This window comes from Primulina eburnea, chromosome 15, assembly GCF_022965805.1.
Source record: "Primulina eburnea isolate SZY01 chromosome 15, ASM2296580v1, whole genome shotgun sequence".
NCBI classification, from domain to species: Eukaryota; Viridiplantae; Streptophyta; class Magnoliopsida; order Lamiales; family Gesneriaceae; genus Primulina; species Primulina eburnea.
In genome coordinates, this window is record NC_133115.1 from 26,272,404 (window position 1) to 26,344,492 (window position 72,089).

The 72,089-nt window shown below is 37.6% G+C and overlaps 2 protein-coding genes across 2 annotated transcripts; both read left to right on the top strand.

Moving 5' to 3' along the window:
* The first annotated feature begins 7,690 nt into the window (after nucleotides 1–7,690).
* Nucleotides 7,691–53,838, top strand: LOC140814958 (transportin-1-like). The gene is made up of 29 exons (XM_073174054.1): nucleotides 7,691–7,959; nucleotides 8,560–8,847; nucleotides 9,211–9,300; nucleotides 9,417–9,494; nucleotides 9,581–9,661; nucleotides 15,511–15,561; nucleotides 15,743–15,828; nucleotides 16,711–16,777; nucleotides 16,856–16,912; nucleotides 17,001–17,030; nucleotides 17,116–17,175; nucleotides 17,455–17,568; nucleotides 18,320–18,433; nucleotides 20,491–20,589; nucleotides 21,495–21,620; nucleotides 21,748–21,822; nucleotides 21,970–22,041; nucleotides 22,186–22,296; nucleotides 22,861–22,944; nucleotides 29,858–29,965; nucleotides 38,432–38,533; nucleotides 39,066–39,128; nucleotides 39,205–39,279; nucleotides 40,088–40,159; nucleotides 40,523–40,647; nucleotides 52,111–52,162; nucleotides 52,252–52,320; nucleotides 52,407–52,466; nucleotides 53,024–53,838. Exons 1-29 carry the CDS (start codon nucleotides 7,765–7,767, stop codon nucleotides 53,105–53,107), a joined length of 2,688 nt encoding a protein of 895 aa, XP_073030155.1. The 5' UTR covers nucleotides 7,691–7,764; the 3' UTR covers nucleotides 53,108–53,838.
* A 3,388-nt stretch (nucleotides 53,839–57,226) lies between these two features.
* Nucleotides 57,227–57,799, top strand: LOC140815589 (secreted RxLR effector protein 161-like). Its single transcript, XM_073174666.1, has one exon. The coding sequence runs from the start codon at nucleotides 57,227–57,229 to the stop codon at nucleotides 57,797–57,799; it is 573 nt and encodes a 190-aa protein (XP_073030767.1).
* Nucleotides 57,800–72,089: the final 14,290 nt, after the last annotated feature.

Below are 72,089 nucleotides of genomic sequence, written 5' to 3' on the forward strand. Positions count from 1 at the left end.
ATCTCTTGTTTGATCTTCAGTATGTTGTATTTATAAGCCCCAACAAAGATATATATACGTTAGACACAAGAATATGACCGTTTGGAAAGTTTTTTTACTGTTTCTGAAATTGCAATGGTCAAATTCAGCTTGCTGGGCATTTTCCCGACCGGTCAACTATGGTCAACTAGTCAACTATGTTCAACTCTACTGGTCGTTCAGTTCAACTGGTCAGCAGCTGGTTCAGTTCAGTTGGTCAACTGCTGGTTTAGTTCAGTTCAGCTGGTCAGCAGCTAGTTCAGTTTATCTGGTCAGAAGCTGGTTCAGTTCAGTTCAGTTCTGTTGGTCAGCAGCTGGTTCAGTTCAGTTCAGCTGTTCAGCAACTAGTTCAGTTTAACTGGTCAGCAGGTGATTCAGTTCAGCTGGTGTGCTGAAATCAGCCTAGTTGATTTTCATTTTGTGCAAAACCAGTAGCTTGATTATCATTTATCAGCTTCGTAAGCTTCGATTCAGACTCGGACTACTGAAGATGATTTGTAGATCTTTGTTTTATCTTTCTAACACATACTGAATCGCTTCATTTTGATATCCGAGCTGAGAGATATGACCAAAATACCGCAGCTGCTTAAACCCAACTGATTGCTGTTTTCGTGTGATCAGTTTGGTAATTGAGCGATCAGTTAGACCATGATAACATCCGATTTTGCCCAACTAATGTGAAATACGACTTGTTCCAAATTGAGTTTTCTGATCGAACCGATGGGCGAAATGTCATTTGAATCATCCAGTTAAGAGATATCATCAAAACACCGAAGCTTGCCAGAAATTCAGTTTGTGTAGAATTCGGTTTCAGTTTACTTCTTGTGAAAACAACTTCACACTTGAGTAAATATGTTAGAAACACAATAATAATTTTTGTTAACATCAAAATCAAGATTGCAACACATGAAATGTTCCAACAAACTTTTTCTCATTTTCGAATTTAAACCCAAAAAATTTACAAAATTTCGAAAATGTCACCAATAAATCCTCTAAATTTCAGAAGTATCGAAAGTAGTCCCAAAAATCTAGATTTTTAGCAATTAAGTTCTCAAATTACCAGTTAATACAATTGGGTCCCTAAGAGTTCTTAAATCAAACCATTAAATTCTCCATCCTAACTAGGTAGAACATGCATCATATTCCTTCTATGTTATCAATCCCGAAAATAAATCCTTATGCAAGCATTAAATCCATGCAATCAAGGCGATAAACTTATAAAAATTTAAGCATAAAGGTTGTCGGTGATCAAAGTAGAATCTGGCTCCGCTTCAGCCTCCTCGGCATGCATCACATATGCCCTGTCGGTAGTGGGACCCTTGTTCCGAGGGCAATCTACAGACTTGTGCCCCTCTTGTTTGCATACGAAGCATCGGTAGGTGCCTCACATGCACTTGCCATAGTAATATTTGTTGCACTGCTTGCATGGAGGTCTTCCCTCCTGTCTAGGAACCCCTAGTGCCTGAGGTGGTATCTGCTGTCCAGGCCCTCTATGCTGTCCCTGGGGCTTCTGCTGCCCCTGCTGTCTCGGTGGCCCAGTAAACTGCCTCTTCTACGGCTGGGAACTGGATTGAGCCTGCTGTCTCTTCCTATCCATCTCATGATCTATGTCTCGCAGGGCCTGCTCTGCCTGAAAAGCGTAGGCAGTGGCCTCATCATAACCTCTCGGCCTCATCAGCACGACGTCCCGGTGAAGAGCGGGTCTCATCCCATCAAGGAAATGCCTCAGTTTCTGGGCGGCAACTTCTGCTATCATGGGCACAAAATGGCAGCCCTTGTCAAACTTGCGGATGAACTCCGCCACAGATAAGTCCCCGTGCCGGAGGCTCATGAACTCTCTCGCCAGGCGGCCCCTGACGTCAGCTGGGAAATATTTCCAGAAGAATATCTCTCTGAATCTGGCTCACATGAGAGTAGTCACATCCACTGTATGTGTAGCTCCCTCCCACCATGGGGACGCATCATCCCTCAGCATATAAAGGGAGAAACTGGCCCGATCGCCATCCCTCATCTGCAGATAATCAAAATGTAACTCCAGAGACCTAATCCATACCTCTGCAATGAACGGATCGGTGGTACCCCAGAACTCCTTCAGGTTGAGCCTACTGAACTGCTCAAAACATCAGTATGAGGCCTAGGAGCCTGCTGTACCTGCTCCAGTAGCCTAGTCATACTCTCCAGAACTCGGGTGGCTGGTTCCCCTGACGGTGGTGGTGGTGGGCCTCTGCCACCTCCTGGAATATCATCTTGTCTGGCAACACTGGGGTCGTGTCTGGGAGGTATGATCTCAATACGTTCCAATTTATAAACGTAACTCATCATGCAATTAATCTAGTTTTTAAAACCGTAAATTCTTAAATCGAAAAGCAGTTAAACATGAACAGTAAATCATCGTAAAACATAAATCATGTAACATGCAGGTGATAACAGTAAATCATAAAAGTTTACAGACTTCAGGTGTGAAGACTGAGTGGCAGAAGCTGGCGGTGACACAACCCTATACAGGACCCTTGCTCTGATACCAACTGTAACATCTTCCGTTTTAAAAGTGCGGAAATATATATATTTTTTTATAAAAGCTCGCAATTACAAAATAAAATTTAAAATAATCGTATTTATTTTCCAATAAAAGTAGCGCAGTTTAAAAATAACTAACATCATCCAAAATCAACGTAAACGTGTTAAAATCAAAATATCACCAATGTATAAAAATGTGTAACTCCTCTCAAAACATATGATCAATATACGGAAAAAATAATAGTACTCGGGCTGTGTCACCGCACATCCCGCCTACCTATTAAGTCTTCGGCACCTCCAATCCCCTGATCAAAATGCTCACCTGCACCACAAACTCCTAGTGAGTCTAAGAACTCAAAACACCTGTACCAGGAATAATGAGTACATATATGTAGCACACAATAGTGAAAAATAGCATAATCAACATACATTTCATGTCTGTAGTAAAATCGTATACGTAAAGGTGTCTTGTCATAATATGGTGATAAGCATAGCATGTATCATCGTATCAGCATATACATGTTAATTTTCTTCATTTGAATTCCGTTCATTTGCTGTGACTTTCGAATCATCATGTCAGTCGATGGATCCATCTACGTGTAACCGCGGTACGCAACGGCGAGGACAACAGTGACATCATTACCCGCCCACTGAGTCCCGGCCTTACATTTCATCGTGTTAGTCACAACTAAATCACTTCCTTCAAAACTTGTCATCATAATCACCACTTAAATAAAGGCATGCATATACATAATTTTTTCTTTAAATAAAGCATGCACCGTAATTATCATAATTTCATAAAAATCATAAACGTAATGCGTAATCATTAAGAAATGATAAAATGTGCTCAGAGCACTGACATGACCAAAATCTCACCCCGGGTGCAAAATAACAATTTTGCCCAACGAAACCCAAAAATTACAATTTTACCTCTGGACTTTTAAAATTGACGTGAAGCTTACCAAACTCTTTAAAATGTCCCAAAACATATTTAAAAGCATTCCTAGATGTAAACTCTAGCCCCATTCATAACTTAATCGACTCATTTTAAAACTTGGACCGGGGTCCCGGTTTTAACCTGAATCGACTCGAATCTCAACCAAATTTTTCCCAACTTTTTACTACACCTTAGAAACACTTAAAAGGCCCTAAAATTCCAAAATCAGATCCTTAAACCCAACGATTATCCCTCACCAGCTACTGGACATCAGCCCCTTCCCTTTTCACCTACCCTAGTCCACTACTTCCCTATTTTTGTGTCTTAGCCAAACACCGATGGAACCAGGTATGGCCCAGCCTTTCCTTGACCACCCTAGGGCTCCCATGAACCTACTGCACCCACGCCGTGAGCCCCATGCATCAAGCACAGATCACCCGATCGCTACACTCCGCAAAACACAAAACGAACCCACTCGATCCACAGTGCTTGGGGATGGTTCCAGCACGATCCAAGACCTTCCAAGCCTTGTCTTAGACCCACAGGGTCTGGTCTAAGGCTCAGCTAGGTCCCTGCTTCGTTGGTTGCGCCCTACACGCTAAAAAAAAATCGAGAGCCGAGCCCCCACTACGCTACACTCCCTCGATCTCTCACCTTACAGCATCGGCGATTTGTTTCCATCCTCAAACCACACCTTGACACTAACATCAGTCCCTTACCCACCCTAAAATCGCAGCCCCTTGCACATGAAATCAAAGAAATGTGAGTTATACAAGAATCATGCACAAAACCGAGAGAAACAATGCAACCACACACTATCATGCAAGATCTACAAAAGCTTCATACATGGCACACAAAACCACACATATATGACGAGTATGATGCGAAAAGAGAGTACACAGCCTACCTGATGATGTTAGAAGAGCAAGAACGAGGAGAGGGAGACACTAGAAGGATTTTTCTTGCAAGAAGTTGCTTTGGCCGAAGCCCTCTAGCTGTGGGAGGTTGGAAACCGAGGAGATAATCTGAATGGAGGGGGTGTCGATTGTGGGGGAGAAATGTTTAGGTTAAATGGTGAATTAGGTGGTAATTAGTAAACAAATAGTTAATAGGCCCTAATTTGTTTAATCAAAAGTTTAAAAGAGTTTTAGGCCCAAAAATCTTACAAGTAGGCCCATTAAATCCAAACACACTTCCGAAAAATATTTCGTGTTGAAAATTTTTTGAAAATATTAGCCGAACCCTAAAAAAGTCACTCGATTCAATAAAATTTGCGTATAGGATAAAAAATAAAATCTTGGGGGTAAATATACCTAGTAAAATCCTATTTTTGAAAAATGCACTTAAAAACGCCTTAAATTAATTAATAAAAATATAATGTGTAATAAAATAATTTTCCTGAAAATTCTCCAGTCTTCATTCCTCGTTCGAGCGCGAAATGCATCTAGAAACCATCATGCATGAACTTATAAAATTTCATGAAATAAATTCTACCATGCATTAATTATGCATAAACATAATTAAACACATAATTTTAAATAAAAATCTTAGATTGCATACATTCAGGTTACGTGAATTAAATTTCTTGACCTTACATCTTGCTTTGACCCAACAAATAAATTCAAATAAGTGCTCAGAAAGGTTGTCAAGCTGGTTATCCAAAGAATGAAGAGATTCAGATTGATCACTAAGCTTAGCATCTGGAGCTTCGACTTTGGAATCAAGTGAATGGAAAGAATTAGTGTGACCAATAGCGGAAGATGAAAGATCAGTATGACCAAGTAGAACATATGCTTAAAGTAGAACATGTGCTTGATTTTTGACAAAGTTTGATTTGAGTATAGAAAGCTGAAAAACCATCTTAGTCATATCTTCACTGATAGACGACATTTATTTGGACATATGATATTTGAATAGTTTAAAAACAGATTTAGCAGCAGCTTGCTCAAAAGTAATGCCTTCGACAACTTCAATGGTTTTATTTCAGCTGCGCTTAACATCCTCCGCGTCAAATGCTAGTGTGGTCAGATCATTAGCATATGGAGCTTCTACCTCCATACGTTCTTTAATCTCGGCAAAGCAATCAACACACATTTATTGTTCAAAATACTGGTCTACTGGATGTCCAAAATTCAGAAACATGGCAGAAGTTGGATCAATATTGAGTTCTGGTTCATTAAGCATTTGAACAACATCTGGATTCAAAGGCATACTATATTCAGTATCACCAGACATAATTTCTCTCATTTCTTGTTGATGTTTGACAGAGAACAATAAGCACATATTTTTGGACTTGGAGAGTTTCAGCGACATCAACATTTGGTTCTTCATTTTCAGGGTTGATGGAAACAGTAGGCGGTACAACAAAGGCTATCAAATACAATAGTAACTTATGAATCTGCTTCCTGAATAATGAATTTATTACTTCTTCTACTGCTGAAAACTTGTGAACATACAAGAGTGACGAAAAAGTTGGTTGAACAGGTGAAGCAGCAACAACAAAAACAGAAACTTATACATTTTAATGTGTAGGAGTATCATAGACCTCATACCTTGGAGAGCTTTTGGTCCGTTCCTCAACTGGCTTAACCTTAAATGGTCCTGAAATCCCAAACACAACATATTCACTCAAATTCTTCCCAATAAGCATTACTCTCTAAAGTTCTGAAATTGGAAGATAGTTGAATGATCACTTGTTGGAACATTTCATGTTCGTATATCTTGATTTTGATGTTAACAAAACTTGATATTTTGAGTCTAATTATTTTATCTAAGCTCGCAGAAAGTTGAAACTGATCAGGCTGCGAACTGATCAGTTATCGAGTCAAAACCGAAGCTATCAAGATGAAAACTGAAAATGTCAACTGATTGCCCAAACTAAACTAGCCGAACTGAAATATCAAAGATCAGTTAAGTTGATAGGTGATTCAGGAAAAGAAATTCAGAAGCCCGGCCAGCTGATGAGTTCAACTGATGAAGAGCCCAACTGACCAGTTCAATTGAATTAGTGAAATCAGTTTAACTGACGAGCCAACTGATTTCACCACATCAGTTCAAAACCAGTTCAGAGCATCAGTGGAACCGACCAGTTTGCATAACAAGACAAGCTTATCTAAGTGGAATCCAGCTGTGCGCATTAAGAAAATCAATTGTCCAGTCAAATGATAATAATGAATGTTACAGCAAAGCTTAAAGTTGAGACGTTCCAGAATGGATGTCAGAAAAGACAAGAGACACATTTCGAGGAACAAATTCAAAATGCAACGAACACATTTGATAGGTCTTGATGTACGGTCACATTGCCTCTATAAATACAAGATCAAGACCATCACAAACAAGTGTGTGATGTATATTCTAACAAGAATTTGAGTCCAACAATTGGTAATACATAAGAGTTAATAAAGCACGGACCATAAGTTGGCTTGTTGAATGTATATTCTAACAAGAATTTGAGTCCAACAATAGGTAATACTTGTCTTGAAACATACATGTTATCACAAAGATTCTTTTATATTTTTAAATATAACATAATTATTTTATTCAATCGAAATCTTGGAATTTTAACAAAAATTATCAAATGATAACGACACAATTCAAATTTTTTAAAAATTAAATTAACTCAAGAACATGTTCTTCCTACTCCAAATAGCTCATGTGCAAATTCTATACTATCTCAGCATGATTTTTCCTGAGATATACTTTCTAATAACTGCACAAACTTGCAAATTATATTAATCTAACATTGACTGTGGGTATGAAATCTATCACTTACACTTTTAAAAAATCATATATGATATACATTAATTATAGAACTCAAATATTTTCAAAACCAATTGAAGCGTAAGTGTACAAAAAAGAATTTGCCCATTAAATCTAAGAAATGTAGTTTGTACGATTTAATATTTACAATAAGTATTCATATATATATATATTATAATATATTTTAAAAAAATTGATGATATATAAATGAAAAATAAGACAAGTCCTTGTACGTCTTTCTGTGCCCATTACCCACGGCCATTCGACATATTCCGAAAAAATTAAAAAATTCTCATTGGTGGTTCACAATATTGTATCCTGCACCTGCTCGCACCAAATCCTGCCTCCCCTGACGCAAAGCCCAAATCTCTGCTCTCCAGGCTGCGTCTCCTCGAAACATCGTATTCAAATCGTGCGCCGGTCCTCGTTTTTCTGTCTGAATTAGTGTACGAAAATTCGTTGTAAGCCTTTCTTCTATCTCTGATTCTTTTTTCTACCAAATTTGGACTTGAATTTGATCAGGGAAGCTGACAATGGCGTCAAGCGGCGGCGGCGAAGCATCGACGTGGCGGCCGCAGGAAGAGGGACTGCGGGAGATCTGTGTACTTCTGGAGAAACAGATGGCTCCGTCCTCCGATGACAAGTCGCAGATTTATCAGAAGCTCCAGCAGTACTCTCAGTTTCCTGATTTCAATAATTACCTGGCATTCATTTTTGCGCGCGTGGAGGTCTCTTTTTTATTGTTACCTAGATAATGAACTCGTGTTGGTGATCTTTTGCTTATGGTTTTTGAATATTTATGTTTAGTATCCTATACCACGATGAAATTCGGCAACTATAATTGTGATGAATGTAATTGTTTCACGCCTCAGTCCCTTTGGAGTTGGCAGCGGCGTAGCAGTAGATTCTGCTTTATTACAACGAGGGGACTATATGGGAGGTGGGACTGTAAGCTATCGTTATTGAAAATGCTGTGCAAGTAACGCCTATTGTATTAAAGTCGACATAAATGTGCATATCTCGCGATGAATGAAAACTGGAGACTGTTTTGTGATTTAGCTTATGAGTTTCTGTTGGTAATTTGGATGCTTAGTATTATTAACTAGGTGTCTTAGGACAGGTGTACTTCTTTGTTCACCGAAGCATTCAAGAAACTATGACATGGGGGATGGTGGACTAATTATATGAGCTTTACAGATCGTTCAAGGATTCTTAATCTGTGGGCGAACAGATACTCTAAGAAAATGATTAATTTTATATATCTACACCCATGGGCCTGCAGAATGGAATTTTATGTTGTCTTAACTTTCGGGTGAATGATGTTGCAGGCGAAATCAATTGAAATTAGGCAAGCAGCAGGGTTACTTCTAAAAAATAACCTTAGAAGTGCATTAAAGACTATGCTGCCTACAAACCAGCAATACCTGAAGTCAGAGTTGTTACCTTGTATCGGAGCAGCTGATAGGCAAATCAGGTCGACAGCTGGGACTATCATTAGTACTTTTGTTCAGATTGGGGGAGTAGCAGCATGGCCTGAACTGCTGCATGCACTTATGAAGTGCTTAGATGGTAAGGATGTCAATCACATAGAAGGTGCTATGGATGCTTTGTCTAAGGTATGGATTATCATTATATTTAAGTTACTCCTGAGTCACTTTTTCTCAGATTTTGGCTTTTGTTTTATAGACCAACCATGTGAAAGTGCTTCATGCACCATTCGGGGTCGTCTCAACGAGCTAAATTTTATCATTACATGATTCTATAGCTTTGTCAGATGCATACGGTTGATGTCTGATACTGTGAAGGAATTTCTCCGTTGTGATTATCTTGATCAAATAGACATTTTAGCATGAAACTGTTGTACCTTTTCTATAGGCCTTTACTCTTTCTGTCACAGTTCTTCTTACTTAATGAGAGAATAATATGGGAGACAGGATTCATATAAAGGTCTAACACTTTACTGACGTGTTTTGACACAGATATGTGAGGATGCTCCCCAAGTGCTTGATTCTGATATTCCTGGATTATCTGAACGACCCATTGATGTTTTTCTTCCAAGATTCCTCCAGGTTTTTCACCAGTTATTTCTTACATTGCTTCTCTCTCGCTGTTTGTCTCATTGAGTAAATGGAACATATTTTACCCATGGACTCATTTATTAATTTGTATTATTTTGTGCAAACAGCTTTTCCAATCGCCAAACGTTACATTGAGGAAGCTTTCCTTGGGTTCTGTAAATCAGTACATCTTGCTAATGCCTACAGTGAGTTGAACTGGATTAGTTACTTTTCCAGTTTATCTTTTTTATCTTTTTTCTGCATGTGACAACTTTTCTTATGAAATTTACAGGTCTTATATTCGTCTATGGACAAATATTTGCAAGGTTTATTTGTTCTCTCTAATGACCCTGCTCCAGAAGTTAGGAAGTTGGTAAGCAATTCTTTCAGTTATCAATTGTTAATCAGATAAAAATCAAATGATTATCTACTTTTCCTTTGTGATTAAGTCTGAAATTACCGTTCTCCTCAAATATTCATGCTGGCTTCCTCACGCTTTTTTCTTCTTGGACGATGGTTTAATTTATACATTGAATATTTGGTCTTACTGAAATAATTTGTCAGTAAGCCTTCTGTGATTCACCGTGTTAGTTTAACTTTTTAATAATCCTTGTAAGCTTAAGCGCATCAGTGAACTAATATGCTAGTTAACCGTTATCTATACATGGCTAAGTTAGGTGGTCCAATCATGAAAAGTTGTGGGAATTCATCATCACCATGTGTTCAATCTAAGATAAAAAGGACAAGTGTGAACTTTTTTTTACGTCACGATGAAGATATAAAGTCTTTTCCTGTACGAAAATACAGCTCCACCAAAAGTAAATGGGATCAGACTTGTTTAATATGTCATACATTCGTGTCTATCCATTCTATAATCGAGCGTTCGTGATTGAATGAGTTCTTCTGGAACTTCTTCAACTTTGCCTTTTCATATTCATGTTGCCTGTGATTCTGATTTTGGGTGGACTGTGCGAGCTTAGTTTGTGAAAATTTTTTTTTTTTGATAGAAAACTATTTGAATATATAGAAAATTTTAGATAAGTTACAATAAACAGACAGAGGATAAGTAATCCGCTGTGAACTCAAATCCTTCTTAACGTAGCCTACTACGTCAAGAAAATTCTAAAGACTATTGTTGATGCATTACAAACTTCAAATCTCTAACCACATCGTTTATGCTCAAATGACTAAATTCTTTCAATCTCGTCGTCCAAGTTGCAATCCTGAATTTCGATTTGTCCCAAACTTGATCAACTGAGTCTTGTTCATCTTGAAAAATTCTTTTATTCCTTTCCAACCACAAGGACCAAAAGATGCAATGTATAATCATGTGCCAAAATTCTTTGAGAGCTGATGGCAGTGGACAAACCGAATCTTCATACAGCAACTCTTTAGCCTGGTTTGGAAATGCCCATTGAACTCCCAACTCTCTTTGAACTTTTATCCAAATGCAACGCGCAAAGGAACAATGCAGCAGGATGTGGTCCTGTTTTTCTTCGTCTCGGCGACATAAGCAGCACCACTGAGGCCTAAGAACGCAGCTTCTCCACCTATTTTGCATCACGTCACATGTAGGCAACTTCCCCAAAGCGACGATCCACGAGAAAATCTTAATCTTTTGTGGGACATTAACTTTCCAGATTGTTTTGTAGCAATTGAAGTTTGGAAATGAGGTAGTGTCGAAAAACGAATTATAGAACGATTTGACAGAGAACAAACCCGACGACTCCCCCAACCAAACTCTATGGTCGTCCACACCCAGTCTTAATCTAACTCCATCTAGGACTCCTAACATGATTGTGAACTCCACTTAACTCCTCATCAGACAAGTCTCTCCTAAACCTCACGTCCCAAGAGTATGAAGAGAAATCTCCGGTGTTGCTGACGTGAATAAAATGATTGATAGGTTTGTTAACAGAGATACAAATACGAAACAAAGACGGAAATGTGACATTAAATGACTCCCCTCCCTGCCATACATCCTCCCAAAATCTAATTACGTTACCCTTATTTGGCACCGCCCTCACTTGTTGATGAAAAGCCTTGTAAGACCTTGAAATAAATTTCCAAGGACTTTTAAACGTTGTTCTCTCCGCCAATCCCAAGTCCCACCCGTTGTTCTGTAACCCATACTTACTTTTGATAACCTTTTTCCACAACGTCTCCCTCTCAGTCGAACATCTCCACCACCACTTACCCAGAAGAGCCTTATTTCTAAGGCCAATGTTCCCCAAACCCAAACCTCCCTTTTCCTTCGGTTTACACACCTGGTACCAACCTATGACATGACAATGTTTATCTCCCTCGTCTCCATCCCACAAGAAATTCCTCATTATCTTTTCCATTTTTACCGCGACATTTTTTGGAACCTTGAAGAGTGACATGTAATAAGCTGGCATGGCGCAAAGGACTGAATGAATCAGAATAAGACGCCCACCCCTAGATAAAAAGGCTTTTTTCCAGCTGACCAGTTTCTTGGCCATCTTTGAAGTTACGGCTTCCCAAAACTCAGATTTGGTAGGATTTCCTCCCAGCGGGAGACCTAAATACCTGATGGGCCATGACCCTTTTAGCCCCCCAAATGCTACTGCCATTTCTTCAACTTCCTCATCCAGAAAATTCAAGCCGAGCACTACACTCTTGCTCATATTTATTTTCAGACCTGATTTGTGTGAAAAGCAATTGAGAATATTCATTATTGCCATAACATCTTTCTTTGAGTCCACGAAAAAGAGAACATCATCCGCAAACTGTAAGTGTGTAATTTTCAATTTGTCTTTTCCAATTACGAACCCCATAACATCTTTGGCCTCCTTTGCCTTGTCTACCATTCTCCCCAACACATCGGCAACAATATTAAAAAGAAAAGGTGATAATGGATCGCCTTGTCGTAGCCCTCTTTCCCCTCTGATTTTCCCACACGTCCTCCCATTCACGAAAATCGAGAAAGAAACGTTTGAAACACATCCCTTGATCCACCTCCTCCACCTCTCACCAAAACCTTTATGTAATAGAGCATAGTCCAAAAATTGCCAATCTACTTTATCATATGCTTTTTCTAGATCAATCTTAAGCACCCATCCCTTCTTTTTCTTCTTACGATATTCTTCCACCATCTCATTCGCGATAAGACAACAGTCTAATATCTGTCTGCCTTTGATAAATGCACATTGGTTTTCCGCGATGGTTTTGTGGAAAACCTTTTTCAGCCTGTTAACCAATACCTTAGACAAAATTTTATACAAGCTTGTAACCAAACTAATTGGTCGGAAATCTCTAATATTCTGCGCATCATTTTTCTTAGGTATTAGGCAAATATAAGTTTCATTAGTTATACCATTCACAACCCCTGCATGGAAAAATTCTGAGAAAACCTTTAACAAATCCACTCGCAATGTCTCCCAATTTTTCTGAAAAAATTCCAATGTGAATCCATCCGGCCCTGGCGCTTTCGAGCCATCGCAATCAAATACAGCCTTTTTAATTTCTTCCTCGTCGAAATGTTTTTCCAACTCGACTGCATCTTCTATCATTATCGGTGACCAATCCAGTCCATCAATATTCATCCCGAAATCTTCCTGTCTTCCCCCTTCCCCTACTGTCTTTGTGAACAAATTCTGATAAAACTTAACAACTTCAGTCTCAATCTGCTTTGCCTCGTTAATAATTCTGCCATCTTCCACCTGAAGTTTCTCAATCAATGCTCTATTCCTCCTGTTATTCAGAATATTGTGAAAGAATTTTGTGTTTTTGTCCCCTTGTTGCAACCATTGAAGTTTCGCTTTTTGGTTTTGAATCTGAAAATGTGCAAAGGTTGATTTTTCCAGTTCACATTTTATCTCCATCCTCTCGTTTTTCAACGCCTCTGACCACAGTTCAGCTGCCTCGAGACCATCCAATTGCTTAATTTTGTTAGATAATTCTTGAATTTTTAAACGGACATCCCCAAAAACTTCCTTGTTCCAATCTGTAACATATTTTTTCATAATTTTCAGTTTCTGCATAAACTTATATCCTTCCCACCCTTGTACACCATCTGTATTCCACCATGACCTTACTAAATCATTGAATTTTCGATGAGACAGCCATGCGTTTTCAAACCGAAACGGTGCCGGGCCCCATCGTAGCTTGGATGTGTCTAACAATATCGGGCAGTGATCCGATGTGATTCTTGGAAGAACAGTTTGTCTAGAGTTTTGAAAGACCTGCCTCCATCCTGCAGAGAATAGAAATCTGTCCAATCTACTGCAAATTGGGACCGATCTGAAGTTGGACCACGTGAATTTGCCATTTAAAAGTGGTGGATCAAAAAGTTCCAGCTCTTCTATCAATGCATCAAAACAGTTCATGCTTGTAGTTGAAGAAATACTATTAATTTTTTCTCCCACGTTTCGCACCACGTTGAAATCGCCACCGAGGCACCAACGATCACCACAAATTACTTTCAGCCCCGCTAATTCATCCCAAAACAATTCTCTCAACCTCGGTTTAACAGGCCCATAAATTGCTGAAAACCACCAACTTCTCGAGTCCGACATTGAGATCTCAATGGATACCGAGAAATCCCCAATTAAGTTGTTAATAACATTGACTATTCTGGGATCCCACATTACAAGAATTCCCCCCGACCTTCCAATCGAAGGCAAACAAACCCAGTCAACAAATCTCATTTTCCAAACACTTGCCACAAACTTAGTATCTATCTTTTCACGTTTTGTCTCCAAAAGAACCACAACATCCGGCCTTTCCTTTTTAATAATTGATCGAACTAGTTGTCTTCTCCTCACTGCCCCTCCACCTCTAATGTTCCAAGCACAAATTTTCATCTATAAAATTTTGGGACCCTCGAAGTGGAACCTCGTTCATAACTGATACCACATTGAAGTCGGTACATTTCCTTCTTCAAACGACATTTCGGCAGCTTCTCCTTGGCTCCTACGGTAACCTTTAACCCAACCCCTTCTGCTTCTTGCTCAAAACGGTCTTTAAACTCCCCTATTTCTGAAGCTGTTAATTCTCTGGTATTACAAGGCTCTTCATCAACGTTTCCTACCCCACTCCCTAGAAGACCACTAGACTTACCCACGACTGAGATAGGTGAAGATAAAATCGCATTTAGTGAAACGTAATGAAATGTAAAAGATGATTGTTTACCGTTAAGAACCTGACCCACATTAGATTTAATATTTTCTCGGGGATCGCCTTTTGAGTTGTTATTTGTTGACGTAGGAATTGAGCACGACACCTTCAAATCATCAGCATTTTCTTCTCTCGGTTCAACGACTGAATTGGTCTTTGTATGCTTTGGAGTTGAGAACAGATCTTCCAATTCTGCAGCAGCATCTTCAAAGGGTTCATGATGTTCCGAGCTAATGTACCCCGAACTGTCTGATTCGAAAGAATCAAACTCTCCTTGTAGCAAGTCATCTTGCGATTCTTCAAACTCAATGTCCTCGAAATTGTCCTTCTCCACCCCCTCTTCTTTGCTGCCTAAATCCCTTTGATGGATTCTTTGAGTCAGGCTTTCCGGTACAACCTGTGATTCAATGCCCACAAACTCTTCCGATTTTCTTATACGTCGATATGTTTTCCAGAATTGATTAGGTGTCTCATCATTAAAGCTGATTCCCGGTCCTTTTTCGAGATCCACAGAGTGTTTACTATTCGTGGATCCTATTGAATGTAGACATCTTTTTCCTTTTCAGCTTTTCTTTCTGATATTCTATTATTGACATTATTTTCTCATTTTTTTTGGATGGCTAAGATGTAAGGTTGGGTATTTTGTAGAGACGGGTTCTTTTTCACTTTTATTTCTTGGATAAAATATTCAATAAAACTGGCTAATTCTGTAAACAGTTATACACTATTTTGTTTTCATACTCATTTGTAGTCATTTGGAAATTTACTTTGCCTTGTTGCCCACTATACCATGATTGGAAAAGAAAAAAGTATTCTGTGATTGCTTGTTAAAAGTTGAGATACTTTGAAGTTTATCTATCCAGGTTTATTCTTATTATGCTTAAAATTTCCATGGAATCTGGAGATGAATTTTAAACTTGTGCCATTTTTTTTGTTTTATCAATCGATCATGATTTCATTGACATTAGACACATCTTTTGTGACTTACATATGATTTGCTAAGTTTTAACTTTTAAGGCTTTCATTTCTGAGTCACTAAACTATTTGGTGGCATTTTGTTTTTTTTACCCTTCCGTGGAACAGGTGTGTTCTGCATTTGTTCAGCTAGTTGAAGTTCGTTCAGCTGTCCTGGAGGTGTGCAATTCTTTTTTTCATGCTCAGTTTTCTACAATGTTCAGTTTAAAAGTCACTTCAATCTTTTCTGATACTTAAATACATAACTAAATTTGATCTGATAATTTTTATGGGTGCCTAAGATTCAGTTCCAAAAGCTTTTCTTCTGCTGTCCTTGTATTAATTAGATAACCTTATGCAGCCTCACTTAAGGAATGTAATCGAGTATATATTGATAGTCAACAAGGACCCCGATGATGAAGTGGCTCTAGAAGCTTGTGAATTTTGGTAAAATAGTTGTTCTCTTCTTTATGTGCCTGGCGCTATCGTGTTTTTTTTATGGATTAGTTTTGCTTCTAAATAGAAGTAAATTTCCATGTTTCATTTGCATTTGCATCAAGTTTTAATGTTTAGTAGGAGATGCCATCTTGTGAGTTGATGATCCAATATTCTTTGACTCGCCTTAGTGATTCACCTTGCATGTTTTGGAAATTTACTTTTTTGAAGCTCACAGCAACTAAGTTGGATTATTCACGTTCGGTTTCTTTCTTTTTATGTTCTGCATTATTTTGACCATATATTTTGATGTTTTGGTTTCTAAATAATTTATTTTTTACTTTTTTTTTTTCATTTTATCTATCTCTGAATGCACACGTTTAGCCGTTAGAGCTATTGATGTGTAGGTTAGGTTGTAGAGCTCCAAATCTTATTCCATTAATGAAAAGTTGCCCTTGAGTATTCTGCTATGTTCTTCAATAGGTTGTTGTGCCCAGGTGTCAAACGCTGCATCCTTTTTGCTAATATGTTGTTGCTCATTTGTTTATTAATGGATTAATAGGTATATACTTGCGATCTCATTTACTAACCCCACCATACTGGTAACAAGATATGAATGTTAGAGATGGCCTAGTTAACTTTGTTATTGAACAGCTAATCTAATTTTTGTCAATTACTCCAAAAATGTTCATGGTCCGAGCAGATCTTAAGATATTTAGCCCTCCTTATTTCTGAAGGACACCCAAGTTTTAACTTGAATGTCCTTTTGCCTTATTTTGTTACTTTTATTCCTTTGTCAGTTCATTTTCTTTAATGTCTATTATTGTATTCATAATGCCTTTTCAACTCTGTAGTTATGAGTTCCGTTTTTAAGTTGCTGGCTTTGGTCTACAGGTCAACTTACTGCGAAGCTGAATTGCCCCCTGAAAACTTGAGAGAATTTTTACCACGCCTTATTCCAGTATATTCCCCATCAGGCTCTTATTATATCTGATGCTACTTGTTTATATCTTTCAATGAATTTAAACAACTTGTGTAGGTTTTGCTTTCAAACATGGCTTACGCTGATGATGACGAATCAGTTTTGGAAGCTGAGGTTTGTAGTCTGCTTCATTACCGGACTTCAACTTGATTCAAACATTAATTGAAATTAATGCTGTTTTTTTTTTAACCTTTCATTGCAGGAGGATGGATCTCTTCCGGATCGAGATCAGGTTTAGTTGTCATTTTTCTGCACTGTTACTTAATAAATACTCTGCTCATTAAAATCACAATTTTCGTAACTATTATTTAACCCAGGATCTGAAACCTCGTTTCCATTCGTCACGTTTTCATGGATCAGAGGATGCAGAAGAGGAGGTGTGTATTAATTGATCATCCTGTCATATTGTCCAGGGAGAAACTTGGGTTTTTTTCTTTACTTTAATTTTTTGTGTACTTTGGGGTGGAATATTTACATTATGTCGAATATTGCGTGTGTGTTATTTTCAAGTGGTGAGTATTTATCTGGTTTGGTTTTGTGGGAGTGGATGACCTTGAAATTTGTCCTGACCTCACAATTAATTAGATGTCAATTCTATTTTTAAATGATGTCTATAGCACATATTTTCATTAGCTGATAGGATTTTTTAATTACAGGATGATGACATTGTGAATGTTTGGAATTTGAGAAAGTGCAGTGCAGCTGCTCTGGATTTTCTCTCCAATGTTTTTGGGGATGATATTTTACCCACATTGATGCCCGTTATACAGGTGGTTAGGTTGCTTTGCGATTTTGTGTAGCTTCTGTTCTTTGTTTTTCCCTTGCTAGTTTCTCTACTTTATTCTCATTATTCTCAACCTGACTAAAATTTCCTAGGACGAAAATACTCTCGTTACATGCGTGCATGTAATCTAATGCATTACTGAGCTTATTTTAGGTCTTATGTATTGTGCTGCAATGCCCCAATTTTTCCTTTTTTTAATCCCTGTGAACAAATTGCTTCATATGGTTTTTGGATAAAAATTACCCTCAAAGAAAGAGTATGACACATTTAAGCAAATCTTAAGAGGGCTGTGTATGTCTTTAGATGCACACAAACACGCACACACTTCAATCTTTCTTTCAATTGCATCATTCATAGTGAATGTGGACAATTTATATAGCGATTTGGTGATCTACTTTGAAATAGTTTTTAGACAATATTTACGAGAATACAAATTTCTGCAGTTAATGAAAATATATGAAAATGTATTGCATTACTTGATCATATTCGTTAAACAATTCAATTAGGTAGAATGTATTTAGGTATGCTTTTTAATGTATCATTTTCAATTATTAATTTGGAAGAAGGCCATAAAGTGAAGAGTGAAATCCTCACAATTATTGAGGGTAGCTGCTGAAATAATTTGAGAGGATAATATTTGTGCTTTTTGTCTTTTTCAATTAAATTAATCATCCAGTTTTATTATGTTTTGATTACTTCTCAAGCTTCTATAATTTTCGCATTTTCTTTTTATGCAGGCAAAGTTGTCCACTGGCGGTGATGAAGCTTGGAAAGACCGGGAAGCTGCAGTTTTAGCTCTTGGTGCTATAGGTGAGGGTTGCATTAATGGACTGTATCCCCATTTGTCAGAGGTAAATGTTTATATAAATTAGTCCGAAATGACTTCTTAGGTTTGCATTTTGATTCAAATCTCTTTCCCTCCCTTATCTCATTTTTTCCCTTCTCAAGTATTTTAAGTAACCTGACACTATTAACTCCACAATACTTATACTATTGTTGTGAAATTACTTTGTGTTGATCTGATTCTACATTTCTTTGCTCCTTAAAGTATAAAAACATGTTTTTTTTAAGTGCATGATTATCCATCAACCATATCCTTTAGTATGTCAAACAACTATGCTTTAAGGGCATACCAACGTAACTCAGATGTTATGTTATCTATGATTTCCTTGCAGTTATGTTATTTATATATTAATCTTGGCTATTCAATGTACTTCAACATAAAACATTAGGAAACATCATGTTAGAAATTTGGTGGGGTCCATAATTGTTAATAGCGAGTGTAGCACTCGCTATAGCGCATAGCGACGCAAAGCCCCATGGCTACAGGGCGCTACACGCACAACACTTCCACATAGCGCTGAGGCGATAGCGACACTATAGGAAAGAAAAGCGTATGACTTTAAAAAAATAATAATTTTTGGCCTATGAAATCAACCCTGCATTGTATCGTCTTCTAGTTCAATCTTCTCCATTACTCCAAGCCTTACTTAAACCCTACAATTCTCAACCGCTTCTCTCGCCGGACATCGCGCTCTCGGCCGTCGGACATCGGGCCGTCGGATTTATATGCTTGTGGCATTTTACTTTCAAATAGCTCTCGCTCCGTGATTCGCTATGCGCTATAGCCACGGGCAACTTTTGCTCCACGGGGTGCTACGCGCGTTTGACAACTATGGTGGGGTCGATAACTGCCAGGGTGATGAAAGCATGAACTCAATTGCGCTTTAGCTGCAGATTTGTGGAGTAGCAGGGGCCATAGCTTCAGATATCAAGGTTTTTAGACCTGCATGAAACTTTAGTCAAATATCTGACCTTACCTAAGGGTGAACATCACTTGGTAATCAAGAAGTAACCTTGGTGATCAACGACAGACTGTGTTGATGCTTTGCTAAGATTTTCACATCATGGAAGTGAGGCAGGGAAGAAGTAAACATAATGAAAAACTGCGAAGGATAGTCCTTGCTGCCATGGAATATATAAAAATAAGCATATCATTCATCACCAGATTTTTTACAAGAATATACTCTAGGTTTTCTACTTTGGTTAGTTAGCCTTTCACTTCCCCTATTATTGACCGATTTTATATTGGTTTGTAAGATATCGGACTCTCTTGTTAATACTGCTCAAGTATATTCCCCTAATGTGTACCTGTTCAGCCTTTTGTTTATTATCTAAAAAAGATCCTGTTTTATGGCAATAAATTTGCTTTCAATTCTTTTGTCCTCATTCGCTCTTTTACTATCTCTGCCCCATATTCAGCCAATTTCTTATCTGAAATAGGAAATTACCCTTAAAAGCTCTCTTGTAGGACCCATTTTGCCCAATTCAGATTACAATTCAACAAATTGGTAAATTATGATAATATCTCTTGTTATGTGTCTGAAATAGCTATGTAATTCAACCGTAAGTTACCAGGTGCAGTTATCTACCATGGATTTCTCTTTCTAGACCAAATGCCTTGTTTGCTATTGTGTTATCTATATTTTTTGTTTGGCTTTCAAAACGAACACTATTTTCCCTCAAGTTTCTCCTAGCCACGATCATTTTGTTTTCATTTTCACGTCATGAGATATGTTATCAGAATTATGTTTGTTGTGGTGAAAGTTTTTCTTACAATTTCTGTGGCCTGAACACAGGTCTGCTAAAAGTGAAGCTCAGACATACCAGTCATAACACTATTTTTGGATCTTTTTGTCCTTAATTTTTCTTTTCTATGTTTTTGATGGCTTGATATTATACCAGTTTGTTTAAGCTTGGCCATTTCTCGGAAGTGTTTTTCTACTCATTCTGATACTTATTTATGCTTCTTGTAACATCAAAATTTAAATTATGAAGACTGGTTCAGCGTTCTCTTTTTTCCTTATCCTAATTTGTCTAGATAAATTAATATTCTTTTGATTTGCAGATTATTTCATTTCTGATTCCACTGCTAGATGACAAGTTTCCCCTTATACGGAGTATCTCTTGTTGGACAATTTCCCGTTTCAGCAAATATATTGTACAGGTAATATAAATAGTCTAGTTAGTTTTTGTTTGAGATAGAGAAGGACCTTCGACTCTTCTCTTATGATGCTCTGAAGAACTCCACTACACTGCCCTCTTTGGATTTTTTGAAGTAATAATTATTTCTAGATACTGAACCATGTCTGCTAATAATGTTTTAAAAGTGAACTGGTAAAATTTGGTTCAAGAGTAAATGGCACTTGTTGTATTAGTTATTTGAAATCATCGATTGCTTGATACACGAAGGAAAGGGTCCCCTATACTACTTTTTTTTTTTGCTTAAATCTATGGTGAATTTCTTTTTATATTCGGAGTTCTGAGCAGTAGAAACTTTTATTTCATCAAGACGCCAAGTTATTGCAAAGCTAGTTCTTGTTTCGACTCAAGCCTTGGTGAATATATAATTGATTTTAGTGTTCGTTGAAGTGTAATAACATGCCACCAGTTCCCGTATACCTGTGACACAAATGGCAATAAGAAATATGTGATTAGTTAGGTACACGCCCCTCACATCGTGTTGGAGGGGCTAGGTTTCTTTGTTGCGGTAATTCACCTCCCTAGTTTCTTTTTTACAGTTAACTAGTGTTTTTCAAACCGGAGCTTGTATTGCCTCAAAAGTAATGAAATGGTACTCGACGCAAGTGAACATGTTTGTTTAGAAGGTATATTTTGCCAGGGGGCAGGCAGAACAGTTTTTCCTTTGCACTATTGACTGAGCTATTCCAGTATTAGTCTTCGACGGTCCCATCTTTTAGTGGAGTTGCTATTTCTTGGTTGACTGATAAATAAATATTTATATATGGCTTGAGTTATGTTCTTGTGCTTAATTTTTTGTTTCACGTACTTTTTTTGTTTCCACTCTGATAATTGGTTTTCTAGATTCAGAACAATTTGTTTGTGTTCTAGGGTACTGCCCATCAAGAAGGTCATGACCAGTTCGACAAAATTCTTATTGGGCTGTTACGGAGATTATTGGATGATAACAAGCGTGTGCAAGAGGCTGCGTGTTCTGCTTTTGCGACACTTGAAGAGGTTTTTTTAGTATAGATTTATTTTGCTGTCCATCTTTGTAATTTACCTCTCTACCTGTTAAACACAGCTACCGGAAATGATGGCAAATTCAGTTCCTGGCGTCCCTAACGTTTTCTTTAATATGCAGGAGGCTGCAGGAGGATTAGTATCACGATTAGACGTCATTCTTAGGCACTTAATATGTGCCTTTGGGAAATATCAGGTTGACTTCTGATTGTGCTGTGTTCTGTTTTAATGCTATCAAATAGGAGATCAGAACCTTTTACTTATGCTAATGCATTAGAATTTTTAGAGTCTACTCTATTCTTAATTTCTTGTTCTTTTGTGAAATTTGGCTCAAATTTTACAGAGACGAAACCTTAGAATTGTATACGATGCTATTGGAACTTTAGCAGATGCTGTCGGAGGGGAACTAAATCAGGTAAAACTAATGTAAAAGCTATAACATCTCTTACCTCAGTTGCATTTATGCTCATTTTCTTTGTCATGCCCATGGAGGAACGAACTCTCGCTCACACAGTACCGCATTAACAAATATTACTTCTTTATATATTGATTACCGCAGCCCCAATATCTCGAAATCTTGATGCCCCCATTAATTGCAAAGTGGCAGCAGCTATCGAATTCTGACAAAGATCTTTTTCCACTGTTGGAATGTTTTACATCAATAGCCCAGGTACTTTAATCACCTTTGTATGTCTTGAAATCATTTTATCCTTTGGTATGCCTCTTCCACAACATCAAAAGAATACTATTCAAAACTTTATATAAAATTTGAGGACTCTATTCATATCTTTTGACACCTGATAATCTGAGCTGGCAAAGGCAGTAAGGCACTGACATTTACTTTGAATAAAGCATGCTTAAATACCACAAGTCCAATATGTTTTGTTAACAACTGGCCTTATTGTCCCTGAATTTTTCATGCATTTCAAACATGGCTCTAATCTCGAGATGCTGACACAACTCTTAATTTTCTTCATTTTGTTGTGATTGGCTAAGTTGTTAAAGTTGTATGTATAATGGCAATCAGAAGCATTGTTTAGATTTATTGGGTACTTTCCAATGTTTAGAGAATTATCTTTTCTTTGTTTTTAAATCAAATATGCACATGATTCAACAGTGTGTTTTAATGGGCATAGGTCGTCATAAAACTATGGGCTTTTGAATTTTTTTCCTCACTGAACACTTTGTTTTTGTAGTGTGATGGTAGTCAGAGTTAATAATGTGTTCTTTGCAGGCACTAGGAACTGGTTTTTCACATTTTGCGCTGCCGGTGTTTCAGAGATGCGTTGACATTATCCAAACTCAACAATTGGCTAAGGTTTTCTGTTGCATGATATTTGTTTACGGAGTTATTGATTGGATTAAATATTTAACTTTGTTGGCATCTATAGAGTATTTACTAACAATTTGCCTATGTACTTTAAACTTCGATCCCGTGTTCTTATGATTTGATCATGTAGATTTTCTTTCCAGTAACATTCTATGGTCTTGCTCTAACTTTTATTTCCCTAGATATGCAAGTTTCTTCAGAGTTCAAGGCAGTCTGTGGGACCATAATGATTAAGAATTTAGTGTCACTTGTTTAGAATGTATGGAAATGAATCTTCTCCTTTATGAAGTGCTTGTCAACCAGAGAGAGAATTTTTTGAAAATGCTCTCTCCCCCTTCAAACCTCCGCTCAACTGGACTTCTTCACCGTACCTTCTCTAACCTCCAATATCTCTGAGTCGCCTCTTCCGTTTTTTTTAATCTCCGTCTCCGGCGTCGTTCCTCGACCGGCGGCGTCAAAAATCAAAAATAAAAATAAAAATCAAAACCCATTACATTTCCCGTTTCGTATATCGTCCTTCGTCCCGGTTTCTTTATCTCCGATATTCCTCGTTTTTCTTCGACCCATTCATCTTTTCCCATTCACTTTTACTCCGAGCGTTTACCCATCACCTTGCTTCCCATCATCACTTCATCAACAGTCAACATGTATCAATGGAATCTCCGGAACGATTTCAACTCAAGTTGCGAAATCAAAATCGAACAAAAGCTGTTCTTAATCAGCAGGGGAAGGAGGGTTAGCACAGTCACGGTGAACGAAAGGACCAGAAACGCAAGTTATATTCTAGAAATCAACATGGAAAGTTTAGATTGGATCATATCAAAACTGTGGGATTACATCAATAAACCACAATCATGCCCTAGTTTCAACAGATTCAGAGGAAGAGAAGCAGTGGTCTCTTTGCAGAAAATTGTAAACGGTCGAGGGAGTTATTTAGAAATATCTAAGCTAGTTTGGAGGGGCAAGACACAACGTATCATTATACCTAGTGGACGATTCAACGGGGGATGGAAATGGATGGCTAACAATCTGACCAGATTTAGGATGAATAGAAAGGACAACGTAATGATGTCCAGAGATTCAATTAAGCAAATGGAACAACCACAAAAGAAGCAAAATGTTTGGCAGAATGTTAGGGATAAGAGATACTCGGCAGCGGAAGAATCAGATCAACTTCAAGATATGATATCTAAGGACTGGAGTAAGGCTATTATCATTACTAGGGACTGTGTCAACATATCATGGGAGCTGGTGATCAAAACACTGGGTAAGGCGGTCCAGCGAAAGATTGAAGTGTTTCCTTTCCAGGCCAACAAAGCAGTTTGGTGGCCACATAACGAAGAGGATGCATTGTTCTACTTGAGACTGAAGAAATGTTTTCTGGAAAACAAAGTCACTTTATCTTTTCAGAATTGGAGTGAAAATATCAATAGTGAAGAGGAGGTTTTCGAGTGCTGCAACAGCTGGATTCGTTTACTTGGGATACCTTGGGATTTATGGTCCAAAGATCTTTTTAAGCGTATTGGTGATCAATGTGGAGGATTACTATGCATTAGCCAAGACACGATCCTATTAAGAGACCTATCAGCAGCAAAAATTAAAGTAGTGGGTCTCGAAGGAGGGTTCATCAATAGAAACCTCCAGATCATAACTGAAAGAGGACACCTGACCACACGCATCATCGTGGATTCAGTCCAAATATCAGAGTACGATAAGTACGAGAAAAGATCCTACGCACAGGTGGTGATCAATGGAGCTAAGACTGTCACAGGCTGGGGTATCAAGAAAGGAGTCAAAGAAAAATTCCCAAGTGCAGAAAATTTGGATGTTATCCAAAGAGGGCAGGAGAACAACATCACAATCCATCCAACTGCAAACCAAGAAGGACCGGTCAAGTTTAGTCACACTAGTGAGATGCCGAACATGAACAAATGCAAAGAAAAAATTGAGATGAAGATAATTGAGAAAGGTGAGAATTCAGGAGAGAGGAAGTGTGCATCAGAACCATGGAACCGTGGGAATCACATCAAGTTTCTCAAAAAATTAAAACCGAAGGATGAGAAGGATTTTCAGAAGGGGAAGATTGATACTACAAACATTCCTCATCCACAACAGAATGTAAATCAACAATTCGAGGGGGAAATCTACCCCGATTTAAGAAAGTTTGAGCATGTATATCGCAGGAAAAAATTGCTGCCACCTCAACAAAAATATCCATTGCCAAACAAAGATACTCCATTTAGATCAATCACTGATATCGACAACGATATTAGTCAAGGGGAAGATGGAATTTGGGAAGACGCAACAAATCATGCAGTGACAGATGATATTTCAGATGATGGACGAGCTTGTAGCGATGCCGACAGTCATATTTCTGATCAGTCGGATAATTCAACAAGAAAATCTATGGAATTTGATGATTTGGGCGAATTTTTTGAAGACTCTCCGAGCAAGGTATGCACTTCACCCATCACCTCTACTTCACATCATTCTCTTTCCCAATCACTTCCTGTTCCAGATTCCTTTCTCGGGTTGGGGGATAGGGTAGAGGTTTCGGGTGGGCGGGGTAATAATTCAGTGGGTAGAAAGGTGGGATTATCCGGAAATAATTTCGAAGGGCATCTTGAGGGTGTGGTAGAAGGTGTGATTATTGCTAAAAGGGAGAATCCTGAATCCACCGATGCAGATTCGAACGAGTGTTTAAGATTGATGGGTATAGAGAGAGTGGAATTTCACGATCTAGATGTGTGTGGTAAGATGATGGTGAATGAAGGAGACAGTAGCAGTAAGAACAAGAGGGTCGTGGAAGTGGATCAATGAAAGTCTTCTCTTGGAATATCAGGGGGAGTGGATCAGCCACTCGAAGGGGATTGATACGAACAATAATAGCCAAAGAAAAACCAGATTTAGTTGTTCTGCAAGAGACAAAAAAAGATGTGGTGGACAGGAAACTAGTATCAAGTCTGTGGAAGTCAAGATTTGTGGAATGGGTAACTTTACCTTCGGTGGGTAGATCGGGGGGGATTATCGTCATGTGGGATCCAAGAGTTACAATGGTCAAGGACAACCTGATTGGGGAATTCTCTGTTTCAATTCACATACAAAAAACCGCACAAACTGATTGGTGGTTTTCAGCTGTTTATGGGCCATGTCACCCGAGTTTAAGAAATAATTTTTGGGATGAGCTTGCTGGATTAAGGGTCTTATGCGGAGATAGATGGTGCTTGGGGGGAGATTTCAACGTCGTAAGATCCATCCGCGAAAAAATAAACAGCCCCTCTATGACATCGAGTATGCACTGTTTTGATAGTCTCATTCAAGAACTACAGCTATGTGATCCACCCTTATTGAATGGACAATTCACTTGGTCGAATCTGAGGGCTTCACCAATTTGTTGCCGTTTAGATAGATTCTTGTTCACGGTGGGATGGTCTGAAATTTTCCCATTCTATAGACAATCCATCTTACCGAGAATCACGTCGGATCATTTCCCTCTGGTTCTCGATTTGACTCGAAACAAATGGGGCCCAACACCATTCAGATTTGAAAACATTTGGCTAAAGGACAAGAGCTTCAAAAACTTAACACAACTGTGGTGGAACAACTCGAATTCAACAGGATGGGCGGGATATAGACTGATGATGAAACTAAAGTCAATTAAGGGCGACGTCAAAAAATGGAATACAGAAGTTTATGGATCGCTGGAAATGCAGTTAGCAGAATTATCAAGCAAGATTAGCAGAATTGACAAGCTGGAGGGTGAGGGGAAGGCTATGGAAGGCTTAGTGACCGAGAGAAAAGAAGCGAAATTGTTGTTTGAGGAAATGACAAGATGGAAGAACCAAAGAAATAATCAAAAATTCAAGGTAAAATGGATCAAAGAAGGGGATCAAAACTCAAAATTCTTTCACTCCATCCTTAACCAACGCAAAAGTAAGGCAACCATCGATAGACTCGAAAGAAATGATGGCACAATTACAACAAGTGAGGACGAGATTGTTTCAATCATTTCTGAATTCTTCAAGGGTCTGTACAGTAACCATGAGGCAAGATGTTGGGGTATTGAAGGAGTCGATTGGTGTCCAATTGATACGGAGATGAGCCGACTTTTAGAAAAAGAATTTACAGAAGACGAAGTTAAGGCAGCAGTCTTTAAATGTGACGGGGGCAAGAGCCCGGGACCTGATGGTTTTACTTTGAGTTTCTTCCAAGAATGCTGGCAGATAGTCAAAAAAGACCTGATGCTGGTTTTTCAAGAGTTCTTTCACAGTGGCATCATTAATGGCATCACCAACGAGACTTATATTTGCTTGATTAGAAAGAAAGTTGACTCTTACAAAGTCAAGGACTTCCGACCCATCAGTTTAATAACAAGCCTATACAAGATAATTTCGAAAGTCTTAACAGAGAGATTGAAATGTGTGATGGAGTCGACAATATCAGCAGCACAGAATGCATTCGTCGAGGGGAGACAAATTCTGGATTGTGGTCTAATAGCAAACGAGTTGCTCGAAGAAGCTAGGGTGAAGAAAAAAAAGGGATGGGTGCTGGAAGTGGATCTTGAAAAAGCTTATGATAACGTTGATTGGGAGTTTTTGGACTTCGTTTTATCGAAGAAGGGGTTTGGGAATAAATGGAGATCGTGGATGAGGGGTTGTGTATCGAATGTTTCATTTTCAGTCATGATCAATGGGAGGCCAAGAGGAAAATTTAAGGCATTCAAAGGACTACGTCAAGGAGACCCATTATCTCCTTTCCTTTTCAATTTGGTTGTAGATGTGTTGGGTAGACTAATAGACAAAGCCAAAGAAATGAATCTACTGAAAGGTATTGAGGTCGGCAGAGAAAAGATTGAGATATCTCATATCCAGTTTGCAGATGATACGCTTTTTTTCGCCCAAAATGAGGAACATATAAGATTTATGGTCAAAGTGGTGAGCTCCTTCTGTCACATGTCGGGCTTGAAAATAAATTGGGAAAAAAGTGCGTTGTTGGGAATTAATCGTGAAAATGATGAAGTTGAAAGGTTGGCAACACAGTTGGGATGTGGCAAAGAATCATGGCCTATCACATATTTGGGTGTACCTTTGGGAGGCAACGCATTGAAAGCATCATTTTGGCAGCCGGTGGTTAATAAACTGTCCAGGAAATTGGCTGCATGGAAGAAAGGATTTCTGTCCAAAGGTGGAAGATTAACGTTGATACTTTCGGTTTTGAATTCCATCCCCATATATTACATGTCATTATTCAGGGTTCCCAAAAGTGTTGAGGCAGCGATGGATAAGATATCAAGGGATTTTCTATGGGATGGAGCGGATGGAGACACTCACTTACATTTGGCCTCATGGGATCAAGTTTGCAAACCAAAGGAAAGAGGTGGACTGGGCATTGCGAATATCAGATTCAAAAATTCAGCCTTGCTTGGGAAGTGGTGGTGGCGTTTTTTCAAAGAAGAGGGGACTTTATGGAAAAAAATCATTGTTAGCAAATATGGATTGCAAGAAAATGGGTGGGATGCGGGTTTGGCGAGAAATGTAACATTTAGATGCCCTTGGAAGTTTATTTCCCGGATACATCCATCTTTTAAAATTCAAACTTCAATTAAGGTAAGAGGAGGGAATAAAGTGAGATTCTGGGAAGATTACTGGGTGGGTGAAGGGTCCCTCAAAGTTTGTTTCCCTGTTTTATTTCGGTTGTCGTCTTTTCACAATTTCCCCATTTCATATTTTGCAACTTTTGATAACATTAACTTCAACTACTCTTGGGATTTTCACTTCCGACGGGGGGTAAGAGACGGAGAGATTGATGAGTTGACGGGTCTATTAGAAGTCTTAGAACCGGTTAGATTGGTTCAGGGGGTGGACGATGTCATACAGTGGAGTGGGGATTCTTCGGGTATTTTCTCTGTCAGTTCCTTCTATGAGTCATTCTTCTCAACTAATCTTAATCCAAAATTCCAACTTTTCGACACTATTTGGAAAACACCTGTTCCTACCAAGATTCAGTTCTTCTCTTGGTCAGCAACTATGGGTAAGCTGCCAAGCTCGGAGATGGTTCAAAAAAGGTGCCCTGGGATTGCTTTGTGCCCAAATTGGTGTGTCCTATGCAGAAACGCTTTAGAGACTCAAGACCATATGCTCATTCACTGTTCATTCTCGCATTCATTATGGATTAGAGCGCTGCAAGAAATGAGATTGGTTTGGGTGCCACCTGGAACAACTCAAGCTTTATTCGGCATGGATTTGGGACAGCCAACCGGAACAAGAGGAAGATTATTTTGGAATGTCGTGGTTCACTGCCTGTGCTGGACAATCTGGTTGGAAAGAAACCAGAGAATCTTCGAAGGAAAAGAGACACATATCGACAAGTGCTGGGAGAAGATAAAGATTAACGTGGCCTTGTGGATTGGAAACCACAAAGCATTCGATAATGTTTCAGTTTTTGATTTGATAAGACAATGGGATTATGTGTATCTTTGAAATATTAACGCTTTAATATGTTGTTTTAGGACAGTGAACTGACAGTGAACTTCTAGTCCACTGATGTAACCCTTATTATTACTTAACTAATAAAATATTGTTTCCTATAAAAAAAAAAAGAATGTATGGAAGTGTCTTCTATATATTTTAGTTCTGCAATATCGTATCAATTTGCTACTGGAGACTGCGCCCGACTTTGTTCGCATTTCCAATTCAATTGAGTGTATTGGTCCCGTTTCTTACTAAGCTTGCCCTTTTTTGTGAATATTGATTTGGTGTTTGTGTTTTTCTAGATCATTTCCGTGGCACTTGTCCTATTATGTGTAGATTCTGCTCTAAATACGTTACTCTTAACGGAACCGATCAAAATTAATTCATTTGTTCCCTTAAAACTTGTCCAAGTGATTGAAGCTTTCTTTCAGGTTGATCCTGTTTCAGCTGGTGCACAGTATGATAAAGAGTTTATTGTTTGCTCTTTGGATCTTCTCTCTGGACTGGCTGAGGGCCTTGGGGCAGGGATAGAGAGTTTGGTACTTCCATTTTCCTTGCTCTTATTTTCATCATACCACACCATTCTTAGTATTTGTGTATGTATGCCCTTCCTCTAGTTTAATATATTTTTTTTTTGTTTATGGGGGGCGGGGGGGGTGTGGGTGTTGTGAAAATGATAGAAATTGTAATAATCTGATAATGCAGGGTATTTGCTATCCATTTATCTGGATCTTTAAAAAATTATTTTTTCGTTCACTATTATGGGAGCATAAACTTTTCCCAAACTCTATAGCTAGTGAGAGGTCGGCCAAACAATAGGTTTATACTTTTTTTTTTGATAGGAAACAATATTTTAATTTAAGTGATAATAATGATTACATCAGTCATCGATTATAGCATATGACCTAAAAATTTCGAAATCTATCGAACTAATGGTCTAGTGATACACATAGTCCCACTGTTTTATCAAATCAAAAACCGAAACATTCTTGAACTCCTTGTTAATTCCAATCCATGTGGCGACATTAAGCTTGATTTTGTCCCAGCATTTGTTGACGTCCGATTCTCTTTCTTCGAAGATTCTGTGGTTTCTTTCCAACCAAATTGTCCAGCATATGCATTGAACCACTACTCGCCAAAATATTCCTCCTCTCTTGCCTGTTGTCCGACCCAAATCCATGCTGAATAAGTCTTTGGTTGATTTAGGCGTAACCCAAAACAACCGCAACTCCTGCAAAGCTTTAATCCATAAAGAAGACGAGAATGGGCAATGGATGAAAATGTGATCCTGAGACTCTGAGTCATGTCTGCATAAAACACACCAATTTGGACACAACGCAAGGCCGGGGCATCTTTTTTGAAGCATCTCCAATGTCGGTAGCTTACCCAGAGTTGTAGTCCAAGAGAAAAACTGAATCTTACTAGGAACAGGAACTCTCCAGATTTTATCAAAGAGTTGAAATTTTGGGAAAAGGTTTGATGAGAAAAATGAGTCGTAGAAAGAGCCAACAGAAAACAAACCCGACGGATCCCCTCTCCACTGGATAAAATCATCCACCCCCTCAACCAATCTAACAGGCTCTAAGACTTCTAATAACCCTGTGAGTTGATCAAACTCTACATCTCTCACTGCCCTCCTAAAATGAAAATCCCAACAGTGTTCTCGATTTGTACCCCCGACATGAGCATAGTAAGAGATAGGTAAGTTGTGACACGTTGAAAGCTGAAATAAAGCTGGAAAACAATCCTTGAAAGAAGAGTCGCCCACCCAATTATCCTCCCAAAATCTAACCTTATTCCCGCCTCTCACCTTAATTAAAATCCAGTTCTTAAAAATGGGGTGTATCCGGGAAATAAATTTCCAAGGACATCGGTATGTTACATTTCTTGCCAAACCCGCATCCCAACCGTTTTCTTGTAATCCATATTTGCTCACAATAATTTTTTTCCACAATGTGCCCTCTTCTCGGAAGAATCTCCACCACCACTTCCCAAGCAATGCTGTATTTTTGAATCTGATTTTTGAAATCCCCAATCCACCTCTTTCCTTCGGTTTGCAAACTTGATCCCATGCGGCCAAATGAAAATGACTCTCTCCATCCATTCCGTCCCATAAAAAGTCCCTCGATATCTTGTCCAATGATACCTCAACAGATTTTGGAACCTTGAATAACGACATGTAATAAATGGGCATTGAATTCAACACCGAAAGAATCAATGTTAATCTACCTCCTTTCGACAAAAATGCTTTCTTCCATGTGGCCAATTTTCTGGACATTTTAGCAACCACAGGCTGCCAAAATGCTTCTTTCAAAGGATTTCCACCCAAGGGTACACCCAAATATGTAATAGGCCATGACTGTGTACCACATCCCACGTGTCTTGCCAACCTTTCAATTTGATCACTATCGCGGTTAATTCCCAGCAGTGAACTCTTATCCCAATTGATTTTTAAACCCGATATATCACAAAATGAACGCACCACTTTAGCCAAGAATTTTATGTGATCGTCGCTCCTTGCGAAAAAAAGCGTGTCATCCGCAAACTGGATATGAGTTATCTCAATCATTTCTTTGCCTACCTCTATCCCCTTTAAAAGATGTGATTCCTTGGCTTTGTCTATCAATCTTCCCAACACATCAACAACCAAGTTGAATAGAAAGGGAGATAATGGATCTCCTTGACGAAGACCTTTGAAAGCCCTGAATTTTCCTCTCGGTCGGCCATTGATCATAACTGAAAAAGTTACCTTCGATACACAACCTCTCATCCATGATCTCCATCTGTCTCCAAACCCTTTCTTCATTAAAACGTAATCCAAAAACTCCCAACTCACATTGTCGTAGGCCTTCTCAAAATCCACTTTCAAAACCCATCCTTTTGTTTTCTTAATCCTAGTTTCTTCGAGCAATTCGTTCGCTATAAGGCCACAGTCGAGAATCTGTCGTCCTTCAACAAATGCATTTTGAGATTCAGAAATTGTCGACGCCATGACTCTCTTCAGTCTTTCTGATAGAACTTTTGATAAAATTTTGTATATGCTTGTTATTAGACTAATGGGTCTAAAATCCTTTACCTTGAACGAGTCGGCCTTCTTTCTAATCAAGCATATATAAGTCTCATTGGTGATTCCATTGACGATGCCACTACTGAAAAATTCATCAAAAACCAACATGATATCTGTCTTTACTAATTCCCAGCATTCCTGGAAAAAAGCGAGGGTAAATCCATCAGGTCCCGGGCTCTTGCCCCCATCACACTTGAAGACTGCTTCTTTCACCTCTTCTTCGCTAAATTTTTGTTCAAGTTGACGACTCATCACGGCTTCAATTGGACTCCAATTCACGCCTTCAATACCCCAACATCTATCTCCCGACTTAGTGTACAATCTCATGAAGAATTCTGAAATGATTGAAACGATTTCATCCTCACAAGTTGTAATTGTACCATCATTTCTTTCGAGTTTGTCAATGATCGCCTTACTCTTACGGTAGTTAAGAAGCGAGTGAAAGAATTTAGAATTATGATCCCCTTCTTTGATCCACTTTATCTTGCTTTTCTGAAAATTCATTTGATTCTTTCGATTAATCATCTCTTCTAACTTCATCTTCGCTTCTATCCTCTCGGCCACTACACGTTCCGTAGCCTTCCCCTCACCCTCTAAACTGTCAAATCTTCTGATTTTGTTCGATAATTCAGCCATTTTCATCTCTGTCTTTCCATAGACATCTTTGTTCCATTTTTTGATATCATCCTTAATTGTCTTCAATTTCATCATCATCCTATATCCCGCCCATCCTTGAGATATGGAGTTATTCCACCATAATTGTGTCAAGTTTTTGAAGCTTGGGTCCCTGAGCCATGCGTTCTCGAATCTGAAAGGCGTTGGGCCCCATTTTGATTTTTCCAAGTCTAGAATTACCGGAAAATGATCCGAAGTGACTCGAGGTAAGATCGATTGTCTATAGAATGGATAAATTTCAGTCCATCCCACCGAGAACAAAAATCTATCTAGTCGACAACAAATGGGAGAAGTCCTAAGATTCGACCAGGTGAATTTGCCATTCAATAGAGGCGGATCACATAACTGAAGCTCCTGTATCAAGCTATCGAAGCATTGCATACTCGAGGTCATTGAACAACTATTAATTTTCTCCTGAGTGGACCTAACAACGTTAAAATCTCCCCCCAAGCACCATCTTTCTCCACAAATCACACTCAGACCCGCTAGCTCATCCCAAAAATTATTTCGAAGACTCGGATGACACGGCCCGTAAACAGCCGAGAACCACCAATCATGCTGTGAATCATTCTGGATGTGAATTGAAACAGAGAATTCACCAATCAAATTGTCCTTAACCCTTATAATTCTCGGATCCCACATAATGGTGATACCCCCCGACCTTCCCAATGCAGGTAGGCTTACCCATTCCACAAATCTCGACTTCCAAAGGCCAGAAATCAGTCTCCTGTCCACCACTATCTTTTTTGTCTCCTGCAAGATTATTAAATCCGGTTTTTCTTTGACGATTACGGCTCTAATCAATCCCCTCTTAGTGGCTGATCCAGCCCCTCTAATATTCCACGATAAGACTTTCATTGATTCACTCCTACTTCCCTGTTGCTCTTCCTACAGCTGGCTGCCTCACATTCCGCCATTTTTCCACCGTCATCAAAGTTTCTAAGTTCCACCTTCTCCACACCCATCATTCTTAGGCACTCGTTCTCGTCTTCAACGCTTAATTTCTGCTTTCCCAGGCCTTTTGAATTGACCCCTTCATCCATCCCCTCACGATGTCCCATGATTTTATTTCCGGATAAACCCACATTTTTAATGACCGAACAGTTTCCCCGCTCACCCCAGCCCTCCAACCCTCCCCCCGACTCAAAAAAGAATCTGAAACAGAAGAAGAATGAGGAGGAAACTGACAAGGTTTTGATTTTATGGGTAAATTGCGTACCTTCATCGGAGAATGTTCAAAGAATTCACCCAAGTCCTCGAATTGTAATGATTTTCTTGATGACTTATCCGAGTGGTCGGATATATGACTGTCGGCATCGCTGAAATCTCCGCCATCATCTGAGGTGTCGTCTCTAGCGCCATGATATAGTTGTTCCTCCCAAATACCTTCTTCCCCGAGATCTGATACTTTACCGATATCAAGGATTGCTTTCTTTGGTTTTTGTACTTTACTCATTTGTTCTGAATCTTGTTGAGGCTTTTTCTGTTTCCTACAATAAACGTGCTCAAATTTCCTTACAGCAGGGCCACAATCCTCTTCTAAAGTATGCTGTCCGAACTCTTGAGTATCAGAAATGTTTGTAGAGTCAATCTTCCCTTTGTGAAAGTCTTGTACCCCTTTCGGCTTTAACTTTTTCAGTATCTTAATGTTCTTCCCCCGGAACCACGGTTCTGAAACACAGCTCCGATTTTCAGCGTTAGCATCCTGATCGACGATCTTGGGAGCATTATAATCTCTGAACTTGTGCCTGTCCGCTGACTCGCACTTCTGTTTATGCATGAAGATTCCTTCTTGGTTTTGTACTGGATGGTTTTTGGTATTAACCTCCTGCTTGCTTTGGATATCCTGGGAGTCTTCTGCATTCTGAAAGTTGTCATTGATCCCTTCCTTGGTACCCCAGCCTTTCACATTGCTGGCTGCATTCATCACCACTTGAGCGTAAGTCCTCTTTTCCTGCATGTCGTACTCTGAAATTTTGACTGAATCCACGATAATGCGAACGAACAGAAGTCCTCTTTTGGTTTTGATCTGAAAATTTCTATTGATGAAACCTCCTTCGATTCCCACAACTTTTAGTTTTGCTGCTGATAAATCTCTAAAAAGGACCGTATCTTGACTAATGCTTAACAGACCGCCACATTGATCCCCGATACTAGTGAAAAGTTCTCTGGACCATAAGTCCCATGGAATCCCTAAAACGCGAATCCAACTGTGGCAACACTCGAACACTTCCTCTTCTCTGTTGATATTGTGACTCCATTTCTGAAAGGACAATGTAACTTTACGTTCCAAAAAGCATTTCTTCAAACGCAAATAGAATACAGCAACCTTTTCGTTATGTGGCCACCAAACTGCCTTGTTGGCTTGGAATGGGAAAACTTCGATCTTTCTCTGGATAGCCTTTCCGAGTGTATTGCTCACCAACTCCCATGAAGTGTTCACACAATCTCTTGTGATGATAATAGCCTTGTCCCAGTCCTTAGATATCATATCTGGTACATGTTCCTTCTCTACCACTTCTGGACTTACCTTTTCACCAGTATTCAACCAAACATTATGCCTCCTCTTTGGTTGGTCCATCGGCCATTTAATATCTCTGAAGTTCAAAGCATCGTCCCTGCCATTTATCCTGAACCTAGACAAGTAAGATGCCATCCATTTCCATCCCCCATTGAAACGTCCACTTGGTATGATGATGCGCTGAGACTTTCCCCTCCAGACTAACTTAGATATTTCTAAATAGCTACCTCGACCGTTAACGAATTTCTGCAAATGAACCACTGATTCTCTGCCTCTAAATCGATTGAAAGTAGGGCAATCTTGTGGTTTGTTAATGAAATCATATAGTTTTGATTTTATAGGTTTATACTTAAATATATCCTCTCTCGATGAAGCTGAAAACCAGGGAAAATCACCTCCAAAATGCACGTTTACGCTAATGCTAGACATATATTAGGTACTAAAGGACCAGAGAGCACCCGAGACTAACTTAAATATATATCGATTCTAATAGCGGTATGCATTAAAATCTGGTATCTAAAACATGCTACACATCCAATCCGAAAAAACCGGTTCGATCAAATATCCACTCATAGTTGTTTGGGGCGCAAGGCGCACTAAAGCGCAAAGGTGTCTTGGGGCCTGAGGCGCGAGGCGCGAGGCGAAGCGCACGCTTTATTGAAGTAAAGCGCAGTTGACACAAATTATAAAATTCAACATATATAAAATATTTTATACGATTTAAATTAAATACTTTGACAAAGATAAAAAAAATAATGTAAATAAAAATTCATTAGCAGATAATGTAGCATTAATAATAAAGAAAAAACAACCATTCATCTAAAAATCATTAGTAAGTCACAAGTGCATCATAATATATTAACCAAAAAACTTTAAAAATCTAAATCATAACGCTAGTCATGGATTAGCATTAGGGAGCAAAAAATATTTTTTAATAAGGCACAAAAAGAGCAGAATTACGTGAAGGATACAGACGTAGAGAGTTTCCGAGTTCAGACATAGAGAGGCCACTGCTGCGCAACTCCAGAAATAATTTCAAGGAATGGTGAGAAAAAGAACGCACATCAGATTGTAGGGCTTTTTTAAAACATTAAAAAGGGCTTTTATTTGTTATTGGGCTTTAAATTTTATGGGCTTGAGTTATATATAGGTAAGCGCATCTTATGATACTAAAGCGCAAAGGCGCGCGCCTTTCTGCAGCGGTGCGCCTGGGCCGAGGCGCACCTCAGGGGCGCGCCTGTTTAATGGCTTGCGCCTGGGTCATAACCCAGGCGCAGTGTTCTAAATGGCGGTTGAGGCGGCCGCCTAGGCGGTAGGCGGCCCTCGACCGCACCGCCTATGCATGAGGCGGGTGTCGAGGCGGGTTGAGGCGGGTTGAGGGGGGTTGAGGCGGGTCGAGGCGGCGAGTAGGCGGGTCGAGGCGGCGAACAGGCGGTTGAGGCGGGCAAGGCGGCGAGCAAGCGGGCGAGGCAGTAGTCAACAATTTTAAAAACCTAGTCAACAATTTGAAAAACCAAGTCAAAGTCAACTAAGTTTAGATATTAGGACTATTTAAAGGTTTTACTTGGAGAATGGTAGTGGAGGCCTCCGGAGTGGATGAAGTGCTACATCCAAGGAGGAGTGCAAGGAACATCCCCATTAGAGAACTTAATTAATATTTAGAAATATCGGAGGAGGAGAATGAAGAAAATGTTGATTGAGTCCGATGATGAGAGGATCATGGATGTAGTAGATGGTGCATATGTAGATGATTTGGAAGATTAGTTATGTTTAGTCTACTACTTGTTCTAATGATGGATATTTGATTGGAACTTAGAAAATTTAAACTTAGTTTTTTGGTAAAAAAAATATATTACTTCGTTAGCATAATAACATTAATATAATGATGAATCCTTATTAATTGCACATTATCTAGATGATATTATATTTTGTGCTTAAACATTATTTAATTGCACATTTTACATAAAAATGATAATGTTGCATGATTATCTATAAAAAAATTAATTAAAAAAATCCAACCGCCTAGGCACCGCCTGGGCACCGCCTAAGCGGCCGAGGCGGTAGGCGGTCACCGACCGCCCCGCCACCGCCTCCCGCCATTTACAACCTTGCCCAGGCGCAACAGGTGCGCCTTCTGGATAGGCAGTGTTACTGGATATGATATAGATATAAAATCCGTGGATATTTTAAACCGTCAGTTTTAGAGTCAGGAATTTATGATTTTTGATGATCGTATATTTTTTTTTATAGGAAACTAAACTTTATTATTATAATAGACGTGTTACAATAGTAGCGGACGAGTAATCCTCAAAACGAATGATTGTTTGAAATTGAAAAAACGCTACCACACTATCGTTATGACCATATAAATTTCCAATCCCTGACTAAATCTGAAATAGATAGGTGATTAAACATGTTTGACGATTTTTTAATTTTTCTTGATGTATTTTTTAACTTTAAGAATTGCAAAATTAATGATATGAGAATTATGGGAACCTAGTTGCTAGAGGCTGCAAATTTTGTTTTTGAACTTTTTATGTTTAGTATAATACCATAATTTTTTTTGAGATCTTAAAATAAAGTTAATCAGACTGGATGGATTGGACAACTGTGGTATCACATCCAAAAAAAAGGAGAAGCGAATATCCACATATGCAAAAATCTTTTTTTGGCTGAGTTCCTGATCTGAATTATCCATGCTTGTGTATTATAACATTTTTCTTTTTATGATTTGTGTTGCAGATTTCACAGAGCAATTTAAGAGACATTCTACTGCAATGTTGTATGGATGATGCATATGATATCCGCCAAAGTTCTTTTGCATTGCTTGGGGATCTTGCTAGAGTAAGTTGAGAATGTGTTTATTCTAGCTTCGATCCACCTGTCAAGCTAAGTTCTTTGTATCCTGATCTTTTTGACAGGGTCTATAGATTCTCTCTTCCCTGTGACAATTTGTTGCAAATGAACATTATTATGTATGCATTGCATGCATGCATACACATATGTGCGGGAGTGCGCATCCACGCGTCTGTGCACTTCCACCCTTTTAGCTTTTAACATATTTAATATAAGCTATATATTGGTGCAACCCAATAATTAGAATGTTTTTATTGACTCGATCAGGTTTGTCCAGTTCGTTTGCATTCTTGTTTATCTGAATTTCTTGATGTTTTATCTATGGATTCTCTTCCCTGTTACAGTTCATCGCAATTGAACTATATTACATATATATTACATGCACATATACATGCATATATGTGCGGGAGTGCACATTCACGTGTCTGCACTCTTCCTCCCTATTAACATCTAACCTATTTATATTAAGCTATATATATGGGTGCAACCAATAATCCTTATGTTTTTTTTACTTGATCAGGTTTGCCCAGTTCATTTACATTCTCGTTTATCTGAATTTCTTGATGTTGCTGCCAAGCAATTGGTAAGTAAACCAACCTTTTCTTGAATCACTTCAGTTTTCCAGCTTTAGGTTTTTCGTTAATCCTTGTTCATAACAGAACACTCCAAACCTAAAGGAAACCTTGTCAGTCGCCAATAATGCATGTTGGGCTATCGGAGAACTAGCGATAAAGGTATGACTATTTGTTTTGCATAGAACTTTATTTGTTGTGCTTACAATATACCTGTAGGAGTATTTTCTTTGTTTTTGTAGAGAATCGGGCTGCTATTACCATGACATTATTTTGAGGCATGCCAACACTTACCATTTTCGTCTCTATAGCATTTCACTATTATTATAATGTGCACCCTTCATCAATTTCAAATTCTGATTTCATTGATACCTGTCGTGGGGGTTGTCACGTGTTTGAGCACCATAGTTTCTTTTGCTGGAGTTGGTGATGAGGGCATTGGTTTTGGTCTCACTCTTGTTTTTACTAACTTTAAAGTTATGAAGAGGTTCGCGGCTTCTTCGAATGTACTTCATTGTTGAAAAAATGTCCAGTATGTTTACAAAACAATTAGAGATAATGGAATGGATTATTAGTTTAGAAGAAATATTTGGCCGGATATTGCTGTAATATATTAGGAGATGTCACTAAGAAGTGCTTTCTTAGAGCTGGTGGTTGCAAAATTATTGCATGAAACGACCAAATTCTACTCTTGAAGTGAGTCCAATACTATTAGTTTTGTTGGTTTCAATCATCTGTTTAGATCAATCGCTCCTGTTACAATAACTTGCGATGCGAAAACTTCTCTTTTCATCTCTTATTATGCTGTTTGGAGGCGCCAATTTCAAGTTCCTTACTACATTTTTCATGCGTCATTCACATTTTGTTTTCAACTGTTCATGCTAATTGTTATTTTTGGTTTGTGGAATGCTTTTGATTACTTCGGTGTAGATGAGTTTTGCGGTTTTGTGATTGGTTTTCTTAATTGCAGTTCCACAAGGAGGTATCTCCTGTTGTTCTAACTGTAATCTCATGCTTGGTTCCAATACTTCAACATCCTGAGGTAATCGGCTGCCTTTTTGCTTCCCATTTTGTTTTATAAAGTTTTTCTTTGGCTCACCTAAGGTTAACTTCAATCATTTTCCGTTGAACCTGAACTTGATTTTGTAAGTTGTTGATCTGTACCTCTGTTTTTTGTCCCAATCATTAAATCAAGAAAAGTGCAGTATCTGGGTTTCTTTGTATAGTTTCTTTTCGAATTGTTTACCCAGGAAAATTCAAGAATATCAGAATAGTTTTGTTTCCCTTTTTCGTTTTACTAATATTGTACTGAGCCACATTCAGTGCGACTCATCTCACAGAAAAGATAAGAGAAAACCAAGCTTGACTGGACAAAGTGTCTTATGGTTTGATTTACTTTGTCAAGGACCTGAACAAATCGCTCATAGAAAATAGTGCCATTACACTTGGAAGACTCGCATGGGTTTGTCCGGAGCTTGTTTCACCACACGTGGAGCATTTCATGCAGTCATGGTGTATGGCTTTGTCCATGTAAGTTATTTGCTTTCTTACTGACTCATGATTAATGAAGTTTCAGTCATGGTGTATGGCTTTGTCCTAGTTTTTCTAGTTGCTTTTCTTAATAAAATTGTAGTACAAAGGTTCAATTGAATAGGAGAAAATACAAAAAATAATCTCAACAAGTTAGAAACAAATCTTATATTATAAAGTTTAATTCTACCGAAATCCTATCTAATGATCTATTTAAAATAAAACCAAACTTATCGACACTCCCCTCAGGTTGGTACGAAATTGTCAGTCATGTCCAACTTACTGACTTGGTTTTGAAAGAGTTGTCTTGAGAGCCCCTTGGTCAAGACATCTGTAACTTGTAACGTGGCTGAAACAAGGAGTGCACAAATCACTCGTTACTCAAACTTCTCTTTTATGAAATGCTTGTTGATTTCAATATGCTTGGTTCTTTCATCTAGAACGAGATTATGAACAATGATTTCATTAAAAGTTCTATAATTATTTCCATATCATCCATAACTCTATACACCTTGGGCCATAGTTCTGAAGTCTGAACTTAGCCATTGCACTGCTTCTAGCGATGACGCGTTGTTTATCGCTTCTTCAAATTACTAGCTTCCCCATAATTCCTTTCTTAGACCTTGCTACATTCATTCCAAGAAAGTACTTCAAGTGCTTCATCAAACTCTGTGGCCAACCTCTCCCGTAACTAGTTCATCTCATCAATATCTCCAATTAATATTGCCATCGACATAAACAATCATTATCGAGATCTTGTGAGTAGATGACTTCGTTGTGAATAAAGTAAACCTCTCAAACCACGCTATGGAAGATTGCTTCATTCCATGGAGAGATTTTTTCAACCTGCATACTTTCGATCCAAATTTATCAATGAAACCAGGTGGAGGTTCCATATAGACTTATTCTTACAAGTCACCATTTAAGAAAACATTTTTCACATCTAGTTGATTCAAATTCCAATCAAGATTGGTAGCAACGAATAAATAAACTCGTATTATATTTAGATTTGCCACTGGAGAAAACTTCTCGAGTAGTCAACCCCATATCTCCGGATGAAACTTTTGGCAACCAGACTTACTTTGCATCTTTCCAAAGAACCATGGGAATTGTATTTTGTAGTGAATACCCACTTACACCCACAACGAATTCCATTGGGTTGGTCGACTCTCCTAATAATCTTCTCCAGAGCTCACGTCCTTAAAAAATAGCTTCTTTCATTCAGGTATTCCTAGGGCCTCTTGTACGTTATTCGGGATACTAAAATAATCTGTTTGCAATAAAGTGGTGGTCTGTTGGCCAAAGAAAGAATGAGCATGGAAAATGCAGAGACCATTGTCCTACCTAGCATTGCCAATCATTGTCCCCGAAGCGGATCCTTGAATTCACAATGTGAAGGCAAACAGATCACACGACAATGTAGATGAAGAGTAAACTATGACAATAAAGGAATATGTAGGACATTTTTAAGAGTTTAAAATGGAGAAATAACTATAGAGCACTGGCCAGCAACATTGGCAAACAAACCATCAGCGATTTTAATCTTTTTGTTGCCGGCCCATGGTACATCTGAGAAAAAAATTGGGAATTACAAATCATGTGATCTGTTGTGCCGGAGTCTACAATCCAAGAGGTGTTAAGACCTCGAATTCGCTAGATTTGCGAAGGCAGATATACCTGTTTGGGTGATGGAGCAAGAGGGATTGGTTTGCTAGGTGAGATTTGAACATTTTTGACAGAAGCTCGATTTGATCCTTTGTGAAAGGAACCGATTCTGAAAGAGAAGATTGTTGCCCAGACTCATCACTACATGTTTGAAGAGCACGACCATCCTGTTCGGAGCCTCCAGATTTCTTCTAAGATTGGCAGGTCTACCATGAATTTCCCAGCAAGTTTCCATGGTATGTCACGGCTTGTTACACTTCTTACACCATATTTTGGGGTTACCTCAATTGCGATCACCATTCGAGGCACTGCCTTAAACAACAAGGGCCAAACCATCAGTTTCTACCCTCGAGTTATCCAATCGTTGTAGCATGACAAGGCAACATGCTTCCTTGCCAAATTTCAGAGAAGACCTCACGAATGCTGGGGTTAATTAGCCATGCATTGACCAAAGAGTTCTACGATCTCCATTGTTTATATTTGGGATCGGTGGATGCCGGTGGCTTTATTTCACCGTTAAAAATCCTAATTTGCCTCTGGCATCGATCACAAGGCGCACACATTTAACCCATTCCAAATAATTCTTGCCTTTGAGTTTATGAATTGTAATTTGAAGGAATTCTCAGCTAGGAGCCTAGGACGATATTTGAAGGAGGTTTAGAGATTCCGTCTGAAACAGCAGCTCTTGAAATGCTGGAATTGCTGCCGTCGCCACCTGGACCTCCTCCGCCTGCTGAGTTGCCGCCGTTCGAACCTGTACTAGAGCTCACCATCGCAGCCCTGTAGTTCATATTTGATACCATGAAAGTAACGACACAAAGGGATTTTCTTAATAAAATTGTAGTACAAAGGTTCAATTTAATAAGAGAAAACACATAAAATAATCCGAACAAATTTATTTCTACTCAAATCCCATATAATATTTTATTTAAAATAAACCAAACTTATTGACAAAAATAGATGGGGGTTATAAAAGGGTAAATTTGCAATAAATTCCTGAACCCAAACTCAACTTTATCCTAATTCTCTGAACCAAAAAAACTTTCTTTAAACTCCCTAATATAATAAAAATGACAAAAATACCTTTGTATGTGTTAAATTTAATGATTAATTTTACAGGCCCGAAAATGGTTTATAGCCTTGGAAAAATTATTTCAAACATACAAATTTATTATTATTAAGTAATTAAATGTTTGAGGAGGATAATTTTCTCAAATAACATGAATCCGAACCCAGGTTCGAGATTAATTATTTACAGGATATATTCCGGAACTCTGGAATATTAGAAACAGAAAGATCTAACCAATATTAGATATCAAGAAGCAGCTTATCAGAGACCTAAGGTAAACTTATGATTCAAAATAACAGGTTCGTAGAAACAATATCAGATTCCTCGAAAATTTCAGGAGATCTTAGAGAAATTCAAAAGAAATAAGCGGATGTTAAAGGATATTTTAACAAGAATTCAAAATCTAGAACAACAACCAAGTTTTAGTAAAAAGACTTCAGAAGAAAGGTTACCATCATCCTTTGGTACTGAACCCTTATTACGCGAAAGTGGGAAGACCAAAGTCAAAACCTTTAACTGAAGAAGAAAAAATGATCAATCTAATCAAAACAGTCTCAGAAAGAAACTAATCTTATGACAACTGTAGAAAGTATTGGTTTCGAGGATCTCCAAGACCTTGCAGAATCTTTTGCAACTCTCAAGGTTGTAGATCTAAAGATGAACACAACTGAGGGTGAACAACTCACCACAACCTGATCATCTTCTCAGGAAACACCACGAGAAAATGTGGGATCTCAGAATATATGTGGGACCCGGACGCTAATCATCTTCTTAATCATCTTTGTGATTTAATTATCAATTAAGATAAACAGGGTCTAATTTTTTTTTAAAATATAAGTGCGGAACGTAATGGAATTTAACTAATATACATCTCAGTATACAAGTACAATAATGTACAATAATTATTCAAACTAGTCTAAGGTTCCATTACTAAATTTCAAGTACTAAACCAAGTCTACATCCAAGTCCGGAATCATCACTCTAATCTCGATCTCTCATCATCTTCTTGACCCTGATCCTGTCCTACCTGTTGTCATGCACACATACAAACAAGACAACAGGCGGATACTCCGGTGAGAATAAATCCCAGTATAAATAATGTATACATGCAGTTAACTGAATTATAATAAAAGCATGAATTATATCTTATCACATGTAGCATAATCAAACATGTATCAATACCAGTCTGTAAATAAAACATGAATCGTAATCTACGAAACAAAAATTAATACGGATCTGTAAATCAAATTCTAGTCTCAATATCTAAGACTCGACTCATCTCTCATTCTAATCTAGGGATCCCCGTGAATAAGAACGTAACAAGTCTCCCACCTACTACCACCAGTCGCAGTGGCGGTACGTTCTTATTTCTGGACTTTGGTCTAGCTGTATCGAATAATCTACAATAAGAACAATGTCTGTATCTTAAGCATATCGATACACCAAACGTCCAGTGCCTTGGCGTATCTACCAAGACTAAGCCTGATCTGACAATGTGCAATGGGTCAGTGACTATACTGTCAAAATCTAACCCCTCTGTCAGTGACTCTCACTCAATAGCTCTCTGCTTTCTACTTCTAATTCAATAGAATAACATAATCATTAAACACAAAGGTATAAAAACAACACCATACAAGTATGTGGTTTAGGGAAACTCGAGTAGAATCTCACTCAAGTCGATCTCCCAATTAACATCAATTTAAACCTTTCTCTTCTCGGTCTGATGAAGACGAAGTCTTGTATTCCAATCTGTTCATACCCAGTCTGGCAATGACAATCACATCGATACAACATCAGTAAATATCTCAGTTCAAAATCTGTTCTGATCAATACTCAAATCAATACAAAATCTGATCACTATCAACGACATAATAATACAATCTCAATCAATACTGAATATGATCAATATCAATCTACTGATGTTTCGACAGTATCCCAATACAGTCTTTATGACCCCGTAAATCCCAACATCACAGATATAGTACCAGAATTCATAATCAATACCAGTATAACTCATAATCTGAATAACAATACAACTCTGATATCACATCTCAATCAATTCAACTCTGAAATTCATAACAATTGTATAACCAGTCTATTCTTTAATCTGACTTCAATTATACAATGTCTACTGTAGCAGAAACATCATATCTGATTCATATTCAATTCTGACAATATCATAAATTCAAATCATGTCTAAACGTAACAAAACTTACGTCCAGTTGTAGCCTGCGTCGATAGGAACTCAGTACTATAATCGGATTCAAAAACAGACGGACGGATTTCACGTAACTCACGATTCTTCGTTCGGAACTTGGAGCTTCCCTCGCCTCTTTCTTTCCTTCATTCTGATGGAGAATTGCTTGTGTATACATATATATATATAAATACACGTGCATGGTGGAGACCAAGTGGCATTTGGGCAATCTGCATGCCGCGCGCATATGCGTGCACAAAGCTGCGCATATGCGTCGGTAGTTCTGCCCGGCTGCCTGCTACATAAATCTTCTCGCGCATATGCGCGACGTTTCTCGCGCATATGCGCGAGATGTTCTGTCTCGCATATTCCCTTACTCGCGCATATGCGCGTTTCTAGCTGCGCATATGCGCCCAAGGCTCTGGACGGGTCGCGCATATGCGCGCCTTATCTCGCGCATGTGCGCCGATGCTTCTGTAATTTTCGCGCATGTGCGCCGATACCTGTTGCGCATGTACGCGGGGACTCTTCTTGTACTTCATGTCAAATCTTCTTTCGGTTCTCCCGGTTTGATCCGTTCCGTCTATAATCATCTTAATTAATAAATAAATCATTTCAGATTAATCTCAGATTATATAAATAACATCTCGGGCCTTACATTTTTCCCCCTCTTAGATCTGAGTTCGTCCTCGAACTCGCAAGTAATCAATTCAGATATATCGGAAGAATGTATACAGAGTTTAAATCAGAAACTCATTTCAATGAATCTATTATGAAATCTCAATCTTATATCAGATTCTATTTCTCAAAATAGCTCTGACAAAATCAATCTTGCAATACTGGCTATACAACATCCGTATATACCAAACCACAGCTCATAACAAATCACTACTATCAGCTGTTATCAAATCTGTTCATCCCATTCAAGGATATATTAAATCTTCAGCCTCGAATACCAATCGTCACCATCCGACGTTGGCATATTAAGTCTGTATGGTCTGAGCTATCTTCATTCTTTTCTGAATTAGCTACATTTTCTTGGTCATATCTCTGACCGTATCAGATCCTATCTCAGGTATCTCCGAGATATTATTCTTGTACCAAAGAAATCTATTGTACTCTTTGTACAATGTCTCGTTTGTAACTCTCTTATTACTCCTCTGATAGCTATTATCATACAATAGTTCATAAAGTGACAATATGTCATATCAACTAGTGCTACCATCCAGCACTACAGTTCTATAAATAATCTCTCAGATCTGGATAGCATGCGAAGAAGTTTGTGGTATATTCTGCCCCAAGTACAAAATCAAGCGAAATCACAATCTGATATACCCTACTTCGGCATTCTGGTTACTCTGACCACTTCTCTGACATCGATCTGTGTCATTTGGTCATGTTTGTACGTTATCTGGTACAAACTAATAGATATAGATTGAACAATCTGTCAATCACAATCATATCATATCATAATCTGGAAAGTATTGTAGTAATCTCATTACGAAATTCATCGAAATACACTCTCCATGTCTAATCAAGGATATACAAATTCTGTAATAAATCTTCTGATTTCTATATTTCTATCTTCATTTATTGACAATTCAGACATATCAGTACAAATTCTGCCAACATTTCAGTATAATTCTATCATAACTGATTTAATCTGTCTATGTCAAAGCTGTCTGTCCGAATATTATACATTCACAGTCACCAACTGAAAACTGAATTCACTACTGTGCGTTTCTGACACTATCTGTCATTTTAGATTCGAACCATTTGGTACAAACAATTCAGTTAATAATATAAATTAAAGAAAAATACCTACCTGGTATTCGGTTCTGACTAGCGGTATCAAATTCTGTTGTACCATTCTGAAATATTTGACATCACAAGATAATCATTCTTATACAGTAAAAATCACATATCTGTCACTCTGATCGATGCTCTGCTCTGATTATCGAATTTAAGTTCTGAACAGTCTGATTATATTTCTGATTTACTGACATTCTCGAATTCAGCTCTGATTCGGTTTGAATAATCTGTATCAAACACTGACTCAGAATAACGGTACTATCAACTCAGATTCACAATATCAATAATCTATACTGATCTAGTGAGTTCATTAAACTCATAAAACGGCAATTTCTGGCAATACTGTCAATTCTTACTAATCAATCACATCTTCATGTCGTTCTGATCAATTGTTATATATCATCTGCAAATATAATATGCCCCCAAACAATATAAGCTGTCTCAAATACTGTTTTAGAACAATAACAATACTCAAGCAGATACAAAACAACAATCGTATAGAATAATCTGTCAACTCAGACCAAAAATAAATTTCTGACATTTCTGACGTTTCTGATATTTCTGATCTTTCTGATATCGGTATCATTCTCAGTCACTGATCATGATCTCAACTGTGTCAAAATCAATCGGTATACTAACTTCAGATATCACATATTCTGAATACAATCTGTTTCAAGCAGGATTCATATCTGAATAATTTCTGTATACAATAATCACAGTTCTCAGAGTATTCAATACAATCTTGAGATATTCGATTCAATCAATCAGATACTGCAAATATATCAGAATATCATAGATACAACAAGCATGAAATCAACAGAATATCTCTGAACATACTGAAACATGCCATAGAGAAACACTAAATCAGATGTAACTCCTGGTCGGTACTCTTCTACTGATCTTTCAATTCTTTCAATTCATTTTGTATCATTCTGTACATTCAATATCCTTCTGTACTGAATTCTAAAACAACAAACAGTACCTGAGAACATCTAATTAGTTGCATACGCAATGCAAAGATATTCTCTAAATTTGATTGTAAGTCTGGTTTTTATCAGATTCGGATGCAGGAAGAAAGCAAGAAATTCACACTTTTTTCCACACTACAAAGACACTATATTTGAGAAGTATTACCAATGTGATTGGCTAATTCTCCCCAGATATTTCAAAGGAAAATGAAAATTCTATTTAAAGATTATTTCAAATTTATGTTTGTCAATATTGATGATGTTTTAATCGCATCTAAAAATTGGAGGAACATATCAAGCATTTAGAGATTTTATCTTAAGTTTGTAAAAAAGAAGGATTGGTTCTATCTGAAAAGAAAACAGGTATTGTCACAAGAAAAATTAAATTCCTCAGAATAGAAATCGATGAGTCTGGAATAATTTTGCAGAAACACATAGTCGAAAAGGTGCACAATTTTGCAAACATGCTAAAAGAAAAGAAACAACTTCAAAGTTTTCTATGAGTTGTTAATTTTGCTGGAATGTTTATTAAAAACCTAGCAAAACACATGAAAGTATTTAGTCCATTACTGAAAAAAGATGCAAAATTCATATGGACATAATAACATACTTACACACACCATGGACTTAGCCAACTAAAGAAGATTTGTAAAAGCGAAAATGGCTATTCCTCATGATGAAGATGATCTGGTATTTTATACAGATGCCAGTGATCATTGGTGGACAGCTGTTTTAACCAAGCTAACACCAGAAGGAGAACAACCATGTAGATATTGCAGTGGACTTTTTTCTCAGATGCAGAAGCCATATGATGACATATCAACAAGAAGGAATTTTTTGCAATAAAAAGGATTTTTGAAAAATGACCATTATTTTTACTAGCAAAAAAATTTACGTTAAAAGTTGATAACACACAAGGAAGAAATTTCTTGAGAAATAGAATATAATCTAAACCCGAGGAAGCTAGATTATTAAAATGGCAAGTTCTATGTCAAAATTACATTTTTGATATTGTGATTATTTAATATCATGAAAATATTTTTGCAAATTTTTAACAAGAGATGGACAGCGGTGATATCGATGCCTCATAAAAATGTAGAGGCATTTGAGGGAACACCCTGAAATGCTTCAAAACGAGTTCAATAAGCTTTCCCTAAATGCAGAAGTTGTGGGTAGGCTACAACAAGCCGATAAAGAATTGTCTTTGATCGAATTACAGGATGTTTGCAGGCTTATACTCAGTTATGGTCTGTAATGCAACGACCTATCCTCCAAGGCACCGAGAAGCCACTGGTTTCTCAAATGAAGAGTTTTCGAGTACAAGACTATATCTGGAGCAGGGGATTCAAATATCCCTAGCACAAGTGTTAAGTCGGGATCATCTTCAGATGAGTAGGTTGAAAAAAAATCGAAACTCCAGATCCCTATCTCGAGTCTTCAAGTCAATCATTCACATTGGGGATTGAAGAGGGAAAAATCAAACTCAGACCAAATACAGACAAGGGTAAATCTAAGGTTGATATTAATGAAGCTACAATTTTTCTATTGCAGGTGTATCAACAAAATTGGGAGAAATTAAAAACTAGAATAGACGTTAACCCCGCCACAATCAGGGTTGATGTTTCAGGAAAATATCTTAGGGTATGGATGAAACCAAATTCATATCCAAAGGGAGTAAAAGCTTGGTATGAATTCGGGACTCTTGCTTCGGTTTATACTACATCACCCAGCTTTCCAGAAATTTCAGGATTACCTAAATGGATTCTGGAAGCTGTTCATGAAACATATGCAAACAATGACTATTTCTCCAGAGGAGACATTCTGGAGCTATACTTTTTCGGTACAACACCAGAACCAGCATGAAAAGCCTCTCACGAAGCATTTCATTTTATCAAGTTAAGGAGGCCAGATATAAATGTTCAAAGATTTATCAAGGATTCTCCGACAGAAGAAATGCCCCTTGTTGTTTCAATGACTAAATATTACATTTCCACAAGAAGAGCATGAGGTTTATGGGTCTGTCTAACCAAGATGGACAAAGTCAAGTTTTCCATTTAAGTTCTATCAGAATTCTGTAAATGGATAATTCCTGTTAAATACCATGACAAGAAAAACAACAAGTTTTGTAGAAGATCTATTCGAAAAGATAAAAAATTTCTGTGGAGTAGCAAGCTGCCGGAGAGCAAAGAAACTCGTCAAAAATTTTGTAACATAGCTCATGTGAGAAGATGGTCAGAAAGAATATGCCCAGAATGCCCAAATCAAAAGGAGCCAGAGTTTGGCAAGGGCTTCATACCTAGAGCAGATAGGAAGCATCTTGCAGAGACATGACCTAGTGGTGAAGGACCACAATCAAAATTCCCTCGGGGACACCAAAATTTTAAGATTCTCCGACAAAAGTAAAGGGACATGTGGCCACAATCCCGTTTTCCTTGGGGTCATCAAAAGTTGAAGATTCCCCGACAAAAGCAAGTGGCCATGTGATTTTCCCACAACAAAAAAACTTGGACCCCAATTACACCTATAAATAAAATATAAATGGGCAAAAGAAAATTACACAAGACTAAAACAGAATTTGGAAACAAAAAAAATGTATAAATATTTTAAGGTTTCCAAACGACGTATCAATGCTATAAGAAAGCAGCTGAAGATTTTCAAAGATCTCTATAAACAATTAAAAGAAGCAGAAAATGAGATCTCAGTTGATATGATCCAAACACAAATCTACTGGTTATGCCAGAAGATAAAGATGGAAGAACAAACTGTTTCTAGATTAATGATCTAGAAAAAGACAACTCAAGAAAAGTGGAGGGACCACCCAACCACCCGCTCAAGTGATAATGCCAACCATAGCTGGAAGACAATAAAGAAAGGTTATCAAGAGTTTGAAGTCCAGATTTCAAATCCGCAAAAGGCTTCTATAAATACCAAGGCAGAAGGAAGATGAATGCATCATTCAACCTCTTCATTTTCTTTCAAAATAAATTGTAATGTTTTTTCTTTCTAATTTATGTGTTTTGTAACTTCGGGTATTATAGATAGCTAAACAAGTTCCTCCTCCTATACAGGAAGTTACTATGTAATAATAGTTTGTTTTTTTGAATAAAAAGACCAAACCAGTGGATGTAATCCGACGGCACTCTGGTCAAAAAGATAAACTGTTCAATTTATTATAAAGAAGCATGATGAGCCATTTATATAAAAAAAACGGTAATCTGAATATGATATATAGGCTGGAAACTTTGGGTAGCTGTATCTTTTGAGGCTATACGCCTTTAAGAACATACTCGATAGGTAAAACAATGTCACGTACCATAAATATGAGGAGCAAAGGTATTCTTGGAAAATTTATAAAATCGAGAATTTAAAACAAAGATTCGAAGAGATGGGGAGTAAAGAGAAAGTTGAGAATGGAGATGGGGAGTTATTGCAAGTTTGCTCTTATAAAAACTCATGGATTATATTTCTGCATATATGGTTGATGAATGATTCCTGGTCGACAGTTGCCTTGTGCCTAGGCTCCTATTAGTGAAACTGCTGGTTGTAAGATAGAGATTTTTAACCGTTGATAAGTAAATATAGCACGCGTCTTCTTATTTGTTAAATGGTTTTGCCAACTGTACGTCAATGTGGACTATGAACTGCAATATATTTTTTTTCTGTTCTCACTTTTGCGAGTACATGGTGTATAAGATCTCGATCATCATTTTATTTTAACCCAGATCTTTTATTTTTCTCCGTTTGTCTTACAGGATTCGCGATGATATTGAAAAGGAAGATGCTTTTAGAGGTCTATGTGCAATGGTATGCATTTTCCTATCCTGTTACTCCAGTTAGTTTCAGTCCTGTCTATTTTATATTGCCCGTCACATCGTGTTTCTAATGTCTGTCAGGTTAGTGCGAATCCATCTGGGGCTTTACATTCGCTTGTTTACATGTGCAAGGCCATTGCAAGTTGGCATGTGAGTCACGTGTAACTGTGGTGTCTAAGTTTCTGTATATAAGGATTAATGTTTTTTTCCGTATCTCATCTTCTGTTCTTTCATAGGAAATAAGGAGCCAGGACCTGCATAATCAAGTCTCCCAGGTTTTGCATGGCTATAAACAAGTAAGTGATTCCTTCTTGATATTTTAAGTTCCTTATTTACTTCTTTGTTCGGCGAAGAGTTTCAATGCTCGGTTAAAAACTCTTTAGAAAATAATGAACTGAAATACTTGAGGGAAAGTGGCTAGTAAAGAATGGAGCTTCGTGTATGTTACAAAACCTAGGTTTCCCCTCCCTCTTTTGTGGCGGTAGGTGGTGTCTAGTTCGTGGCACCACTACCCACTCTGAATAAGAAAACAAATAAATGTATGTGCTGCTTGCATATGTTGCAAAACCCAGATCTCCCCTCCCCTTTTCTTGGCAGCAGATGACATCTAGTTGGTACACATCCCCACCTACCCTGAATAAAAAGACTAAAAAATTATGTGCTGTTTGCTTATGTTGCAAAACCAGATCTCTCCTCCCCCTTTTGTGTCGGCTGGTGGTGTTTAGTTCGTTACGCACCACACCCACCCTCAAAATACAAGACAAAAAATGTTTGTGCTGGTTGCATCCTGTGAATGTGATGAGGTGATTAACAAAAATCTGATGCATTTCTCAACCACTTGAAACATTGCCAGATGCTGAAAAACGGAGCATGGGAACAATGCATGTCTGCCTTGGAGCCACCTTTGAAAGAACGGTTATCAATGTATCAAGTATAGGAATCTTTATGTTGATGAATGTTTGTTGTTCCAAACTGGCGACCATTTTCCATGACTGCTTCAGAGCTCTGCTTTCAGTCCACATCTGTACTGTTATCATTTTTAAGCATGTTTCTGATAGTTGTAGAGCCATTTTCAGCCCGCGATTGGTCATGTTTTCCAACATGTTCTCATTGAAGTGCTTGAAGTGTTTATACGATCTTTTTATCGGGAACAAGAAGCTGTGGCCAGAGATTTCGGTTTCCTGGCAGGGCCGTGCTGTGTGAATTTTACGCGTCCCTTGATTGAACACATGTTAGAGGTATCCGAAGTTTCGATTTATAGATTTGGCTTCATGGTCTTCGTTCCTGAATTCTTTGAGGTTCTGGTCGGGTAGAAACCAATCAAGTTTTGTCAGAAAACGCATCAAATTCCTTTGTTGGGGTATCGAGAGTAGATATTGTTACCCATTCTGGGTTTATTTGTGATAACAATAAACGCTATACATAGCTTTGAGTGTGGTGCCTTAGTCAGATATGTCAAATGTATACTTAAATGTATGAAACGTCGTATTTTCAAAACCATGATTTTTGGGTTTTCTTTGGATGGATTGAGTTCTTGAAGGACCATGTGTAAGTTTAGGAAAAAAAAAAAGATGCATTGATTGCTCCACAAACATGATCCAGTCTATATCTCATGTTGGATTATTCATGTTTTTTTCCATATTTATATAATCTTCTGGATTTGTGTCATTTATTTATTTAGGAATATGATATGAAATATAATTCTTAAACTGATAAATAATGGAATTTATATTGATATACTCAAAAAGTCTTTTATATTTCGATAAAAATGTACTAAAATAAGATTTTATGATAATTTTTATTAAATAAAAATAAAATATTTTTATATTTTGAAAATGGGGTATGTTTCTTTAAAAAAACATACTATCACCCCAAAGTTCATTCCTTTAAATCCCTTGACCTTGATAATGTAAAATAGATAATGTTTTTGAAAAATAATACAATATTGATAAAATTGAATTCACGACAAACAAAGAGCTGGTATATATACTAAGTCTTCACTAAAAAGTTTAAGAACATCGATGACTTATAGTTCATAAAACACAAAAACCCCGAGTTTATGACGATGAATTAAGTTCGAAATCTTATTATAACAAATATATGCTCAAATTGAGACAAGAACTCTGATTCGATACCTTACTATAACAAATTCATTCCTTGGCAAAATTATGATATGGTTGCCAATTTTATTATCCATTTTCGAGCAATAAATAGTCATACCCGTCAATGAACTTTTATTAGCATGTATTTAAATACATTTAATTACTTTGACCTAATCGATATGTCAACTGGGAATAGGTGGTATCCAAGTCTCACATAAAGATACTGACCAGATCTCGAGTTCGAAATTCAATGATAACAAATTCTACCGTCAGATAAAAAATATGATTGGTCGGAGCAAGATTTTTTTTTTACATGCATCTTCTTCTAACTTCCTATGATTAAAAATCATCAGAAAGAAAAGGTGCAAGACTTTTCAACGGCTATTCAATCAATGATCGTTCTGAAAACTGTGGTGGTCACGATATGGACTTATATTATGAAATAATAATGGCATCATGACTCAAACGACAGAGTGAAAGGAAACTAGCTTGAAAAGTCAACTTCGAATGATTTGTTTTCAAACGTGGTTGCATTATTTTCACATCCTTTACTTGTGAAATTCTAAGGAAGATTGTCAGGTTGATATAAATCTGGTTTTGATAAACTTCTAAGATTATGATCCGTGAGACGATCTCACATAAGACCTACTCAAAAAAGTATGAACAAAATCTCCTCCAACGCTAAATTATATGAACAAGGAAAAGCTAAGAATGACTTAAATTTTTTACCTAAGATTCATCTGGTACAAAATTGGCAACTGTAGCATAAAAACGTTGAATTCTAAACTTTCCCTCTCTATCGAGTTTTACCATATTTATTGGGATTTTTACGACATCTGGCTTGGCATGACTTTCTAAACTATATATTACAAATCTACTAGTAATGAGTTATATTATGTTGATGATACATTTAACGTAAAAGAAATAGTATTTTTAAATAGTTTTTCGGAATGTTTGAGTTGGTGGAAGAGCTGAATGTTTGGCTTGTAATCTTGAGTTTGATTATCTATATCACCACTTGTTCAAGAAAGCTTGTCGCATAGGATTTACATATTGCGAGTTTTCTGGCTAGTGCTATGAGTTTTATCGTCACAAAAAATAATATTTTTAAATAGCGGATTCAAATTAAATTGGGGTTGTTTTTCTTCCATCAATTTTTCCCCAAACTTCTAGAAAAACTAAATACCATAAACATTTCATTGAGAAGACATGAAATATGGAATCCAAGTGGTTTTTTCAGAAAAATAAATAACCCAAAAAAGAAAAAAAAAATCAGAGCAATTCTATTGTCTCTCACCTGCCCCATCTCACCGGCCACATCATCCCATAAAATTAAATAACAAACTTAGCCAGAAAAAAATCTTATTCATCTAAAATCTTTAAATTCGACATCTATTTTTTTAACTGTTTTTTCGAATGAGTGGATGGAAACCTGAACTCAAAATTTTGTGGAAGTTATGATCGAATAAAATTCAATGAGACACGTTGTTTCGATATGATCCATTGAAAAATAATAAAAAAAAGCAACCATGCACCTAACTAAAAAACAATAGTTAATTTTTGACACATCAAGTTCCAAAAATATTTAGATTCGAGGCATCTTTTGGCTGTTTTTGAATAATTTACGTGTAGTATATATATAACCAATGGAACATGAATAGGCCATTGAGGAATATCAACTGCGAGAGCAGGTTTTATACATATATTTTAATTCCACTGTTTCAACATGTGGTCTCTATAGTGACATTTTTTTTCGATTCTAACATTCTTTGGCTACTAACTATATATATATATATATATATATATATATATATATATATATATATATATATATATATATATATATATATATATGATGTGGAACCATCAAACAAATTTTCTATTAAATCAATATTTAATTTCATAATTTATTTAGCTTAAAATAATAATATTATACAATATTAGTGATACACAGAATGGATTGACCCCATCTCAATTAAACTTCAAAGAAACTAAAGAAAATTGACAAGTCAAATCTATGTTAGAAATTTGAAGAAACACGAGCTTATAGAAGATCCAAAAAGGTCTTAAGGTCACCTAAGAGGATGAACCTGCATGTTGAAGAAGATCAAAATGAGTCAATTCTTGGATGTGATCCAAGGAAGTTCAAAGAATTATTGTCTGATGTCGATTCATCTAAGTGGCTTGAAACCCATGCAGTCCGAGATGGACTCTATGTATTCGAACCAAGTATGATCTTTCGTATATCCACCTGAGAGAATTGTTCCCATAGGAAGCAAAAGGATTTACAAAAAAATCTTGGGACGGATGGGAATATAATAAACTACAAAACAATATTGGCAGCAAAATGTTATATTCAAAGACAATGTATTGACTATGAGGAAACATTTTCTCTAGTCGCAATATTAAAATCCAATAGGATATTGCTAGTGATAGCAGCACAATATGACTATGAAATATGGAAGATGTGTGTGAAGACAATGTTCCATAATTGTAACATTTAGCAAGAGATTTACATGTCTTAACCTGAAGGATTCATATCAGTAAGAAGTGAGCATAAGGTATGCAAACTTTAGATTTCTATTTATGAACTCAAACATTAATCAAGGAGCTAGAACCTCAGATTTGACAACATAATCAAAGAATTTGATTTTATTAAAAACACTAAAAAACCATGTGTGTATAAGAAGGTTAGTAGGAGTGCAGTGATATTCTTAGTACTTTATGTTGATGAAATATTGGTCATTGAAAATGATGTAAGGATGTTGCAGTCAAATAAAATATGGTTAACTAGTAAATTCTCCATTAAAGATATGACTGAAACATCCTATGTATTGGGAATACAGATATATAGAGATATATCAAAGAGGATGATAGGGCTCACCTAATCCACTTATATCGATACCATACCGAGGAGATTCTCTATGGAGAAGTCCAAGAGAGGATATCTTACAATGTGTCATGGTGTGAATATATTTAATTCTATATGCCTTAAGACTGATGATGAGATAGGAACCATGAGCCGCATTACATATGCTTCTGCTATAGGAAGTATTATGTATGGTATGATATCTACTCGACCTGATATTGCATTTGCATTGAGTGTTGCAAGAAGATATCAATCGAATCCCGATACATTGCATTGGAAAGCCGTGAATGACATTCTTAAGTACTTAAGAAGAACTATGAATTTGTTCTTGGTTTACGGGAGTGGAGAATTAAAATTGGATGGTTGCACCTATTCTAACTTTCAATCAGATGTAGATGATTTGAAATCAACTTTTGGATTTGTATTCAAGCTAAATGGTGGTGCTATCTTTTGGAAGAGTTCCAAACAAGACACCACAGTAGATTCAACTACTGAGGCCGAATACATAGCTTCATCAGCCGCAACAAAGGACGTTATTTGGATGAGGAATTTTTTTCAAGAGTTGGCTATCATTTCTCAAATAGTTGATCTAGTTCTGGTCTACTACGACAACACTGGTGTCGTTGTGCAAGATAAAGAACCAAGGTCTCATCAGTGATCCAAACATATACTTATGAAGTTACACATAATTCAGGAGATTGTTGGAATATGAGACCTATCAGTGGAGATCGTCACCTCTGTGGATAACGTTGCTGATCCCCTGAAGAAGCCCCTACCAGGACCATTGTTTGAGAAGCATCGTGAAGCAATGAGTCTGATATCTATGGGTAGTTGGTTATAGGAAAAGTGAGAGATTTTTAGATTAGGTGCCTAGTGAGCCAACTTGTCGTGGGGACACGGGCTCTAAATCAAATTCTATCTGGGATTAAATGGATCTGTGAGAAAATGTGGGTCAAATTTTCGCTTTTTAACATTAAATCAAATGTATATAAACAAGCATAAGATCTTTCTTTATTTAAGTACATCAAACATAAATACATGTTTTGTTCTAGTACATTTAAACAAACTAGTGTTTAATACAAACTACAATCTACAAGTAGTACAAGTCTGATAAACACCACTAGCAGTCCTCTGCGCCCGAAGTCACCACTCTAACTCGATCTCATCTCTGTCGTGATCCCGATCCTGCCCCACCTGTTGTTATGCACACATACAAACATAACAACAGCCGGAAACTCCGGTGAGAACAAATCCCAGTATAAAACATGTATACATGCATATGCACAATAAAATCATAAAACAAAATATCATGCATGTGATCTAAATCATAGGTTCCATAGTCTATGAAACCAACATATATAAGCATGCAATGCAAATCAACTCATGTCTTGACTCTACTCTAGGGATCCCGGGGTGAATAAGACGTCACTGTCTGTTACCTACCCTCCCAATCGGGGTAACTGTACGTCTTACTCCTAGACTTCGGTCGTGTCTGTATCGAATGTCTACAATCGGAGGAAGTCTGCTCCTATGCGTCGATACACCGAACATCTAGTTTTGACAAATCTGTCAATGACTCTCCTATCTCAATGCTTGAATATAAATCTATAGACAAAGCATGATCATATCAATAGATTTGAATATAAATCTATAAACAAATCCAAAACATATCAAAAGATACAATAATAAATCTAGTATGTGATTTTGTTGGGAAACTCTAATCAAATATGATTCGAGTCGTGTCTTCCCCTACAATCACATGAATTATACCTTTCTCGTCGTAGGAATTGATCGAGATCTTGAAGTCGAAGATTAAATCTGTCAATCAATCTGAAATGACAATTCAATGATGCTTCCTATCAATATATCATTCAAATCAACTCCCATCATGTCTTGTACAATTCAATAATCAGTCTCGGTATGAATTGACAACATAACGGTGTATTTCTTCGATACCGATAACTCAATAACATCATAATCAATCCAAATCAACTCATAATCTCATCAAGACATCCGTACATATACTGAAATTGGTATAATTCTCACATAGTATATGCTGGAATCTCATATCAATCGCATACGATATCTGATAATCAATCCGTTTGCAAATATACGATGTTCATAATCTCAAGAACACATATTATACATCATATCACCATTTCTTCAACATCTAAACTTCAAACTATGCTGGAATTTAAAGAAACTTACATCCTCTTGTAGCCCTTAGCGCAAGGAACAATAATCTCAACTCGGAATACAAATCGGATGGCTAAATCATTCAAAATCACAAGTTTAAGATCGAAAGGAAATGAAGTCTTTTTCCTTCGGTGCTGATGTTCTGAATGAGGAGGAAGAATTCATGCATCACATATATATACCATGCCATGTGTCATCATAAGAAATAAAGGTGGCTTTCTCGCATGCAGCACCGCGGGTGCGGTCACTCTAGCACCGCGGGTGCGCCATGCTCTCGGCACCATTTTCATTTTTCAGAAAATAGCGACCGCGGTTGCGGTACATATCAGACCGCGGGTGCGGTCACACCACCTCGGGTGCGGTCCTTCTCGCACCGCAGGTGCGGTCTTGCTTCGAATAAAATTTCCTACCCTACTGGACCTCGACCGTGGGTGCAGGTCTCTCCTAACACCGCGGGTGCGGTGTGGCTTCGGCCTGCCTTTCAAAAATCAAAATTTTATGACCGCGGGTGCACTCCTGTCCTAAGCGCTGGTGCGGTCTATCAACACTCTAATTTCTCATGTCTTTCTCCCTTCATTGCACGTCATGCATTCTCATATATTCCGAGTCTCACGTCAATGAAGATTAATAAATCTCGAGCCTTACACTTGTGGCGCGAGCTTCATTCATTTTTATGTTAAAAATTTTTATTTTAATAATATTTTACAGTTTTATCCAATTATGATAATTAATTTATTTGTATACTGATAGGATCAGTTAAAGGTGGAAAATTGTTTAGAAGGGGGGTTGAATAAACACTTACAATTTTTAAAACCTTTTCTCGATTTATGAGTCAGTTTAGTGATAAACTGTTACTCGGAAATCTTGTAAATCATTATCAATCAGTTAACAAAGAATGTGAGGAAACAAACTAACTGATAGATAGAATAAAAACTGAAATAAGAAGACACAAGATTTTATGGACGTTCGGAGATTTCAAACACTCCTACGTCACCTCTTCTATCTCAAGGATATGATATACACTAAAAAGCTTTGATCGATGCAAACGGTTGTACAAACCCACTTCAGTTTTGGACTTAACAATGCCAAATTGAAACTCTTAGTTACAAACTTGTTTACAGTACTCAAAAGAACTGAAATAATTTAGCACAACTGATCTCTTCAAGATCAAGTATTACAGTTTGTGCTTGAAAGCTCGAAGTATATCCTGAAAGCTATGAATGTATACAATAAGCGTGAGCTTTTGATGTTTGCAAGGATTTCAGCAGAGTAATAGTAAATCGATCAGTTGATTGTATTGTATTCCGAGAATTGTTCAAGTTCAAAGTTGTTTCTCAGTTGCTCTTCTCAGCTTTATAGGCTTCCCTCCAACGGTAATATTAAATATGATTTTAAGCTTTCTATGCATTTCTTGCCACGTCAATATTCTTCTGACAGTCGTACACTAATTTTTTTTTGAATTGCGGCGATCCCACTATTTGTTGCAGTCAGCTTTTATCGGTTGAATGTATTTTTCGTTCACTGATGATGTGTACAGTTGAGGGATCAGCTGATCGAATGTAGTTGATAAGCTCACAACTATTTGTAGTAATTTACCAGTTCCAATTGATCAGTCAGTTGTCTTCGTTGTTCAGTTGCCTTCGAAAGTCTAAGTATTATCCTTCAGTTACTGGCAACCGATAGTTTGCATATTTTAGATCAGTTTCTATTAGTCTTCTTGATCAGCTAGTTTAATCTATTAAACGCTCAGTTTGTCAAACATTCGAAATTTAGTTTCCAACATATACTCATACAAGTTACATAGATAATATAAGGTTTAGAAAATTCAAATTACGTAACCCGACTGCATGCAATCTAGGTTTTACTAAAATATGTGTTTAATAATTTTAAAGCTTTAAATGCATTATTATTGCATGGATATGTGTTTTATTTCGTGGTTTATTAATGTTTCATACATAAGGCCTTTTAATAGTTTTTTGCGTTCGAACGAGGATCGGAGTTCTGGGATAATTGAGGAAAAATATTTTTATTAAATAAATATTTTAAATTATTTAATACATGGTGTAGTTAAGTGAGATTTTTCGAAATGGGCTTTGGTTGGATATGTTTACTCGACGGGTCATATTTTAAACCGATACACAAAAATTAGTGAGTCAGGGGACTTTTTGAGTGTTCGGACAATATTTTCAAAAATGTATCTAAAAAAAATATTTTACAGGATTGTTTTTGGGCTTGTTGGGACTATTTTATTGCATAATGGGCCTAAAATAATTTTAATCTCATTAATTTTAATTAAGGGGCCATTAAACTAATTTTTATTATACTTAACCTACATCCCAAAAGCGCTAATCACCCAACCCTAGCTTTGGCCACCCCTTCTCCCATCAGCAGCCATTGTTGAAATATTTTCCAACTGCAAGCCACCGAAATCCTCTTAGGTTTTTCAAATAAGTCCTTCCCGACTCTCCGATGCATGTTCTATGCAGGTATCTCTAAGTTTTCGAGCGTATTTATGCAAAGGCACTGCCCTATACCTCATTTTTATCATCATTCACATCAATATATGTCTATTTGTGTGTTTATTCATGAGGAATATCGGCTCTACCATTTTATGTGCATATGGATCGAATTTACAAGGTTTCTCTTCATTATTCTTCATGTGAACTCACATTTTTTTATATATTCTAAGGGGCTGCCAGGCTTTGTTGTGTGAGAGAAGATTTGAAACAGGTTTTGAAGGTTCTTAGAAGCCAAGTTCAGAACGGAGCCGATCGGTTGGGTCATGTAGTGTACTTATTGGCTAGTTCGGACGATGGCTCGTGTGCAGAGGTGCAAGGGCTGTTCCAGGCTATAGACTAGACTCTAGTGGGTCTGAGACATGGCTTAGGATGGCTCGAGCACAGTTGGTTGCAGGCTAGGAGTAGATCGAAGGGGATAGTCACGGTAGAGTTCGGTTATGGTGGTGTTCGGGAGAAGCTTGCACGTTCGCACGTGCATGGGGCTGTGGCCTGGGCTTAGGTCATTCCAGGAGGGTCCAGTTACGTCCTAGGATGGTTTGGTTCGAGCCTGGCCTGGTCTAGTTGAATGTGGGGAGAGGTTGGCTTCAAATGTTGTTTGGGATTTTGATGTGCGGGGCTAGCGCTGTGGCACTGCCCTTTAGGCGCCGTAGCACTCGATCTTTAGGGCTAGTAGCGCTGTAGCGATGATTCCGGAATCCTACGTTCTAACCAAGCACCGCAGTGCCATAGTGTCAGCGCCTAGGCGCAAGTCCAGTGTTGGTGGGGTAGTGGTTTTAGCGCTTATGACTCGTTTGGGTGTTACTATGTCTATTTGACCGAGGTTATTGATAGTTAAATTGTAACGTCCAAAATTCAACCCACGTAAACAACATACATGCAAATGATTTAACTTGATTAATTATTTTATTTAATTGATTTAAAATGCTTACTTGATGTATATTGTATGATTAAAGGTCAAATTGCATGATTTCATGAGAAATTAAGATTTTATCCGAATATTCGATAATAGCCTGGGAAAAGGAGAACGGGGACGACCAAGATAAATATTTTCAAGGTTTATTACTATGATTAAAATTTTCTAAAAATATTAGAGTCCAAATTATTTTACGAGACGAGCACGATTTTATCCGGGAAGCCAATTTTGGGCAAACGAGGGACTTTTAAAAGATCAAAAGTATTATTTTTGAAAACTAATTTTTATAAACTTTTTTTTAATTAAATAGGAATTATTGGGCCTAAGATTAGTAGGCCCTATTGCTCCTAAACTCAAAAGTCCAGAACCTAAGCCCATTAACATGCAAATTAAAATCTATAAAATAGAAACCTAGGGTCTTTTGGCACCCCATATAGCGGAATCACACACAGACACACTTCACACAAAAGTTTTCAAAAAATTGGTGAGCAAAAAACAAGGAGTCTTTGTGGCCTGTTCGTCCTTCTTCGCACCCCACTGCCAACTATCATATATTTGAGCATTCTAAAATGAAAGGCATGTTTCTAAATTCCTTTGACACATCATTCAAATCGTATTATGTTGTTTTAATTATTTTTTCATGAAAATTTTGAAGCATAAACCGTTAATGATAGAACAAATATTTTCAAACTATTGATGATTTTACGCTTGTTCGAAAAAACGTCCAAGAGATTGGCTGCCAACATAGGATGTTTAATGGGTGGAACCTGGACGATTTAAGGTGGAAATGAGGGCTAGATTCGAGCTTGGAAGATGGCACGACTAGGAGGGATGGTGCACCGGGGCTCAGCTAGGGCTAGTCAGGGGCTCGGTGTGGGTTGTCGTTCAGGGTTAGGAAGAGTCCTAGTTGGGCTAGGACTCGTGAAGAGTCCACAAGGGGTAGACTCTTCCCCATGCATATGGTTGGTAAGATACGGCTAGGGTGGTTTGCGACTGGGTTGGGATTGGCTAGGCTGGTCCAGTAGGGTCTAGGGTAGGTGGCTAGAGGTCATAGCAGGGCCTGGTGCAGCCGTATCCTGTGGTGGCTCGAAGGGAGAAGGGCCGCGGCTAAGAGGAGTCTTGCGCGTAGGCTTCGTGCGCGGGCTGGGTCTGGGGTGCTAGTCCAGGAGGGTTCGATGAGGGTTCAGGAGGGCTAGGGTTTGGTCTGGGCCAAGGTGGCTCGGCCATGGCTCGAGGAAATTGGGTCGTGGCTCAAGGGGAGTGTGCTAGGGTTCGGTTGAAGGGTTAGGAGAAGAAATGGTTCGAACCAGGGTCCACGGGGGTCAATTAATGATTCAGGAGGGTAGTTTAGGTATGAAAAGGCTATGATTAGAGTTTGGGATAAAATATTTAAGTTAGAATTACTTTAGAGTTAAAACGCTTCACGGTTTAGTAAATAAGGAATTAAATTAAAAATCTCGAGTTTACGTCAAATAAAAATAATAGAAGTCAAATTTAAGCTTAAATAATTATTTGGGATAGTCTCGGGTAAATAAAAGTGAAAAGGAAAAAAGTCAAAATCGAGAATTTTTAAGTGTCCAAGGGTAATACAGTCATTTTACACCTGGGTAGTACAAAAAGGGTTGGCAGTGTCCCGAAGAATCATAACACATGAAAAATGATATTTTAAAATGTTTACGATGAAAATATGAGATTTTATGATTTAAAATAAAGTTGTGCGATTTTTACTGTTAAAATGCTATTTTTTGAATGTGAAGAGTGTTGGATCGGGAAATCCTCTAAAAACGTGATGAGCTGCAATAGTTCATGTTCTAAGAATTTTATACCGAGGAGTTAGATCAAGTTTGAAATAAAATCAAGCAGAAAATACTCGAAATAATCGTTCGTTAAGAAAACTGATCGGTTAAAGCTTTTAATCTTATGTAACTAATTAACTGAAGATAAAGGGGATCAATTCTCGCATGTATCACTTCAGTTATGATGAGAAGTGAGCTAATATATACTCGAACTGATCAAGTCAGTTTAAAGCTAGGGGTTAACAGTTAGAGTACACAAGATATGTTTATGGATGTTCGGAGACTTCAACTGCTCCTACGTCACCCCGTCTGCCTCCTCGGGTAGGATACACTAGAAGACTTTGATTAATTACAACAAGTGTAATAACCCTCCCAGCTTAGGACTTACCCACTGCCTAACTGAACTCCTAGTCTAGACTGAAGACAATATCTTCCAGCCAACACTTGTTTAACGTCTATGTGAGAAAGACTACATACACATGTTTTACGTCTGTGTGCAAGACGAGATTTGAGTGGTGGTGAGTGTGTGTGTGTGTGAACTGATATCTGAACACTACCGGAAAGATGTTCTCACACACTGAGGGAAATAGGCTTCTAATCTAAGCCTTTAACACATTAAAGTGTTCCCTCTAAGTTGATTGCTTCTCTCTTATAAGCTGATATACAATATGCGTACCCTTCTTTTTTCACTTGTCAACTCTCATAATCTGTCTTCACTAAGCTTCGGCTTCTATTTATAGGTGTTTGACTGAACGTACTGTGAGACTCAATTATTGTGACCGTTGCATTTTGAATCTGTTCCTCGAAATCCATTCTGAAACTTTCGGCTTTAAACTCTGATGCAACATCTCTTATTATACTTTGATTGTACAATAGCTTTTGTACCTTTGTGCATAGCTGGAATCCACTAGAATACTAAGCTTGTCTTGATCTGCAACTGATTGGTTCTAACTGATGCTCTGAACTGGTCATTTGAACTGATCTTCAGTTGGGCTGGTGAAATCAATTGACTCGTCAGTTGAACTGATTTCACTCTTTCAGTTGAATAGGTTAGCTAGACTCTTCATCCGTTGAACACTTCATCAGCTGGCCAGGCTTCTGAAGATCTTCTGTTGAACCACCTATCAACTGGACAATCAGTGGAACTGTTCGTTTAAATTTCAGTTCGACTGGTTCAGTTTTTGAGATCAGTTGGACGTCCTTCAGTTTGTCATTTTGACAGCTCGTAACTGATCTCAGTTCCAGTTTAAGCTTGGTAACTGATTAGTTCGAAGCCTGATCAGTTTCAGTTTCTGCGCACATAAGTAAACTCATTAGAAACAAATAAACAAGTTTTGTTAACATCAAAATCAAGATTGAGAACATCAAATGTTCCAACAGAGAGGACACGATATTTTATAATTAAAAATAAAAAGAAAAATATTTTTGAAAGATGTGAATTGTCCGTGACAATAAGGATATGATATATTGTTGGAACATTTCATGTCACAATCTTGATTTTGATGTTAATAAAACTTGTTATTTTGTTACTAATGGTTTATCATAGTGCACAGGATACTGTAACTGATCAGAAGCCGAATTGACCAGTTATCTCGCATAACTGAAGCTTTCGATAACGGCAACTGGTAGTGCCACTTGATTGCCCAAGCTGAATCAATCCAACTAATGTATTAAAGAACAGTTCCACTGATTGATCAATTGTTAGGTAATTCAACAGAAGACCTTCAGAAGCCCGACCAACTGATGAAGTGCTCAACTGATGGAAAGTCCAACTAAACAGTTCAACTGAACAAGTGTAACCAGTTAAGCTGGCGAACCAACTGATTTCACCAAGACCAGTTCAAAGCATCAGCCATGAATCAATCAGTATGGAGAACACGACAAGCTTATTCAATGGAATCCAGCTGTGCGCACTGGTAAAATATCTGTACTATCAGTAGTACAATTAATGGACCTTGCAGTTAAGATTAAAGCCGAGAGATTCCTAGAGAAATGTCGTAAAAGTCGAGACACGAAGTCCTAGGAACGAATTCAAGCTGCAACAGATACAATTATCGAGTCTCACTGTACGATCAGTTTCCCGCCTATAAATAGAAGATCAGTGAAGACTAATAATAAGAACAAGTTTGTGAAGATACAGAGAAAAAGGGCATGCATATTGCTTATCAGCTTTCAAGAAGCAATCGGTCTAGAAGGAACACTTCATCGTGTTATCAACTTAGATTAGAAGCACAATTCTCTCAGTGTGTGAGAACACTTTCTTGCTGTGCTCAGAGATCGGTTCTCATACACACACACACATACGCACACACCACTCAAATATAGTCTTGCACAAAGACAATAAACTTGTGTATGTAGTCTTTGACATAGAAACATTAAACATGTGTTGGCTTGAAGGTGATGCCTACCCATGCGCAATGGTGAGCTGAGACTGATCACTCGACCATAGGATATAGCTAGTCACTTTCAAGGATAAAACTTCACCTAAAACGATAAATGATGGAAAGCTTTATGATTTGATGATTTGATGATTTATGATTAAATTCTGATTACAAATATATGCTAGATTATTTTGAATAAAAGTATGATTTAATGCATGTTCTTGTATATGTATTATTTGTTACTCATGTTTAGAATGTGTTAAGTCATTAGACTCACTAGGTTTGAAAGTAGCAGGTGAGGATTAGATTGAGAGAGGTGCTGACGCTTGAGTAGATCGAGTCCGGCAGTATACTCCCGAGGGACATTATGTTCCGCATTAGATTGATAGTTAAAGTTTTAAAGATTTTGTTAATTATTTAATTAGATATTTTCATACTTTATTTTGAAGTTAGTGTTGATCATGTTAATTGTTAACGTAGGATTTTTGTTAATTGACGAGTTAGAGATTTTGTGCACTTTAAACTTTTAAATGTTAAATTATTTTGGATGATGGAAATGGTAAGTTATTTTAAATATGAATTTCGAATTCTATGTGATATATATATATATATATATATATATATATATATATATATATATATATATATATAGTGATATATATATATATATATACACACACACATATAAATTAGTAGGATTTTAAAGCTTATAAGTAATGGACGTTTCTGTTGGTATCAGAGCAAATGATCCCTAAAGGGTTGTGTTACTGCCACTCCGAGAAGCTCAAGAAGTCACGCCTCAAGTCTTTGAGTTTTTACTGCATTGGATATTATATGTTGAACTTTAAATACTTTTATGATACATGATATATAGGTTAGATGCATGTTTTGTTTAAAATGTTAAATGCATGTTGGTTACGTGGTATAGACGATTTGTACAGAGATGCCTCCTAGACGGGTTCTCCGTAGTGATAATGAGGATAAGAGGGAGCAGGAGATTCTACAGCCTCCACCTAATCAGGATGCTAGTGCCCGTGTACTAGCCGACGGTTTTGGACAAACGAGGGACTTTTAAAGGACCAAAAGTATTATTTTTGAAAACTAATTTTGTAAACTTTTATTTTTCAATTAAATAGGTGTTATTGGTCGTAATTTACCTATGATTAGTAGGCTCAAGTGCTCACAAACACAAAGGCCCAAAACCTTAACCCATTAAGATGCACTTTTCCAAATTTATATAAAGAAAACCTAGGTTCTAAGCCTCCGTAGCAGCCAAAATTTCACACACTTCACACACAAAATTCGAAAATTTCAAGAGGAAAAATCAAGGGGTTTTAGTCGCCCATTTGTCTCCCTTCCCAACCCACTCCAAGGATCGCATATTCGACTGTTTTAAACGCAAAGGCACTCTTCTAAACTTCTTTGACGCAACATTCAAATCATATTATGATTTTTTTAATTATTTTTGCATGAAAAATATTGAAGCATGAACAGTTTAACAATAGAACAAATATTTTCAAAATTTTTAATTATTTTACATTTGTTTGAAAAAAGTTATGAATTCCAAGGACATGATGCCTATAGGATGTGTTTAAGAGATAGGAAAAGAGTCGTTAAGGGACAACATGAGGGATGGAGTCGAGCTTGGATAGGAAGAAACGAACCTAGGGTTTCCTTGGGATACAAGGCTCGACCATGGGAGAGTTCGAGAGAGGGGCTGCGTGTAAGGGCTAGAGCTGGTCGGGGCTGGCTCATCAAGGTCCTGTGCAGTCATGGGAGGGTCCATGGAGGGCTGGACCAGGCTGCCGCAAGAGATGGGAGAGTCCACAAACCCTAGGATTCTCCCCATGCACGTGTGCGGCTAGGTCTAGGAGGGGAGAGTCTCGCAGATGGTCTAGGGGTCTATGATGGTCTAGTAGAGTCTAGGGAAGATGGTTCAGGGTCGAGGATAGGTATGGTATAGTCCATGGTGTCTTGGTTTGTGAGGGCCGCGACCAAGGGAAAACGAAAGAGGGGAGCACACGGCTTAGCTATGGGCTACTGGTTGGTGCACTGGGCTAGGCTAAGTCAGGATGGGTCTAGGAGGTATGGGTGAGGGTCTGGTCCTAGGTGGCTCGAGGGTGGCTCGGTGTTAGAGGGAGCCGTGGCTTGACTTATAGCTTAGGATTCGAATTGGCTAGGGTCAAAGGAGATGGTTTGAACCATGGGTCCATAGGGGCTGGTTCATGGCTCATTGGGGTAGCTTAAGTATGAAAAGTTTATGTTTAAAGTTTGGAAAAAAATTATTGAGTTTTGAATTAATTTGGGATTTAAACGCTTCACGGTTTAGTAATTAAAGAATTAAATCAAAAACACGATTTTACGTCAAATAAAAATATTAAAAGTCAAATTTAAGCTTATATAAATATTTGGGATAGTCTCGAGCAATAAAAGTGAGAAAAAGTAAAAAATGGGAATTTAGAGCCCTTTTACGTCCCGGGTAGTACGAAAGGAATGGCAGTGTCTCAAAAACTCATAACGCATGCTAAATGATATTTTAAAACGTTTATGATGAAAATATGATATTTTATGATTTATGACAAAGCTGTGTAATTTTTACTGTTAAAATACTATTTTACGAATTTGGAAAGGACGCGATATTTTATGATTAAAAGAAAAGAAAAATATTTTGAAGGATGTGAATTGAATGTGACAAAAAAGATATGATATATGATTATTGAGAATATCTGAAGGAGAAAGCCCTAGAGGGAGCCTGTTTACAGGAGAAGGCCCCAGAGGGTGTCCAACGATCGTATTTCCATTTAGGTCGATGCCTAGTGCCAGACCCCATGCGTAATGGTGAGCTAAGACTGATCAGTCGACCAAAATATAGTTAGTCACTTTCAAGGATCAAACTTCACTTAAAACGATAAATGATGGAAAGTTTTATGATTTGATGATTTATTATGCTTATAATTTATGTTAGCTTATTTTGAATAAAAGTATGATTTTTAATGCATGTGCTTGTATGTGTATTATTTGTTACTCATGTTTAGAACGTTTTGAGTCCTTAGACTCACTAGGTTTGAATGTTGCAGGTGAGGATGAGATTGAGGGAGGCGCTGATGCTTGAGTGGATAGAGTCCGGCAGTACACTCCCGTAGAACATTATTTTCCGCATTAGCTGGATGGTCAAAGTTTTAACAATTTTGTTAATGATTTAATTAAAGATTTTTATGCTTTATTTTGACTATCATCATATGGTTGACTGACCAGTCTTAGCTTATCATTGTACATGAGGGTGGGCGTCAGCAACTTTAATCATCGGGCCTCGCCTAATATGGAAATACGATTGTCGGGCTCCTTTTGGGGCCTTCTCGCGTAAAGGGCTTCCTCTGGGGTCTTTTCCCTCACGATAACCCAATCACATCTTATCATATTTGTCACAGTCAATTCACATACTTCAAAATATTTTACTTTCCTTTTATTTATATAATATTGTGTCCTTCAAACTCGTAAAGTATCATTTTTCAGGAAAAATCGTACAGCCTTTACATATAGCAGAAAAATATCATATTTTCATCGTAAACATTTTAAAATATAATTTACCATGTATTATAATTCTTCGTGACACTGCCAGACCTTTCGAACTACTCGAGACGTGAAAGGACCATTTTACATTAGGACTCTAAAATTCTCGATTTTGACTTTTTCTTACTTTTCTTGACTCGAGCCTATCCCATCGCATCATATAAGCTTAAATTTGACCTCTAATAATTTTCTTAGACGTAAACTCGAGCATTTGGATTTATTGACTTAATAACTAAACTGTAAACTGTTTTAAACTCGAATCAATTTCAAACTTAATATTTTATTCCCAAACTTTAAACATAAGCTTTTCATCCCTAAAATACCCTCACGAACCATGAACCAACCCCCGTGGATCATGGTTCGAGCCTAAACACTTTCCCTGGCCAAAATCGAACCATTCCTCTATTCGTAGGCCACACACCAATTCCTACCGAGCCACCCTCGATCCATATTTGACCCAGGCTTTGACCAGACCCTAGCCTACCCTCATGGACCACTAGCTTACCTTCCTGGACCAGCCGCACTAGGCTAAGCACCTTACAACCTAGCTGCGCCAAACCGAGCCCTAAAGTGCCTCCACGGCCGCAGTTGCTTTATCCTTGTGCGTCGATGAGTCCAACCATTCTAGGACTCTCCCTTTACCTAGGAAGTAGCCCTCATGAGGTCATGACCCTTGCCTAAACGAGCCCCTATCCAGCCATAACAAAAACCGATCCCTACAACCCATACCATGCAAGGAAACTCTAGAAACGACTCATATTCCAATCCTTTGCTTATAGCTAATGTACATCTATCAATCTTTGCTTAAACGACTCATATTCCAATCCTTTAATGTCTCCTAATGGTAGCATGTCCTTTAGAAATCATAACACATCTCAAGAGAGCGTAAACACGTCAAAACTTCGAAAAAATATTCCTCCAATCTGCAAAAAATTTGATGAATATAATTTTCATACTTCAAAACAAAAATCACACATATTATGATTTGAATAGTCTAAAAATAAGGTTTAGAAACGTGTAACGATAGAAATATGAAACCAAAGCGGTGGAACGTCGGTGACGAACGGAAGACGATTTCTATTTTTTTATATCTTTTTTTTGGTCAAAACCCCACTAAAAACCCAATTTGTGATGCAAGGGAGTCAGGTAATCGTTTTTTGAAGGAGGGAGGAAGAAAATCAAAGAAAGAAGGAGGAAAAAATCGGAAACTCCCTTGCCAAGGAACCCAATTTCAGCCGTTATTCGTTCCTTTCTTTCAATTTGCTCTCACGTAATTTGTATGTGCTTTGGGGTGTGTGTGTACGTGTTTATGTGTGTGTGTGTTTTTGTGTGACTCTTTTAAATAGAATTAAAAAAAGGTTTCCTAAACACTTAATTAATGGGCTTAATTAAGCCAAGCTTTTTAAACAATTAATTAGGCCCATTAAGATTAATAAAATCATTAGACCTCAAATTAAAATATTTAAAAGATCTATTTCCAAAAATTCCATATAAAATACATAATTTTCTTGCTCCCATTATTTAATTTAAATTTGACTTTAAAAATTCTAAAATTCTTAAATTATTTCAAATA

What these genes read in the sequence shown, in the direction of transcription:
- LOC140815589 (XM_073174666.1), top strand. Translation starts at nt 57,227, where the DNA reads ATGTGTCATGGTGTGAATATATTTAATTCTATATGCCTTAAGACTGAT.
- LOC140814958 (XM_073174054.1), top strand. Translation starts at nt 7,765, where the DNA reads ATGGCGTCAAGCGGCGGCGGCGAAGCATCGACGTGGCGGCCGCAGGAA. An exon ending in GTTTTACATCAATAGCCCAG is followed by an intron (nt 22,297 to 22,860) that starts GTACTTTAATCA and finishes TGTTCTTTGCAG; the next exon opens with GCACTAGGAACTGGTTTTTC. An exon ending in CAATACTTCAACATCCTGAG is followed by an intron (nt 40,160 to 40,522) that starts GTAATCGGCTGC and finishes TACTTTGTCAAG; the next exon opens with GACCTGAACAAATCGCTCAT.